Genomic DNA, 72,089 nt, shown 5'->3' with positions numbered 1-72,089 from the left:
AAGAAAAGCAGTTGTGTGCCTTTCGAAGACTCAGTTTTGGGTTTTCTAGCACACATTGCATGAGAAACCATTTCATTACAGTCACTCTGTCCAGAAAACTTGTTTTCGTAATCTCTGGGTGATCTATAAACAAATAGAGCTTTTCTTGGCAAGTGAGCCGCTACCAGTCAACTCATTTTGGAGCTAGTCAGAAAGTTATGCTAAATTAACAGTTCCCACTCTGTAGGGCAGATCTGGCAGGCTTTGTAGTCAGAAGCCTGGAGTGGGTGTTTGATACATTAGGCTTTTACATGTGTGTGAGAGGAACAAAGACAGACACTCGGTTTATGTCCATAGACAGTTTATTGTCTAGGATGCTCTGTATGTTTTCAGTCAGCAGTCCTTGTAATTTGGCATTGCATTCTTTTTTGTGGGACCGAGTGGGCATGTTAAAGGTTTCAGATGTTTAATTTAAAATAACTTTGGGGGTGCCATCGGAAGGCATTCCAATGCTTGAAAAAGAGAAAAACAAATCACAACCTCCAAAACTGTCTCCACACCACAAAAAATCCTAGGTTCTGTGCTGGGGGACTTGCCAACAACAAAGTCATGGCTGATACAGCTGGACATGTGTTCATCTGATGTCCCCTCTGCTCTGCTTGCCTGCTCCATCAATGTTGCTTATTGAAATTTACAAGACTCCTGACCTCTAATGAGAAAGGATTGGGCAGCTTACATGCAATGCATCAGCAAATCAAAACAAGGCCTGTAGCTATGATTATTGGACTACAAATCTTGTCTGTGTCCCTTTAAGGAGTGGCAGCCAGCCAAGCCCCTGTGATTAGTGGTGGACCAAGATCAATTGGCTAGGCTGAATTTGGATAGGCATCCAGAAGTTTGGAAGTTAATCTGATGATTATGGGCTCAGTTGTGAGCTTCTCTCTGTCCTCACGCACGGCAGGAACGTAACATGAGGAGTCTTATTCTCCTTCATGGGATACTCGCATTGCCAGACCTTGCTGTGGGAGGCCAATACCTGCCAGTGGGTGGCTACTTCTTGTTTCTGCAGGTGTGGAAAGACTTGGCAGGCAACTCATGAAAGCTTCTCACCAGCATTTGCCAGCTCAGGAAATTGTCATTTGGGTTTTCTGTTGTTGCTGTGCCAGTGGACCCATTCCATCAGTTTACAGACCACCCATGCACTTCCTAGACTGTGAGCTCTTGGGGTAAGAGCCTGTATTGGTGGTGTTAGTTCATACAGCCCATAGGCCAGTGAGGCTATGATTCCTGCACAGGGGTCCTTTAGATGTTAGTGCAGTGGAAGTACTAAATAATATTTTACAACTGATGGCTATAAAATTGGGTCTTTCTCAAGGAAAGAAAACTCTATTTCCTGTGTGTCCACTTTCTAATAACTCTAGAATCATCAGACTTAAACTGTTACTTGGAAGTTTCAATAAAACCTTTTCTTAGAAAGTCCATGTCAGTTGCACTAAAGATAGTGACACAAAATTTGAATAATCTTAACCTCTCAGACTTTAACATCCACTGAAATGCCTTGCTGCTTGGTAGCTAAGCTTTAAAAATATATGATGGAAGGTAGGGGAAGAACAGGGAAAAATTAGACAAATATTAGAGTGGTTGTGTCTCTTCAATCATGTTGAGCTTAATCCTCCTCCATGAAAACCATTTTTGCTATTGATTTCAACTGGATGAAGATGGGCCGAAATGATCAGAATAGCTTTCTTTTGTATGGACCAAACATGGACAATATTGATGTTAGATGGAAAAGGGGGCGAGAGATTTAACGATTAAGACAGAAGGAAAGAGGCGGGCCTGAGAAATGCTGGAGAAGACCAAAGTCCTGACATTTGGAAGTGGCCTTTTATGTGGGAGAAGGTCCAAGGAACAGGTGAAGGTGAGAGCAGGGTATGTCCCTGGGGGGCACAGAAGACCGTGGTACAGTCAAGAGTGACAGAAAGTACGTGGAGTGAGGTGAAAAAAGCGGGTCAGTGACAGGGGTCTGAAACCTCCAGCTCGCTCTTCAGGCTTCTTTGCGGCTCCGGGTGCTATAATTGCAAAGTGAAATAAATAAATAAATAAACCACTTCCAGATTATTTTCATTAAATGTTGAACGTCTAAAAGCCCCCAAATGAATAACTCCTATCTAAATGGCAAATGATATGTGATCTTGAAATGTTGGATAACTCCCCCTAGTGTCCTCCAGAAAGAGAAGGTTCTGGAGTGAAAGTCAAGAAGACAGTGGTACAAACACACACACAACGTTCAGGAAATAGAATATGTGAAAAGTTTGTGAATGTCCTGCAGTAAACATATATCACATTACAAATCGTTGTGGCTACATCTACACTTGCATTCCTCTTTCGAAAGAGGAATTCAAATAATGGAAAGCAAAAATGCAAATGAGGCACTGATTTACATATCTAATACTTTATTTGCATAATCTTTTTTCAGAAGAGACTCTTCCACAAGGAAAAAAGGAGTGTAGGTGGGGCCCTTTTGAAGATGAGGATTATTTTCAAAAGAACCCCTTCTACATGGCTTTTTTTCTTTTGAAAGAATCTCTTCTGAAAAGAGATTATTCAAATGAAGGATGAGATAGATGTAAATCAGCACCTCGTTTGCATTTTGATTTCCCTCATTTGCATTCCTCTTTCGAAAGAGAACTGCAAGTGTAGACGTAACCTGTGAGTATGCTGTTCTTAAAATGGGGTTACAAGAAGTATGGTTTGATGTTATTTATTAAGGACCATCTCATATTCTCATGCATTGCAGCTCTTGGATTACTGAGTTTTTTACTGAACTAGGAAAAAATGGCTCTTCTTGCTATCCTGGTTGCTGACCACAGGTCCGGGAGAAATGTGGGAGTGGGAACATAATTGTGGAGTGACAGGAACAGAGAATTGGGGGAGAGAGTAAAGGGGACAGTTTTTGTCTTTGTTAAAGGATCAATGAGGAGGAGACATCGGAGACTAGCTGAGATCTGGGACTGGAGTGAGCAAGAGTGGACAGGCATGGAGAGGTAGACTTCATAGAATCATAGAAGAGTAGGACTGGAAGGGACCTCAAGAGGCCATCGAGTCCAGCCCCCTGCCCTCACGGCAGGACCAAGCACTTTCTAGACATCCCTGAAAGCCATCTATCTAACCTCTTCTTAAATATCTCCAGTGATGGAGATTCTACCACCTCCCGTGGCAATTCGTTCCAGTGTTTGATCACCCTGACAGTTAGGAACTTTTTCCTAATGTCCAACCTGAACCTCCCCTGCTGCAGTTTCAGTCCATTGCCTCTTGTTCTATCCTCAGAGGCAAGGAAGAACAAGTTCCCTCCCTCTGCCTTATGACACCCTTTTAGATACCTGAAAACTGCTATCATGTCCCCCATCAATCTTCTCTTTTCCAAACTAAACAAGCCCAATTCTTTCAGCCTTTCTTCATAGGCCATGTTCTCTAGACCTTTGATCATTCTCGCTGCTCTCCTCTGGACCCTCTCCAATTTCTCCACATCCTTCCTGAACTGCGGTGCCCAGAACTGGACACAATACTCCAGCTGAGGCCTAACCAGCGCAGAGTAGAGCGGGAGAATGACTTCTCATGTCTTGTTCACAACACACCTGTTAATGCATCCTAGAATCATGTTTGCCTTTTTCGCAACAGCATCACCCTGTTGACTCATATTTAGCTTGTGGTCCACAATAACCCCTAGATCCCTTTCTGCTGTACTCATTCCTAGGCAGTCCTTTCCCATTCTGTATGTGTGACGCTGATTGTACCTTCCTAAGTGGAGCACTTTGCATTTGTCCTTATTAAACTTCATCCTGTTTATCTCAACCCATTTCTCCAGTTTATCCAGATCCTTTTGAATTATGACCCTATCCTCCAAAGAAGTTGCAACCCCTCCCAGCTTGGTATCATCTGCAAACTTAATAAGTGTACTTTCTATGTCAATATCTAAATCGTTAATGAAGATATTGAACAGAACCGGTCCTAAAACAGACCCCGGCAGAACCCCGCTAGTTATACTTTTCCAGCAGGATTGAAAACCATTAATAACTAGTCTTTGGGTACAGTTATCCAGCCAGTTGTTCACCCACCTTATAGTAGCCCCATCTAAGTTGTATTTGCGTAGTCTATTGATAAGTATATTATGTGAGACCATGTGAAATGCTTTACTGAAGTCTAGGTATACCACATCCACCACTTCTCCTTTATCCACAAGACTCATTATTCTATCAAAGAAAGCTATTAGATTGGTTTGACATGATCTGTTTTTAACAAAACCATGCTGGCTGTTCCCTATCACCTTACCACCTTCCAATTGCTTGCAGATGATTTCTTTAATTACCTGCTCCATTATCTTTCCTGGCACAGAAGTTAAGCTGACTGGCCTGTAGTTTTCCGGGTTATTCTTGTTCCCCTTTTTATAAATGGGTACTATATTTACCCTTTTCCAGTCTTCTGGAATCTCTCCCGTCTCCCACGATTTTCCAAAAATGATTGCTAAAGGCTCAGATACCTCTTCTATCAGCTCCTTGAGGATTCTAGGATGCATTTCATCAGGCCCTGGTGATTTGCAGACATCTAATTTCTCTAAGTAAATTTTAATTTGTTCTTTTCTTATTTCATCTTCTAAACCTACCCCTTTTTCACCAGCATTCTGTATGTCAGGCATTCCTTCAGATTCCTCAGTGAAGACCGAAACAAAGAAATTATTAAACATCTCCGCCATTTCCAAATTCCCTGTTACTGTTTCTCCCTCCTCACTGACCAACGGCCCTACTCTCTCCTTAGTCTTCCTTTTGTTACCAACGTATTTGTAAAAAGCCTTCTTGTTTCCCTTTATGCTTGTAGCTAGTTTGAGCTCATTTTGTGCCTTAGCCTTTCTAATCTTGCTCCTGCATGCTCGTGTTGTTTGCCTATATTCATCCTTTGTAATTTGTCCTAGTTTCCATTTCTTATACGATTCCTTTTTTATTTTCAGATCATGCAAGATCTCCTGGTTAAGCCAAGGCAGTCTTTTGCCATGTTTTCTATCTTTCCTACACAGCGGGATAGCTTGCTTTTCGGCCCTTAATAATGTCCCTTTGAAAAACTGCCAACTCTCCTCAGCCGTTTTTCCCCTCAGTTTAGCTTCCCATGGGACCTTACCTAACAGCTGTCTGAGTTTACCAAAATCTGCCTTCCTGAAATCCATTATCTCTATTGTACTGTTTTCCCTTCTACCCTTCCTTAGAATTGTGAACTCTATGATTTCATGATCACTTTCACCCAAGCATCCTTCCACTTTCAAATTCTCAATAATTTCCTCCCTATTTGTTAAAATTAAATCTAGAACAGCTTCCCCTCTGGTAGCTTTTTCAACCTTTTGGAATAAAAAGTTGTCTGCAATGCAATCCAAGAATTTATTGGACAGTCTGTCCCCTGCTGTATTAGTTTCCCAACATATACCTGGATAGTTGAAGTCCCCCATCACCACCAAATTCTGGGCCCTGGATGATTTTGTTAGCTGTTTAAAGAAAGCCTCATCCACCTCTTCCACCTGGCTAGGGGGCCTGTAGTAGACTCCTAGTAGAACCTCATCCTTGTTTTTTACTCCTCTGAGTCTAACCCAGAGACTTTCAACCCATCCATCTCCTATGTCCATCTCCACTTCTGTCCAAGTGTGTACATTTTTAATATACAAGGCAACACCTCCTCCCTTCTTTCCCTGTCTGTCCTTCCTAAGTAGGCTGTACCCTTCAATACCAACATTCCAATCATGAGTATTATCTCACCAAGTTTCTGTGATGCCAACGATATCAGAGTTATATTCATTTATTAGTACTTCCAATTCTTCTTGTTTATTTCCCATATTTCTTGCACTTGTATATAGGCATCTCAGACATTGATTTGGTCTTGGCTCCCAGTTTTGCCCTGGCCCTCTTTTTACTCTCCCAGCGTAGCCCATACTCCCTCCCATTTCAAATTCATCTCCCATGTATTCATGCTGTTCACTTACCTGCGGGCTTTGATCCCCTGCCCCCGTCAAACCTAGTTTAAAGCCCTCCTCACTAGGTTCGCCAGCCTGTGTCCGAATATGGTCTTCCCCCTCCTCAATGTGAACGCCATCTCTGCCTAGCAGTCCCTCCCAGAAAAGGATCCCGTGGTCAAAGAAACCAAAGCCTTCCTGGCGACACCATCTATGCAACCAAGCTTTCACCTCTAGGATACACCTGTCTCTGCCTGGGCCCCTACCTCTGACAGGCAGGATTGAAGAGAATACCACCTGCACCCCAAACTCCCTGACCCGTGCCCCCAGAGCCCTGAAGTCACTCTTGACCTGCTCAGCGTCACACCTTGCAGTATCATTAGTGCCCACATGGATGAGAAGCATGGGATAGTAGTCAGAGGGCCGGATAATCCTCGACAATGCCTGCGTAACGTCTCGGATACAGGCCCCTGGCAGGCAGCAGACCTCCCGAGAGGAAATGTCAGGGCGACAGATGGGCGCCTCCGTCCCCCTCAAAAGAGAGTCTCCAACCACCACAACTCTATGTTTCCTTCTTGCAGGGGTGGCAGTAGACTTCCCAGCCTTGGGGGTACGAGGCTTCTCCTCTTCTGTACGGGGTAATTCTTGGTCTCCTGTATCGAGTACAGCATAATGGTCTTCCAGTACCACGGTGGGAGGGTTCTGAGCAGGGGTGGGACACTGCCTGCTGCGAGAAGTAACCAGCTGCCAGTGTCCACCCTGGTCCACCTCCTCCAGTAGTTTATCAGCCGTCCTGTGCACTGGGACAGTTACCTCTGCAGTCTCCACCTGAATACTATCCAGGAACTGCTCATGGACTCGGATACTCCTCAACCTGGCCACCTCCTCCTGTAGCTCCCCCACCTGCCACCTGAGAGATTCCACCAGCAGGCACCTTTCACACTGAATATTCCCCTCAGCCTGGGTATCAGTAAGTGGGAACGGCAAGCCACAGTCCTTGCAGAACCACACCAGGATCTGGGTAGAAACATCAGTGGTCAGGCAGTCTGTCTGGCTACAGGCACAAGTGGAGGAGACAGCAGTAGTGCTGGCACAGGTGTTGCGGGTCTTCCTAACCATTATAGTCCTCTCTGTCACACTCGCTCTGTCAAACTCCCTCTTAAACTCCCCCTGTTTGCAGCTCCCTGTCCACTTTGCTCCCCTGGTCGCTCCTGCCTCTGGCTTTTCAGCCTGCTGGCCTCTCTCAGGCCCTCCCCCTATGAGTCACACAGGAGAAGGCTGATCAAGGAAGCAAAAGGTCAGGCAGGTAGTCCCAGCTGCCACTGAAACTCCCTCCACCTGGAATCAAAATGGCAGTTCAACTGCCAACAGTTAAAGCACACGCTCACTCACCCAGAGCTCAGCACTCTCACCTGGTAGCTTCTTCAGCGGCAGGCTCACTTGCTCTCCTCCCTCTTCTTAGAGATGGCACGTGAAACAGTGTGAACATGTATGGGCACCTACAGAAAGGGAGAAAAGGGTATCTCTTATGTTAACAGTTGTTTGGCCTCCACCATGAACACAACTTCTTTTCATTCAGGTGCTTTTGTGAAAGATGCTACAAAGACACAGCTCTAATTGATTTCAAACTACTCAGAAACAGGGTTTCAGAGAGCTCATTAAATCATGATCCAGAGCATAAGGCCAAATGCTGAGAACCCTCAGTTTCCTTTTCTTCAAAGGCTTAGACTATAACTCAGTAGATGGATGAATTTATTCTCATACAAGTCCTATGTCTGAGAGTTCAATGAAGGTAATTTTGTAATTCACACAGAATTGGGTTCCTCTTTACTAAAAGGAATATAATGGAACTCATAATGGACTTTCATTAAATAATGGTGCAGACATATAGCCCTTGGAACTCCCCTACCTCCCTCAAACATTACAGGAGTTTTATTTTCAAGAAGGGGGAAGGGATACTGAATTGCCAATGACTTTTCAGAACAACCCTGATAACTTTTGACCTATAAGAATCCTATCCCTGCAATAATATTTTATTGCAGGGATCCAAAAAATTAGTCTTGCTTTATGCTAAGGTTCCATTTACAAATGGTTGACAAAGTTAATAAATGACTGACAGAGATTAGAAACATATTATAAAACTAAGTGTGTGCATTGGATCCGGAGAACAGGATGGATGCAGAAGGTCACCAACATGGAATTATATATGAAGATACAGCTGAAAGACAACAGACTGCACAAGATTATACAATGGAAGTTACAGCTATTCGGACATATCTGGAGGGTGAATGACAGACAGACAAAACATCAAGACCCTAGTATTCGGCATAATGGACAGTTCAAACAGGAGAGGCAGACCCCACAGAGAATGGGTACATGACATAGCAGATTGGTACAGCGCTAATCTACAGAAATTAAGCCACTCCACACTGGACACGGAAAGAAGGAAGGAAATAGTGAGGGAGGAATTGGACACCAATGGGTGCTGAGCCCATGGTGGTTGATGATGATGGTGTGTGCATTGGAGGTGATTATAAACACATAACTCAAAAAGTATTATAGATGGTTATATTATAGATGAATTAAGGTATTACAGATGTTTACAAGAAGCCATCTATTGTGCTGTTGAACTATACAAAACACATAGAATTGATTAATCATTTTGTAAAATTTCCAGAATTCATTTACTACCCACTTACAGATTAGTTATAAATGGAACCTCTATATGCAAGGTCCCAAAACATAGCTAGGATGCTGCTTTCTATTATATTCTGAAGGTTTTTAGAATGTTTTTACAAAATCCTACTGCAATTCTTCCCTGGTCATTTGATAAACTACATACTCAGTTGGTGTAAGTTTGCATATGTCCACTGAAGTCAGTGGAGGTTCACCAGTTTATAACAGCTGAGGATTTGACCCTCTTGCTCTTTTCCATAAGGAGAGCTGGTGCTATGCAGAAATCCTCTAGGTTCCTCTACTGCAGCTGATGATACCATATATGCATATTGTAAATTCCTTTCTTCCTGGAGAAGAGAATTTTAAATATTCCCCACATAAACATAAATAATTGAGGGCTGGAAACTTCCCCCTTTCTTATTAAAATGTATCTCTATAGGAAAATGTTACTGCATCTAATACTGTACAAGAACTCTCTGTTGGTGCGGGAGGGAGTAGCTCAGAACAACAATATAGTGAACCACACCGAGTAAATAATTTACACTATTAGAGTAATACACCCTGGAAAAAACCATGTGCTTTCTGTAAGATGAATTTTATGAAATTTTCATAAATGAGATCAGTGTGCAGCATCAAGTACATGTGGAATTATTTTATGACACTGAAGGAAATGCTGACTTGCAACAGGTCACACTGCTATGCTCCAATAAAACTGAAATAGGCACAGGCCCTTTAAATGTTGCCTGAAGTATGATACTAGCCTCCCTAGTAGAACTGAGATGGGAAGAGTGGGTGTGTAGTTTTATTTATTAGCAGGACAGGGTCAGTCATGTTTAGAGATTTGGGTCTCCAGAACCAGAGGATAGCAATTCAGTGGGAATATGGAGCCAGCTCCCCAACTGGCATAAATCAGGGTAGCTGTATTAACGTCACAATCTTACACTAGCTGAGGATGTGGCTCGGCAATAGGAATATACTTTACATCCTTGGAAAACAGAATCTTAAAGTCTCCTTCACATCTATGTAGCTACATGCCCTGTGCTTCATCTTCCTGCTTCTGACCTTTTATCAGCCCATGCTACTCGGCAGGTAACCTGGTAACTTCCCAAAACCATTTCTTCTTTGAGGAGACCATCTCCCTGTCTGTCACTGTTTCTGCTCTGCCATCTGGAGCAGAGTCCCTTGGTACCAAAAATAAGCTCCAAACTTAGCTGAATGCACCTTGTGCTCAGTGGAAGGTGATGCAGATGCTATCTCAAAAGATGTGGAGGCATGTCTGAAAGCCTGAAGTGCATGTTGGCAGCTAAATCAGGAGCAATCCTAAAAATGGATGAAAAGAGGCTCTGGACAGACATCAGCCCTTGTGAAGAGGCTCCTTTGTATACAAAATAGAGACTTGATACTTTTCTTGACCCAGTTCCATTTTTTTTCTCTTCTCCCAGAAGTGGAGCAGAGCTTTTGGTTTGGCTTCTGATGAGTTAAGAACATTTACAAAACTCCAGCATCCAGGTTGAATTACACCTATGATAAAGGAATGGGCTAGATCCACAGCAAATGTTAAATGGTGTAAGCAATGAAACCACACTAATTTACAACAGCTGAGGATTAACCCCAGTGGGCTGCAGACATTGACTTTAATGAGGCCTGGATTTCACCCATAGGTTTTCAGGTGGACTGGAAGGGATGTATTGTAATCATCTAGTTTGACTCCCGCATAACACAAGCCATAGAATTTTATCAAGTGAGTCCTACAACGAGCCATTAGACAAGCCACTAGCTGTAACACTCTGTGTTGTGCTTGGATGGCAAGAGGGAGTAGGAACTATTATTCAAAAATTTGGAGGAAGTTTTTGTTCAGTAACTAATAGAACTTGAACAGTCGATGGGCGCCACTTTGCTGATGCCTCCTTAGATCAGCTGCCTGATATACTAAGCATGTGGAAATGTTCCACTGGAACTTGCCGGAGGACATGAATGAAATCCTGGCTGCAAGTACCTAGTAGCTGGAGTGAAGGGTTGACCACAAAGCTGTTAAAGCACAGCAGCAGATGACAAGCTGAGTGCACTTGATGACCTTTGAGGCTGTGCAGTGGTGGGTACCACCAGCAGCTGTCATTTAAGCAGGTGACTTTTCATCTTCTCAATGAACCAAGATTTCATTTTCCAGCCAGTGTGAAAGTGGTACAGGATAGATGCAGATTTATCTTCCTGTTGGGGTGGAGGAAATCCTGCAACCGCTAATGACAACTTGCGGCACTTGGACTGATGATTATTCCACTGTTCGGTTAACTCTTCTTTTTAACCATATGCATATTTGTATAATTGAGAGTATTGTAAACACCCCAGTTAACTGCCTCATAGAGTTTTAATAGACAACATCAGAGGCGTTTTAGAGTAAGCTTTGTTTCCAGAACTATCACAATACAGTCAGCAAATACATCCAGAAGAAGTTCCTCATTTTTCATTAGGTGAATGACTCCAGAAGTTATGGGACCTTTGGTTTCAGAGGTCAAATCCCCCCATTTAGCCTTAGGGGAACCAGTGCAAAAGCAGCATCTGTGCACATTTTTTATATCTCCAACCTTCTGTCATGGGTGCCATGACCCGGAGGCACCACAGGGTCGATAGAGACCTGCTGTAAGAGCTATTCTGTGGCAGATGTTCGTAAAGATGAGGTAAGCTATTGGAAACTACTCATGGGTTGCTCTCAGGTTGGGCCTGTTTATGTTCTCTCTTTCCCTGGTTTTGCCTTACAGTCAGTTCCATGGACTGCAAGGGGACGAGTCCTGATTTGAACCAGGAGAAGAGAGAAATCAGGCAAGCTCAGTGCTTGACATTAACAGTCAATTCAGGATGCTGTTGTGATGTCCTGGCCTGTAGCATCATCACCTGGCCAAATATGGCATTCAGGCACTCCCTGCCTCAGTTCCTCTAGGTGGGTCTCCTCAGCACTCATTCAATTGGTCAGTGCTGGAGATTTGGTTTAGCCCTTTGGCCCAGACACAAATAAAACTTCCCTCCACCTGTGGGATAGCAACAGGCCAAACTAATAAAACCCCTGCAGACAAAAAGGCTCTTCTAAGTGACCATTAACTTGACATCTGTCATTCCTAATTAGTCACTGCACAGCTGTGGCTGGCCCCATCTTCCCTTAAAGAGGCTGGGCATCTTGTGACAGATGCATTCTGTGAAGAGAGAATGGCATTTGGATTAGAAGGTCTCCTCTTAGTTAAACAAGATCCAGTCACCCTGGTTAAAACTAGTAGGGCCTGTTAGCCAGGCTTTAAAAGTGTAGGAAATAGAGGGGAAGAAGCATACATTTTTACTTCAAAGTATATGGCACATACTTCCAATTTACTAATAGAGAGCAAAGGGAGACAATATGCAGCTGGAAATAAAAAAGGCACAAGACTGGCTTTACAAGCAAGTTTATTCATAGACTTTTAGACCGCCTCTACACTACAGAAATCTGTCGACAGAAGTTACTGTCAGAATATATCTTCCGACAAAACCTCTGACAGATCTTATCTGCACACAAAAGCAGCTCAGAAGAGGAATCCGCTCTGTCTACAGAGAACAGCCAGACTGCCACACCCTCTCTTGACAGAACAGCCAGTCGGAAGCTCGGCAAACAGGGCTGCCCAGTGAACTGGAAGCCCTCTGTCAACAGAGGGCCTCCCAGAGGATCTACACTATATTTTTGTTGACAAAATCTGTCAACGGAAGCACTATCCCTTGTACGGGAGTGACTTAATGCTCCCAAGAAAACTGCTGCGTTCTGTTAACTGATTCCTGACAGAACACATTTTAGGTGTGGACACTCCATGAGTTTTGTCAACAAAAACTCTATAGTGTAGATGCAGCCATAGATTTTAAGGCCGTTGTGATGATCTAGTGTGACCTCTGCATACCACAGGCCACAGAATGTCACCTAGTGATTGCTGAAAGTTATGAAATGGAAAACAGATGTAAATTGCTCTGGGGTGGTGTCATATATACATTGTACATGAAGGGTAAAGTACACAATTTTACAATCACCCCAGCATTTGGTTCATTGTTATGCAAAGACTCAAAGGAGGCATCAGAGTGTCTAAGAAGTGAAGCTGAAAGAGAGAATATGGCCCAGCTGAAATTTGGCAGGACAATGCTCATGACTGGGATGTTGACACTGATGAATATAAACACACTTTCTAGCCAACACAGAAAATGAAGGGGGCATGGAAGGGTAGTAATATGGTACAAGTACTTACAAAATCATCAAGACGCAATCAGGCAGCCAGGATTATAAGTCATGGAAAAAACAAGAAAGAAGCTGCAGCTAATGATGACTGTAGACCCTCAGGGTGTGAAAAATATGCTGGACTTTACCAGCTGATTCTTGTGAATGGATATCACCCTTCATTGTGGATCCAAGGAAAAGGTGTCAAAGTAAGCACTCATCTGTGGTTAGAGTGTATGTTTCAATGTGTCCTGGTTTAACACAAAGGACCCTAAGCATAGAACCAACTACTATGGCACAATTCTCTTACTGTGCTCCTTTCACTCCTCAAGCCTCTGTATCAAGTTAACCCTTTTCTGTTTCTGCCTGTCCTCCTTGCCTTGCCACTGGACTGATATCATGTTGTCTCACCCCATGATGCTGTCTGAAAGTGACACTGTGATCAATGAACAGCTTGTCCAAGAGAACCAGTGTGATTGTCCTGGTGTAACTGTGCTGAGAGCAGCTGCACCTTTATGAATTGCACAACAGAGTTCTGCTCAGGGTTCTCTTTGTGGAGAGGTCTAGCTGCACTGTCGATTATTCCAGCAGCTTGGTGTTTTCTCTCTTATTGCAAACAGTTACTGAATTCACCAGCATTATTTTTTTTGCAATTTTATTTATTCCATCACAAACCAAATCCACATGAGGTCTATGCCCTGCCCAAATCCTAGTTCATAGATTTGTATTTAAAGACGAGAAAGATCCACCATTAGCATTTAATCCAACCTCCTGCATAATACAGGATTAAAAGTTCTGTTGTAACTATGCTGTGCTTTAGTTGATGGGCAGACATCTTCAAGGACATATCAGAGAGAGGTGGAGTTTAGACAGAAGGAGACATTTCTGGAGCGAAAAAGTAGACGTTGTGTCAGACTAGAAATGGGAGACGAATGTAACTTTTGGATGTCATTATCAGCATGAAGTTGTTGAGGTAGGAGAGGGACAAAAACAGAGCCCTTTGGAACACCATGGAAAGCTGGGGGAGGCAGAAGATCCTGTGAAAGACATGCTAAAAGAAGAATTAGAATGGCAAGAGATCTTGTGGGTTAGACAACTATCCCATGGACTCCAGCAGAAAGCTGCCACTTTTAGCAGCAACATGCTGCATGCTGGGACTTGGGTTTTGAAAACTGAGCTGGTTGGTGCTTTGAGACTGCATTCTTTTGGGCCTAAAAAGTGTATAGAGGAAGTCTGCCAGTAAACATAGGAAAATACACTGCTAGGGATGGGCTGGGTACTTTACTAATGAGCTGAAATCATTAATGTCTGCAGCAGCTACCTGAAAAAATTCTCAGCTAAATAATTGCCCAGGCTTAGTCTGACCTTTCCAACCTTATGAGACCTGATGAGCTCCTTCCACTTTCTTCTATGGCTAAAGGCACCCATTGCAATACATTGTAGAAAATATGCACATATTATCAGTGACTGTATCTATTCTGAGCTAACAGCATGATTTGCTTCAGGAATCGTTTTTTCTTTGTACAGGTCACTGATTACATTCATGTACACCTCAGTGAAACAATTAAGGAATAAAAAAGGCAGAGGGAAACAAAATAACTGCACAGGCTGCTCTCAGAGCTAGTCATGAAAATAAAAGTGCTTCAAATAAAGTACTAAAGACCCACTAAATGGCTGATGGACACACAGTCCTCACAATAGCAATGTTGTGCTGAACAGAAGATTTACAGTCCCTTTTGCACATCTCCGAAACATTCAATCAATAAAATAAATAGCTGTTGTAGGTAAGCCAGAGGGAGAGAGTGTGTGATTGAAACAGCTTTCTAAATAGCACATTAATTATGTCTGTGCCTTATGTAGGCTTCTCTGCAAACCTCTGTAACACCTGTCTGTATGTATTCCTTTCTTGTTCTCAGTGTACTACCCCTCCCCATGGAAAGAGAGCAGTGTATCTTATCATAGGTATTTATGCACATCACCTTTAGCATAATGTCTATGTCGGTGTCTTTGAGAGAGAAAGGGGATAAAATGTCCCTTAGAAATTATGATACAAATTAACTGGTACAGACTAGCCAAGGATGCTAGATGAAGCACTCTGCAAATATTGCCTAGCTAATAGTCGAACTGTTTCCATCAAAACAATTTTTCATGACAAGACTGGTTTAGACTAACCATTTTTAAATTAAAAGGTTGCAATTTCAGTGGAAAAATGATTTCTTTATCAATCCTCTTCAAACACCACAATGCTCAACATTCTGTGTGAAAGTGAAAGATTTCACATTAGAAATGCTGCTGAAGTGTCTAGTTTGTTTTTTTGCATAAGCCCGTTCTCCTCTGTGAGCTGGGCTACTCAGCCAGATTATGTCTCCCAAACCAATGAATGCCAGTTTGGGCTGCATGATTTATTTTCAGCCAGTTTGCAATGACCTAATGCTGTTTTGAAGTCCAACTCTTAGACTATGTCTACACTACAAGATAATACCAATTTTAAGGCATTTAGACCGATTGTTACCGAGTGCCTGTCTTCATTGTAAATTCCATTAGCTTGACTTATGGAGCACTAAAATTGACATAATATCAACATCATAATATTGTCAGAACCTGATGGGTGTAACGTTCAGTTTGAATTTAAAATTCCAGATGAAGGGTAGTGAGGAAGTGCCATGTCTTTAAATCAAATTTATTTGCCTTCAGAGATGTCCTGTATGTGCCCCACAATATCCCATAGTTCTCTGCTCTGACTGTTCCATCTCCACTGCTCTCAGGTGTGCAGGAGTTTGGCAACAAGAAGACCATTTCAATTCCGCACCTGGAAGCCCATGGCTGAACTTCCTCCATGGTGGAGCTGGGGGGTGACCATCCAGTGTAAACCTGGGCATTATGGCGCTTCACCTTGGGGCCTTGGAGTAGCTCCTCCTCACCCCACACGTCCAGGAAGCTCTGCACCTTGGGCCCAGTCCAGGAGGCATCTACCTCTTAATGCCCAGGGTTGGCTTCTGGGACTCTGCTGGCTGATTCCTTGAGAGCTCAGGGAGTCTCGGGCTCCGTCCTGGTGTGCCATGTAGAATGCTGTCTGGAAAGGAATGAGTGCAAGGGTGTTTGCACAGCAGCTTGTAGCTCTGCTGTTCATGTACACACAGAAATTTATTACTAGAGTGGCTGGCCTTTGAGATAAAATTCTTGATCTGAGGAGCTTCTTTTAGGAGGTCTAAATCCAGATCCTAGCCTTTCCCCTGGAGCTGCTGATGTTAGGATCCCCTTGGTTTATGTGACCCTTCCTCCCCACTTTACATCAAGCATGTTCTCCAGTGCTTCTGCATCCTGTTTTGAAAACCTGTCAGTTGGGGAGCCCAAACTCCATTTTCTTACCTTTCCTAACAGCTTTACTACCCCTCTCTTCCCTTCACTTATAAAAAGCACACCTCTTATACAGGCAAACCAGATCCTGCCTGGAAAAAGGGACATTCTCACAGCAGGGGAATGAGGGAAATGAAATGTAGGAAGATGTCATCAGATGCCCACAGCCACTTGCGGGGCATTTTCTTTCCATGCTGCACCAGTGAAAATATCCAGAATGCTACGGGGCTCATGCAACTGTGTGATAGGTTCCCACAATACACTGTGGCAATGGTTGATTTTGGTGACTTGTGTGTGGCAGCAATAAGTTGATTTTGTGGGGAGCCTGTGGGAAGGTGAGGATGCTCAAAATCTAGTTTATAAAACCCAGCATTAAAAAATCAATTTTAATAAAGTCAATTTTAGCTCATAGCGTAGATGCAGCCTGAGACTTTACTGTGCAAAATTTGGTGCTGTAAGTTGACACATTGCGCAACAATCCAAAAGATGTATATCCCAGTTTTGCCTGGGGGTCAGCTACCAAGGCATTTGTTTCTCCAGTGCTGGTCAAAGGCAATCATATGAAGTACAGGCTGTCAATGCATTTTAATTCTTTGGCAGAGCCAATTTATTTGAAGGCTCCACCTTGACAGTTTAAATTTTTATTATTTTCTTCTTTTTTTCTAGTTGCACGATGATATAGCCTAAAAGTTTCAAGTGAGATCAGGACACTATTATGTGTCATTGTGTATTCAGACCATAAGAGCCAGGCCTTGTCCTGAAGAGCTTACAACTTGGACAAAATAGACAAAGGGTGCAGGAGACACAGCATTACGAAGGTAAAGTGACTTGCCAAGATCACAGAGCAGATCAGTGGCAGAGGTAGGAAGAGATTCAGTGTCTCCATTAGTCCATGCTGCAGCTCCACAATTCTCATTTCATCTTTCCTACTCCTGCAGCAGCCAGCACTCTAGAGAATTAAATAGCTCTGAACAGCGCACACAGTGGAAAGGAAATAAAGTAACTCTGTGTTGGAGGGTTTATTACATTCCAAAAATGTTGCTGGTGGCCAGTTAAGGCAATGCAACCGAAGAGGTTACTGATGGATTTATGATAACCTGGGCATGCATTTAGAGAAGGTGCTCGTATATTGTTTGCAATAACATCTACACTTTGATTGGATTGAGATGGAGTTGTATATTTCCTTCATGAAAAATAAATGGAAGATGAGTTTGTACTAAGACTTCCTGCAAGGACTTATACCATCATCTGTAGGTGTGAGTGAAGGACGCTTTTTAATTTTTTGGAAATGTTTTGAATGCTGCTGCTGTTGCTGAACCTCCCAAGGCTAGGAATCCACATCCTGTACTCAAAAAATGCAGAATTGCTATCCTGACAAAAGCAGCCTGTTTTTCTATATAGAGCTTTACACAAAAGGACAGCAATAGCAAAGAATTAGTGTGGCCCCTGGCATAAAGCAAAAAGGTGTTTCACTTTTACTGTCACATTTCTGCCTTTGTCATGGACTCTGCTATAGAATTTGGCTGTTAGCTTTTACGAATATGTTAAAATGCCTCCTTTCATATGCTGCAGTTTTGAGAGGCAGCCTAGATGCTTTTGCAAAATACACCTCTCCGGCCCTTCCTAGAATCATAGAAGCCTTGGGCTGGAAGGGACCTCAGGACATCATCTAGTCCAGCTCCTGTCTAAAGCAGGATCAAACCTGACTAAATCATCCCAGCCAGGACTTTGTGAAGCTGGGACTTAAGAGCCTCTAGGTTTGGAGATTCTACCATCTCTATAGGCAATGCATATAAATGCTTCACCACCCTCCTGGTGAAATAGCTTTTCTTAATATCCAACCTACACCTCCCCCTCTGTAACGTCCTGCTTGTGAGTGGCACAAGTGTGACCAGCTGTTTGTTTTTTTTTCCTCCAAGCAAGAAAAATATTTTCCATTTTCCCAAATATTCATTTTTACATGTGTTCAGTCTGATGGTCGGTCACAAGAATCTGAAGGGTACGCCAAGGTGGTTGCATATGAATTCCTGGCCAGAAGAAAGCTGGGTCATTTATTTAAAGGCCTTTGAAGCTCATAAGCAAAGCTGAGAGGGGCCGGCGGCAGAGGGGAACACCTCAGTGGTTAGGTTATAAGCTTCACAGGACCAGAGACTGACTCTTAATATGTATTCACACACCCCACAGCACGTTAGGACAGCAAGGGGGTATGGGCTCTCTGAGTCCTGTCGAACTATAAACGCATGCTAGCAAGCAATGATAATGTGTCAGTTTAACCCTGTAAATGCACCCCCGTCGGTTTACATAACTTGGTGCCATGCTCTGTTCACGCTGCAGGGCTGTCCCAGTTATGAAACTGTACAGAAAATGTGCTCAGCTCAGCAGGTGGTACAGCACATCTGATTGTTTTCAGTGTCAGTGATATTAGAGCACAGCACTCATCTTCAGTAACTGGTGGCTGGCAGGAGTTATGAGCTACTGTACAGTAAATGACACAAAATCTCCTTTAGCAACAGATGGACCACAGAGAAATGGACAAGAGCAATTTCTCTTTTCATGGGCCAGGAAGCTAATTCTCCCTTGGGTCACCACAGCAACAACTGGAATTTAGTTTCCTATTTCCTGCTGCCGGAAAAAAATGAAAATAATCATAGAGTTATAGGATATAATTTTCCAGACTCTTAACAGAAGAGCTGCCCCAAACATATACAGGACATTACTTCACTGTGGGTCACGGACTGAGGTCATGGTCAAAATCCCATTGAAGGCAATAGAAAGTCTTCCTTGATCTTGATTCTTGATCTTTGGTGTTAATTACATAATGTCATATATGTTTTGTATTTAATTTTGAATGGTTTTGAATAATATCTAACGCTGTTTATGAGTAGATCTCAAAGCATTCTACAATCTTTAATGTACTTTTCCCTTAACGTTTCTGTGAGGTATGGACATAGTATTAGATATTATTACATTTTACAGCATATTATTACCATTTTACAGGTGGGAATTTGGCACTCTGTGACCTGGCCGAGGTCACATAGGAAGTCTAGAGCTAATGTACTGAGCAAGTAGCCTTCCTCACTGAGTGTCTTTAAGCAACATTTACCCCTCTGAGCTTTTGTATCTGTCTGTAAATGGGAATGGATAACAAATACAGTACTTGCATCAGGATGATTTGAGCATTTTAGAACATGCAGATAAAGGACTATCAAAACAAAGTATTCATTTAAATTAAATATATACGCACATATATTTAATTGCATATAATAAATCTATATATACATAGTCTATTATTTATGGTAGACTACATATATAATTCAAAGGGGGGTAACAAAGAAATAGAAATAAAGTTTAAATTAACGTGTATAATACTATCTAAAACCACACAAAACCTTCATGAAGCATAAAAGATAATTACAACAGAAGCAGAAATGGCACTAAAGAATAATAAACCTGCTTGTTAGTAGGTAAGCAGTGTTACAGTTAAAAGGCAAAATGTAAATACAAAACATATATAAAACTACATAATGAACTCCAGAGATTAAAAAAGAGGATGTGATATAATGGAAATTTATAATATTTAGGCCAGATTCATCCTGGGGAAAACTCCTCTGGCCACATTTGAGTTCCCCTACAGATGAATCTGAGCTCTTTCAATGGTTATTATTTACTTTGTGCAAAAAAAAAAACAACCTTTGCTAATCAAATTATTTTCATTTGGTTTTTTATTGTAAGTGATTTTCCATTGCTGATAGTATGTCATATATCAGCTAAGAGGTTGTGATCGATCTGTGTACTTGAAGAATGAGTGAGTGTTTTTTTAAATGCTCATCTGGATCTAGCTAATGTCCCTGGTATCCAACATAGATCTCCCCTGCTTATACCAGTATCATTTCAACCAGTTCTGTCCCTTGGGGAGTGTGGGGCCTGGGGCAACCTGGGCAAGAAAAGTGCCCCAGGTACAGGGCCCAGGGCCCAGGGCAACCATCCCTGCTGCAGACCCTGCCCTGCCTCTGCCCCTCTCTGCTCCACCCCCTTCCACACCTTCCCCAAGTCCGACCTCTGCCCTCCATCCCTTGCTCCACCCACTTCCCCAAAGCCTCCTCCACTGCCCCTCTCCAAGCAGCGTGAGCCAGGGAATTACCTGATGTGGGTTGGCAGCAGGAGTGACCCCCCTGCTCCAACTCGCTGTAGTGGTAGGAGCCTGAGTGACCCAGCAGTCTGCTCTCCTTCACTCCGCCACCCTCTCCTGACCAGGTGCACTCTGCTTCAAAGCATCAGTGGGAAGTGGAGCAGCCTGGGGCTGGGGCTGGGGCTGGGGCTTAGGCATTCAGCTTCCTGCTGCCATAACAAAGCAGAGTACAGCAGGCTAGGAGAGGACCTGAAGTGCAGCAATACCAGAATGAGACTGGCTCTGACCGTTGAGTACTGAGTGGCAATAGCCCTATGGAACCTGGCAATGACAGACAGCTACGGGTTGTCTGGGAATAAATTTGTGATCAGTAAATCTACAGTAGGCACTGCTGTCATCTAGGTAGCCAAGGCAATCAATACTCTTCTGCTACGAAGGACAGTGACTCTGGAAAATGTGCAGGAGATAGTGGATGTCTTTGCCATGATCACAGAATCATAGGACTGGAAGAGACCTCAGGAGGTCATCTAGTTCAGCCCCCTACTTCAAGCAGGATCAACCCCCACTAAGTCATCCCAGTCAGGACCTTGTCCAGCCGGGACTTAAAAACCTCAAGGGATGGAGAATCCACCACCTGTCTAGGCAACGCATTCCAATGCTTCACCACTTGCCTGGTGAACTAGTTTTTCCTAATATCTAACCTACACCTCTCCCTCTTCAACTTCAGACCATTACTCCTTGTTCTGCCATCTGACACCACTGAGAACAGTTTCTCAAGCTCATCTTTAGAGCTCCCCTTCAGTAAGTTAAAGGCTGCTACTAAATCATCCCTAACTTTTCTCTTTTGTAAACTAAACAAGCCCAAATCCCGCAGCCTGTCCTCATAGGTCTTGTGCTCCAGCCCCTTAATCATTTTTGTTGCCCTTCCGCTGAACCTGCTCCGACACATCCACATCCTTTTTGTAGTGGGGGGCCCAAAACTGAAGACAATATTCAAGATGTGGCCTCACCAGTGCCGAATAGAAAGGAGTAACTACTTCTCTAGATGTGCTTGAAATGCTCCTCCTAATGCACCCTAGTATGCCGTTAGCCTTCTTGGCTACAAGGGCACAGTGTTTACTCATACCCAGCCTTTAATCCACCATAACCCCTAGGTCACTTTCCTTCATACTGCTGCTGAGCCAGTTGGTCCCTAGCCTGTAACAATGCTTGGGGTTCTTCTGCCCCAGGTGCAGGACTCTACACTTTTCCTTGTTGAACCGCATCAGATTTCTTTTGGCCCAGTCCTCCAATTTATCCAGGTCCCTCTGGATTCTCTCTCTACCCTCGAACATATCTACCTCTCCCCCTAGTTTTGTGTCATCTGCAAACTTGCTGAGGGTGCAATCCAGTCCTTCATCCAGGCCATTAATAAAGATGTTGAATAACACCAGCCCCAGAACTGAGCCTTGCGGCACTCCGCTTGAAACCGACCGCCATCCAGATATTGAGCCATTGACCACTACCCGTCGGCCCTGACCATCAAGCCGGCTTTCTATCCATCTTATAGTCCAAGGATCCAACCCGTATTTCCCTAACTTATGGGCAAGAATGTTGTGGGAGACCGTATCAAAAGCCTTGCTGAAGTCAAGGTATATCACATCCACTGACTTCCCCACGTCCACCGAGCTTGTTACCTCGTCATAGAAGCTAATCAGATTGGTCAGACAGGACTTGCCCCTCGTGATCCCTATCTTGGCACCAGACCACCTAGCCAGAGTACGTAAACTGCAAAGGGTACTTCTTGATGGTGTTGCAGGTGTTGCTGGGTCACAAGGGTCATTTCACCAACATCTGCCTGGGATGGCCGGGAAAGGTGCATGACATGCACATCGTTAGGAACTCTTCCGTCTTCAGAAAGATGCAGGATAGAACTTTCTCCTGAGACTAGAAAATTGCCATTGGACACAAGGAGATGCCGATAGTTATCCTTGGAGATCCAGCCTACCCCTTGCTCCCAGGGCTCATGAAGCCTGGACTGCAGTAAACAGTTCAAGTGCAGGTTGAGCAAGTGCAGAGTGATGGTAGGATGTGACTTTGGCCATTTAAAGGCCAGGTTTTGGATTTTATTGACTTGCTTAAGTCTCAGCAAAAGCAACATTCCCATCAATGTGGCAGCCCTGCTGTGTGATCCATAATACCTCTGAGAGGAAGGGGGAAAATTTTATGCCAGGACGGAGGGTGGAGGTGTCAGAGAACCAACAGCATTCGGCTAACTGAGAGACACAGAGGCTTCTCCGGGGTAGAATTACAAGGTATTTATTATGCACACAAGGTACCTCTCCTGAGAGAGGGACCCTGTATAACAAAGTAATGGATCATTTATAGTCTTAACTTGCACACAGCTGATTGGTCACACACAGTTACTAGGATACATTTGATTGGATACAGACTATAATAACGGATGAACAAACAGGTATGTTCCAACTGTCAAGCGGTAATTCTTCAACATCTTAGCTTTGACAAGACAGTACTCCCAGTTCAGTTAGATCCAGTTCTTTCCAGCTCCTTACAGTCCGTTCTGCACATTCCTGTGTGAGGTCATACCATTGTCTGCATATCTGCCAGCAAGTGAGCAGAGCTAATCACATGGGCACTTAGCCTTACAGAAGCCATGTTAGTTATGCTAACTTTACACAGTTCGCCACAGTCCCCGCTTTTGGTTTTGTAGGCTAAGTGCCAATATTCAGACAATTCCGTACAACAACCTAGAAGAGAGCTTAGTATAACAGGTTACACAGCAAGTGATAAAACAATACAAGAGCCCTATACAGAGGATGACAGTGATCAATACAAGAAGGACTTTCTTTCCCCAAACACCCAAATTGGGGATCCAGGATGTCAACCAGTTCCACCACAGGATTCCCTCAGTGTTCTGCTTGATCTCTGTCGCTAATTTTCGGAGGTCATGGAGGCATCTCTCAATCAATTGGCTGTTATCAGAAAGATTAAAGCAACACACACCCTCAAAGTCTTTACACCCAGAATTATGACATAAAAGGAGGTAATCAAAGGCCATACGGTTTTGTAAAACCCCTTGGCGGAACTCCTCTGCCATAGACTGAATCAGGGATGAGGTGAGGCTAATTGATTTAGCCAGGGCGCAGGCAGTGTGAGAAATCTGTCGGTAGTTATGTACAGCTAAGCCCGGAACCCCCACTAAAGATACAGCCAATGCTACCGCTTCTGTTTTTGATAAGAGGCTTACGTCTGGGTCACAATTCGCACTTAGGGTTTCTAGATCACGCATATTTCTAATGGTAGCTGAAAGGTCATCCCCCAACAGTATTCCCATGGTTAGTCTTCCCAATGCACAGGGTCCCCCAGAGCTATTTGCTGGTACATAAGTATAGGCCAATAAGCCACACATTAAGAACCAGCCTTTACCTTGTCTGGTGTCCAATTGACTGGATCCTCAGCCTCTTGTGCAGTGGCTTCCACCAGAGGTCGGGCCAATTCCCCAAAGGCTGCAATCCAAGGAAGGCAGAATCTAGCAGCTCCTAAAAAGGCTTGAACTTGCTTTTTGGTTACTGGCCGTGTCATACAGCGGATAGCTTCAACCCGACCTGCGGCTAATCTTCTTTCTCCATGGGCGAGAACATACCCAAGGTATTCTACTTGTTCAGTACAAAACTGGAGTTTAGCTGGGGACGCACGATGACTTTTAGCAGCGAGATTAAAAAGCAGGGTGCGCGTGTCTGCCACACAGGCACCTCTGTCTGGGCTAGCAATAAGCAAATTATCTACATATTGAACTAACTGCGAACCTCTAGATAAGTTTACACTTCTTAGATCATTAGTGAGTATATGTGAAAAGATAGTTGGAGACCCGGTGAACCCTTGATGAAGTCGAGTCCGTGTATAGTGAACTCTGTTCTGCCAAGTAAATGCAAACAAAGACTGTGAATCAGGGTGGACTGGTATGCTAAAGAAGGCAGCACACAAATCTATCACAGTAAAATATCGGTTAGTTGGAGCTATCTGAGTTATAATGCCTGACGGGTCTGGGACCACTGGATGCGGGACAATCACATAGTTATTAATTGCCCGTAAATCTTGTACAAAGCAGTACACAGGTTTACCATCTGGGCCGGGCTTCGGCTTCTTAACCGGCAAGATAGGAATATTACAGAGAGAGCAACACTCCACCAGTATCCCCTGCTCTAAATATGCGTCTGTCAGAGATTGAATTCCTTCTTCTGCTTCCCGGGTTAGAGGATACTGTTTTACTGCCGGTGGCGGGCCTGGCTTGACTTTAATTTGTACTGGGTCAGCTGATTTCAAAAGTCCCACATCAGTCAGTTTCCACCCCCAGAGGGTTGTGGGGAGATCCCTTAGCTCTTCTGGGAGGGAAGTACTCCGCTCCCCATTGCTTAACACAGCTGCCAGTGTGGGAAGCTGCCATGCTGGCAAACAGCGTTGTAAGCCCTCTGGACTGCATTTTATGGTAGCTGTCAACTTACACAACAAATCCCTCCCCAACAAATTTACTGGGCTGCCTTCCAGTATCATAAATGAGTGCTGGGTAGTTATAGGACCCACCTGGACAGTTACACCTTGAGTCACAGGGACATCCCTGGGGCTTCCTTCTATCCCCATGACCCAGGCTTTCGATGTTACCTCTGTCTGAGGGGGCAGAGTAGTTAACGCAAAATAGGTGGCTCCCATATCCACCAAACACTCATAACTGTGTCTTCCCACATTTAGGGTTACTAAGGGGTCTGAAGTACTATAGGGCAGGAAGGTATTGCAGTAAGAGCCCCCGGACAGAGCCACCCCATAGGTCCCCACTAATTGTCAGTCCTGAGCAAAATCATTTTGAGGTCCCTGACCCCAGTATCTGTAGTTGAGGGTGCTATTTTCTGCCCCCAGAGCTGCCCTGAGTGGGGGTCCTCTGGGGTGAAGGGGACAATCTTGCTTCCGATGTCCAGGCTGCTTGCAATAATTATAGTTGTTATTTCCAGGAGCAGCCCCAGGCTGGCCCCTACCTTTTCCTTGCTCTCTATAAGGGGCTCTGCCTCCGCTATGGGGAGGCGGGCATCCCTGCAATGCAGCTGCCAGGATATGAGCCTCTTTTTCCTTCTGCGTACATTTCTCCTGGCGTTTCCGCTCACCGCGGCCTTCAAATACATAAGGAGCTATGCTCACTATCTCAGACAATGGCTTTCCCTGCCACCCAGGACCATGTTTGGCAAAATACTTTTTTATATCGTTGGGCTGATTGATCCACAAACATAGATGCTACTATAGACTGGTGCTCTCGAGACTCTGGGTCTATTCCTCCGTACATTCTAATCTGCCTAAATCAACTAAGATAGGTGGATGGATGTTCGTTGGGCTCCTGATGTAGCTCATGAATTTTTCCCCAATTAACAGTCTTCTGCCCAGCCACACATATACTATCCAGTAGCCCACCCCGATGGGTACGCAACAGAGTCAGGCTGGCTGGAATATTTGGGTCCCAGTTGGGGTCATCCCGGTGCCAAGGTGATGGCTGGTCCCTATTTACACTCAAAATCTTTGCTCACTCATCAGGGGTGAATAAGGTTGTTAACAATAACTCTATATCCTGCCAACTAGGGTCATACGCCTGGAAAATTCCTCTTATGGTCTCCACCACCTTTTCTGGATCATCATTCAGCCTAGGTAACTGCTGCTTCCATACTATTAAATCCTGGGGGGAAAAGGGCATATGGACCCTAATGGACGTGGCTTGGGCCTGGCTGCTGGCCTGCAGCGATGGGATGATCTGTGAGACCAAAGGTGCCATCAAGCTTGGGGGGGGGGTATAAAAGGGGCTGTAGGAGCCCTGAGCAGGGCATAGGGAGGAGTTGATTCCAAGGGGATCGGGACATTCTTGGAGGGCTCAGAGACAGCCCTCCGAGAATTCCCAAATGTTTGGGTGCGCGCATGGTTATCCCAGATATACCAACAATCCATTTGAGGCGGAAACTGTGATTCCAATTGTTGGCGCAAAAATTGCAGCCTTCGTGGATCGAAGCTACCAACTCTGGGCCACCTTTGGTCGGCCGCACCAAAGGCAGTCAGGGCAGGCCAAATAGATTGACACAGTTCCGCGGCTCATTTCTTAGACAGACCCACTGTCCCATCGATCGATTTCCAATTTACGAGCACCTCTGCAAGTGGAGTGCCTTTAACTATTCCTTGCCCCATTAGAGACAATGACCAGAACCCAGACCTACACTACCCCACTCGGTGTCTCAACCTTACCGCCTTCAGAAGAAGTCCTACTGTGCCCGCGCTGAAGACCCCACTCCAAATCTCCCAGGTGAACTCACCTGATGCCGGGTGCTGGAGAGTCATGGAAGGGCCAACGGTGCGTTGGCACAGTTGGAGTCTGGCGAGTTAGCCAAGCCCCATCTGGGGTGCCAAAACTGTCAGAGAACCAACAGCGTTTGGCTAACTGAGAGACACAGAGGCTTCTCCGGGGTAGAATTACAAGGTGTTTATTATGCACACAAGGTACCTCTCCTGAGAGAGGGACCCCGTATAACAAAGTAATGGATCATTTATAGTCTTAACTTGCATATAGTTGATTGGTCACACACAGTTACTAGGATACATTTGATTGGATGCAGACTATAGTAACGGATGAACAAACAGGTATGTTCCAACTGTCAAGCGGTAATTCTTCAACATTTTTGCTTTGACAAGACAGTACTCCCAGTTCAGTTAGATCCAGTTCTTTCCAGCTCCTTACAGTCCGTTCTGCACATTCCTGTGGGAGGTCATACCATTGTCTGCATATCTGCCAGCAAGTGAGCAGAGCTAATCACATGGGCACTTAGCCTTACAGAAGCCATGTTAGTTATGTTAACTTTACACAGTTTGCCACAGAGGCCACTAATTATGAGCAGCCAGTCAACAGGGTAATAAAGAGAGAATAACAAGGGGCACTGCTAATCAGAGAGGCTTTGAAAATCAGCTTTGTGAGTGACAGGGCAGTGAAATGACAGTCATGTATGTTTCTCTTCATGAGGTGCTGTCTGTGTCACATGCTGGCCTGCAAACCCTGTAAGCCTCCCCAACTCCCCCGCAACACAACACGTGCACTTTTATTTAGGGAACACCAGGAAGCAGAGACAGAAGTTGAGGTCAGAGTACGAGCTTCAGGGGTGTAGGGATAAGCAAGGACAAGAGGCGTTTTTCAATCCCCCTCTTCAGCAATTACAGGAGTGAGACTGTAAAACTTCTGGTCTGGGAGACAGCTCTGGGGGTTGATTGGAAGGCTATCCTTGTCTCTCCTCCTGCCCCCACGTTCTCGGGCTTCTGAGAACACGGCTATGGAATGTGGTGAGAAGGGCGTGTGGATCAGGCTGGGCTGTTGGGGGGCTCTGTTCTCCATCTGCTTCTCCTGTGGTCTGCCAGCCATGTCAGCAGCTCTGTTTGGTGCCCCATGAGCCTCAATATCTCCTTCTGGGCCTTGGCTTCTCGTTCTCAGAATGCTTTCCACTTCACAAACTCCACTTGCCTTTTCTTTTGCCCCATCCTCCTTTCCTGCAGTATTGTTCTCCTCCATGCATTTAACTGTGCCCTGTCCACAGGGGCAGAATGCCTTTGCTCAAGGAACATGTCATCCAGAGTATGTTTTTGCCTTTGCATCTAAGAACCAGGGGAGGGGGCAGTGGGCTTACTGTTGCATCTGCTGTAACAAAAAATAGCGATGGTGAGGAGATACTGTGCTCCAGTGTGAGCTTCATGGAGATGTGCAGGGAGGATTCTCGCTCTGTCTCCAGACATGTTTAACCAACTGTTCCTGGAAGCCTCTGCTGTGGCTGCCCCAGATCACATCTGATTGCCTTAACTCACAAGTAGTATAATTTAAAAATGTCAACTCATCAAGGCAATATGGCAGCAATATGTCCTGAGAGGAGGGGATTGGCTCCAAAGCCATAAAGGGATCCTGGCTACCACTGAGATGGGCTGCTGTGTTCACCTGCCGACTGTTCTCCTCCTCCTCCTTTTCCTCATCTGCCCTGTCCTCCCCTGTCTTGCCTCGGGACAGTGGTTGGGTTCTCTCCCCAGAATCCCATGCAGCTGCTCCTAAGAGCAGCATGTTTGCGGTGAAGACCCATCACATCCCCTTGCCTCCTTGTGAAAAGAAGGAATACTGAATAGAGCCGAACAGCTCTTACAGTCAGCAGAACTAACTTGGTAGTGTGCACTCATCATTGATAAAATTTACCTAATGCAGCCACATTTGACCTAAACGTGTGTAGACAAGGCCTATGTGGCACAAACCAGCAAGTCATGTTGATTTCTCATCTACTTCTGACAACTAACCCAAGCACATGTTTTCTTAGCAAAACCCTCGCTGGTGGCAAGCAGCATTCAACAAGTAGAAATTGACTGGAATCCGTCATTTCATTTCCTTCTTCTGGGGCAGATCAATGTTTAGTTTTCTATGGACTCAATAGAGATCTTTTTTTAAACAGGCTCCGAGGAGTTAAAGCTGTACAAGAAGAACTCAAGTCAGCTGGATAGTGAAATTTAGAAATGAGACAGGATACGCAAATAACCACAAATCTCACGTGGCTCTTTACGCCCCTATAAATGAGAGAGAGAGCATGTCTATTGTGAGCACACATGCCAAGTTTAGAACCTAGCCCTGAAACCACTTGAGAATTTGGTGAGTTTTCACTGTCATTAGAGAGGGGGAAACACTCAATTTCTTGTAATCTTGAAAAAAATACTATGAAACTTAACTGCAGCAAGTCTAACAGTTGCTATAGAATCCACATGGCAGTGGGAAGTGTTTGGGAAAGAGAAAGGCACCTACATAAAAAGGCAGCAGAGACATCAACATTTCAAATGAGAACAGGATAGGTTCATTGTTGAACTAGCTCATTGGATTTTTTTTTGATCCTGTTTAGTTTGTCATCACAGCTCTCCTGTTAGGAACACTCCTTCTAAAGAGATTGCTCATTCGTGGCCCCTTCTAAGCTTTCTTCTGCCCATTTTGTAAACACAGTCGTAAAATGGCAATATAACTTTTGAAATCTGAGGAATGAAGCAACATTTGTTCCAGTACCTTAAAACTCACTGAGCTCCACAGAACAAAGATGCTAACCAGGGAAGTAGTGAGCCAAAAGAAAGAGAGAAAATCATGTTAAACTTTTATTTCAGTCTGGTAGACTTGTTCATTAGCCAGTTAGAAATATTTGTGCCAGAGTTACCACATAAATTGCACCTCTGATTTCTTCCTGATCTGGTCAAGTGCATCCCCTTCAGGTTTCAAGCCCCTAGGCATCACCTGAGATTTAGGTGTTCTCTGAACATCACCTGAACTTCCTTGTTCTGTCACTCAGAAGGGGTATGAGGTGGCAGCCCCCAGAACTAACCATGCTCGCCTTGGCAGGCCTGAGTAAAGCTCAGCACCCACCATTCTGTGGGTCAATGGCAGTGGTTAGAAAGCTTACAGGACATGGGGAAGCTAAAGAGAAGGTAGGCTGTTTTAATTAACCTAATGTGCACTTAGGTTAATTTTGGTCAGCTGAGGCTTCTTTTTATCCTGGTCATGCTGGCTAGGTCTACATGAGATGCTTTTCCCAGTACAGTTGGGCTTTTGTCAGGAAAAACCGCAGAGCATCTACACTCGAAATGCACTTTGTCAACAGTTTGTCGACAAAACCTAGCAAATCCTCTGGCAGCGTTGTATCTCTCCCTGTTCAGGCATAGCACCTCTCTTAACAGTATTCTGTCAACAAAACCGCTACGTAGAGGCTCTGGGACCCTTTTGTTGACAGACAGGGCTTCCAGTTCACTAGGCAGCCCTATTCGCAGAGCTTCCCATCAGCCATTCTGTTGAGAGGAGGCCAGGCAGTCTGGCTGCTCTCTGTTGACAGAGAGGATTGCTTTTTGGAGCTGCTTGTATGTGTAGATGCAGTCTGTTGACAAAAGTCTTGCCAGGAAATCCCTTCTGACGGTGACTTCTGTCGACAGAGGCTTCTCATGTAGACATAGCCGCTCTGAGGCTTCATACAGGCATCAGAATAAGCATAAAGATTGTCAGACTGGGTGAGATCTGAAGTCCATCTAATTTAGTTTTTCCAATCCTGTAGGATTGTTTTGGCGTCTCCAGGAATTAATCTTTAATTACATCTGTCATGTGATGAAACCTCCAGCAATACATGCAACCAAAAGGGATAGTGCTAATCTATTCCAGTGCCCTTTCTCTGCCATGAGTGGGGCACGAGTGGTTAGGTCTAATGGTTAGAGCCAGGGGCACGGGTCATCAAATGCTAGGAACAGGAGTCAAGACAAAGCAGGGAAAGGAGAGCCGGAGAAGACTGGCGTCAGACAAGAACAAAGCATAAATGATGTTAGGAATAAGGCTGACATGATCACAGCTGAAAGCAAAATTATTGGGCAGCCAGCAATCTGCTGCTGTGTTTAAAAACAGGCCTGCTCTCTTGCTATCCTCCTTCAGCTGACCCAGTTGCAGCTCAGCTGGGATCTTGCTCTGCCGGGAAGCCTGGCGGGGGAGGCAGGGAAGTCCTTAAGCTCAGCTGAAGATGTTAAATTCTGACAGTCTCAGACAATGCCCCGTGTTGCACCAGGTGCATCCAAATAACGCCTGTTCCTCTCATTTGCAGAGCTGCCCCCCAAACAGTTACACATAATGTGGTCCCACTTTCTGACAGTGGTGGTGCTGGCCCATTGGACTCCAAGGCAGGAATATTTTCCTTCCCCCCCAACACATAATAAAAGTGGATGGGGGCACCCTGGAGGTCCCTAAGCAGTTGCTCAATCTGATTATGCCTAGCACTGGTTCTGCTGTCTGGGGTACTGCCTTACAGAGGTGAAAGTAAGTTGGTGCACCCTGGTGTACAGCTCCAGGATGGAGAAGGTGGGCTGGAGCACTCTGCTGCAAGAGGGGGTGTAGCCACTCCCAGATGGGCTCCCCAAGCTTCCTGCAGGCTGCCATGCTAAGTCACAGGGAGCTAAGCAGATGAAAGGGGCTGGTGGGGGTACCCTCCCCACACATCGGTCTAGGACTGTCCCAGCTCAGAGCTCTCCAGGGTCCAGCATCATTTCTGGTGGGGATGGGGGGCGGGGGTGCTGCAGCCACACATACTGGGATGCTGCCACTCATCTTCCCCTTCCCTGGCCATGATTCCCTCTATTTTTTCCATCCTTGGGTGGAATAAATGTTGTGATGTGCACCTTCAGTAGCAACCTATGCTACCAGCTGTGGGTGCTCCTGGGTGATCTGCTAATCAGGTGGGTGACACCTGAATGTCTCCTGGGTGGCCAACCCTGCCCCTCACTGTCAGGGAGCAAGGGGAAAGTGCCCAGATTGTGCTTATTTCTTTCCCTACTGGCTGCCTGGGAAGGAGCAGAAGAGTAATGCACACAAGCTGGGCACTTTTCCCTCATTCCCTGATCATCAGGGGAAGGGGAAGAATGGTGTGTGTGGCTGCAACCCTCTCCCTCTCAAAATGCCCCCCCCAACACTCACCACACCCCTGACCCTAGTCCCCCACCCTCAGCCCTCTGCCTTGACACCTGCTGCCCCACTTCCCCCTCTCCTCTGAGCCTCTGGGCAGCTTTACAGTCTGTGGCCTAAAGGGGGTGGCAGCCGTTCTGACTCAGCTTGGCAGTCCCTCCCATGAGACTGCTCAGTCCTGGATGCTGGATTTAAAGCAAAGGATCTCCTTCCTCTCCCACCCCACCTCTCTCCCACCCAAGATGGAATTAACACTCTGCAGAGAGTCAGTGAGTCAGTCGCTATTTTCCAACAGGCTTCCAACACTTGGCAACAATATTCATCAGAGAAAGACCACAGCCGCCCTGTTACATTTCCATACCAGCAACATGATCTCTCTTCTCCCAGGAGAAGGCTGGCCTCAATGCCGCCTGTGGTCAAGCACAGAGAGAGGGCCAGCTCCTTACATCATTACACAGGCAAAGCTCCCATTGGAGGGAATGAACATTTTGCCAAACTAGGACCAAATAAAACCAGACCAAACAAAGCCCTCAGAAGGAACAAGACTTTTCTTGGCATCAGCAGGAGCAGGATTGGACCCAGAATGCTGAGAATGGCAAATAGTTGTTGCAATATACAGCAATTCATCTGTCACACATATCAGCCGTATCTCTGGTATGTATCACAGGTAGCTATTGCCCCAAAAGTGGGACTCGCTTTAAATTACATTTCTTTTTTGTCTATTTTTCATGAGTTTCCCTGGTTCCACTTCAATGCATGCTATTGCTCTTTCCAGTGAAAATCCACCTGTGCTGAGCAGGCATAAAATAGGAAATGTCAGGCTAACCAGCACACTTAATTTTTTTTAGCGCTGCTAAATCCAGAGCGTGGACCCGCAGCTTCCCAGGGGCTAGCCCTGTGGATGCATACCAAGGGGGTGCTGCAGTGAGTGGATTGACATCCATCAGGGTTAGCTTTGTGAGTAAGGGTTTGCAGCACTCCCCAATGTCCTTCTTCAAGGAGGAGAAACATTCACTTCTCTGAGGATAATTGTGTCAGGCCCATGCTCAGGGTGAGCACTGCACACGGCCGCAGGGTTCGCCCGGCCTGATCAGAGTGCTGGCTCAGCAGTGTTAGTGCTTTGCCTCTGGGAATGACTTAGAAGTCCAGCCGTGAATGTGAAGCTAAATAGTCATGCAGGGAGTGCAGGCAATGAGGACACAGTGAAGGAATGCTGCCTGTGTGTTCTGCCAGGGCTACCTGCTGCCAGTACTGCCAGGGACAGGACAGGAGTGGGGACCATCTGGAGTGTGATAGAGCAGGGCTGCCCTATCCGTGATACAAAAGGTCCCCATGAGTGAATGTGCTGCAGCCATAAGAACGCTGTGGCTGGCCAGGCCATTTATTCTGGCTATGTGGAAACTGCTGCCAGTAACTGCCTCTCAGCCAACTCTGACATGCTGCATAGGGAGCGGACAAGATTCTTTTGTCAGTAATTATCTTATGCCCTAAAAACATCTACTTTGATTTGCCTTCTGTACTGTGTTACTGCACACTGTCTGGTCATAGATCTATCCCCTTACAGTAGCATGTCTCGCTGCTATGATTTCCAAAAGGAAAGGTGATCCAGGTGCTAATCTGGTACTCAGGAGCCCTCAATTCCCTGCTCAACTACAGACATCCTCTTTGACCTTGGGCAACCACTTACGTCCAGACCATCACAGGTATTTGGGCTAAATACCTAAATACCATTGAAGACCTGGGCCTTACTCTTCCCCCAGTGGAAATTAAGAGCCTAAATAGTAGTTATGTTTTTTGAACTGCCCACCTCTGTAGGCAGACTCAAAGCTGGGACCTCTAGAGCTTAAGGGATAAGCCTCTGCAGTTTGACCTAAACACCAACTAGCTCTCAGCCAAGGCTGTGGAGGAAGGCGACTCAGTCTTTCTCTCTGTGTAAGTGGTCTAGATGCTATCATATGGGACAGTGAACCACACCTAAGTGTGTGGGTTACACTTCATTTCCCCAGGTGTACCAGGGTGATAACAGCACTGCCCTACCGCACAGGGGTGTTGCGAGGACAAATGCATTAAAGCTTGTGAGGTACTCAGACACCTCATTTATGGATGCCATACAAGTGTTTGAGGTAGATGGAATGCACCTGATTACATGCTGGATGATGAAGTATTTCCAATGATTTGTCCTATTTGCCATTCAGTGATTTTAGCAAGCAGCCCTCCTGTTCTCAAACTGTGGGGCAAGGGAAGTAACCAGTGCTACTGAGAAGATCCAAAACAATGATACTGAAACCGTTTTAGTTCATTATTCTGTGGTGATGAATGGTCTCGTTGTTGTTTTAGTAACAAACTGCAGTCAATCTTGCAAAAGAGAACCTGTAAGCAACACTGTTGCAAGCACTCATTATTTGGCTCACAGATGTACAGTGACAAGTCACAAGAAAGAACTCCAGTGTAATACAATTAACCTATATATGTCTGATGCCTGACATTTTGGGCAAGTTTAACTGACAGCTCCCAAGTCACATCTATACCAGTCTGCATAAGAAATGGGAACTAAAAAAAGTGAGCTGTTATAAGCTCTGTAACTTCCTATTATTTCTAACGTATAGGCTGCGTCTACACGTGCACGCTACTTCGAAGTAGCGGCAGTAACTTCGAAATAGCGCCCGTCACGTCTACACGTGTTGGGCGCTATTTCGAAGTTGAAATCGACGTTAGGCGGCGAGACGTCGAAGTCGCTAACCCCATGAGCGGATGGGAATAGCGCCCTACTTCGACGTTCAACATCGAAGTAGGGACGTGTAGACGATCCGCGTCCCGCAACATCGAAATAGCGGGGTCCTCCATGGCGGCCATCAGCTGGGGGGTTGAGAGATACTCTCTCTCCAGCCCTTGCGGGGCTCTGTGGTCACCGTGGGCAGCAGCCCTTAGCCCAGGGCTTCTGGCTGCTGCTGCTGCAGCTGGGGGTCCGTGCTGCATATACAGGGTCTGCAACTAGTTGTTGGCTCTGTGTATCTTGCACTGTTTAATGAAAGTGTGTCTGGGAGGGGCCCTTTAAGGGAGCGACTTGCTGTTGAGTCCGCCCCGTGACCCTGTCTGCAGCTGTGCCTGGCTCCCTTATTTCGATGTGTGCTACTTTGACGTGTAGACGTTCCCTCGCTGTGCCTATTTCGATGTTGGGCTGAGCAACGTCGAAGTTGAACATCGACGTTGCCAGCCCTGGAGGACGTGTAGACGTTATTCATCGAAATAGCCTATTTCGATGTCGCAACATCGAAATAAGCTATTTCGAAGTTGGGTGCACGTGTAGACGTAGCCATAATGTGCTAAATGTCATATCCCTTATTGATTCACAGAGTTATTCATCAGAAAAGGCTGAGTATATAATCCCACCTGATTTTAAGGTCCTTGGAAATGACAGCTCAAGCTAGCAGCTGGCTTAGTGGGAGAATGGTAAGATGAAAACAGCAAATGAATATCATGTTGCATTATTCATACAATTCCACTAACAGACACACAGGCATCCCGTTAATGCATGTTGCTCATCAGTAGGTTTCAGGACAAAAGTATTATTGATAACACAAGTGTGAGGCTGTGTAAGAGTATTGTCAGTTATTCTTTATGAAACTCTGTGCTTGCCATGAAGCTTAATTTTAAAGTTTTAAATGCCAGTTTCTGTCCTGAATGATGCCTCCCCAGCTCCTGTTGAGTTTCCTTAGGAATGATATATCTATATACTGCACTCCAGGCTGTAAAGCTCCACAGTATTCAGGAAAAGCAGTGGATGTAGTCAATGTTTATACTGTTCCTCACTTATGAACAGAGCAAGTTACACATTAAATAGCTAAGGAAGCTTAATATATTTTGTTCCCAACCCTGAAATCCCAGTTAAAACACCCCAATATGCCATTAGCTTTCTTGGCTACAAAGGCATACAGCTAATTAGTCATTTCAACATACAAATGTAGCCCAACTGCCATAAAGGTGCATACAGATTAGGGACACGGTTGTGAACTTCCCCTTTGAAAAGTAGGTTTGGGGCTCCCAATGTGATATTCACAAGGTTGTGTTTTGCTATTTTCTATGTCAGACTCTTCACTGAAATGTGCAATATCACAGGTCAGAGCATATGGACAGCGTGAGGGAAACTGGAATGACTGTGGGCTTCTACCGCCCACAGCTGCGTGGTGGCTGCCTAGTATCAGTCCTCTGATACCAAGCAACTCTACTGGCATATCTAGCTATGGGAAGATCACTGCAAGTTATAGTAGCACTCTTCCCAGCTTCTAGAAAAAAGGGGTTGTAGCCAAGGAAAGGGAACTGGTCCCAGTAAAACACTAGTTGGCGTATCAGTCCATGTACTGATTTAATTTTCATTATGGTTTGGGTGGGTGTATAGCCAGCCCTGAAATGAAGCACATAAAGGTGTCTTAAAACACTGGCCTCCTTCCCCCAGTGGTTTGCTCATGGCTGACCTTGGCCAATAAGCCTTATTCCATTTGAAGCATTTATTCCTTTTTACATTGAGTTTTCCAGGCTGGGAAAAAATGCATGAAGCAAATAGCCTGGCACTTAGGAAATGGCCTGGGTGTACAATGCAATTTTGTTTTACTTCACATTGCTGCTGCACAGCAGGTGAAAATGTTTTATAGGAACAGGTAGGACTCAAATGAGAAACAAGTGGGTAACAAACGCACTTGTGCTGCCAGACAAGGACAGTAATGTACAGCAACAGAACAAGATGAAGGAAGGGAAAGCTGAAATTTGAATTCAATAAGGTGCCAGGAAAGTGTTCTTGAAGACTAGGTACAAATGATGAGGAAATAGAAACCGGTAGGAGTGGGGGCATGCTGTCAATCATAAGCTAAACCAAACCAGATGGTTTTAAGGGGAAATTTGAACAGAGGGTGTGACTCAGTGGCATGTGGGGAGGAAATAAAAGATATCCCAATAGCTGGAGCAGCGCAAAGGGAAAACCTTAAGGCATGTATAATTGCAGGTTGAATGTCTCTAGTTTGGCACCCTTGGGACCTGTCCAGTTCCGGATGAAAGAATTTGCTGGACTACAGAAGAGCAGTATTGTCTAGCATATTACAAACACTTGCACTGCCTACTGGGCTCTTAGAAGACATTTGGGGTAAATTACAGCTAAATAACATCACAGGACACTGAGAGCTGGGACTGGTGTCTGTCAACAAAGTTTATGGGACCATAGGAAACTTGACCCCACCCATACCAAGTGGTCAGCCAGCTAACTAAAATCATGCTGGAGTACGGATGTTGTCAAACGAGACAGCTCCAGATTAGAGAGGTTCAAGCTGTAGAATGAGTGTGGAGCAATTGGATACAAGGCCATAGAGCTAGGATGGAATGAATCAGGGGACTATTTAATTGGGTTCAGCCACAACTAGTAAGCTGAGTTCATTACACAAATAAAGCTGCCCACATGCAATGTTAGTATTAACATTTACTGCAGAAAGTAGTAGAGTTTTAGGGGAATCCTAGAAGAGCCTGGTCAATTGTGAAGAACCAACCTCTGAAAATCAGGCCCCTTTAACTTGAAGCAAATTGAGACCTCCAAAAATAGGACATTCAAATCCCCCTTAAAATCCTTGGCCATGGATAATACAACTGGGACAGCCTCCCAGCTTTGTGTGTATTGGCCACACGTTCTATGGACTTCAGTTTCCAGTTTTACTTTTTCAGACTGGGGATGATTGGATTTAGAAGATCTGCAGCTGGGAGCCTGTTTTCAGCTATAATGCTGAACTGTATATTTAGGCTAGGTTAGGCTTGGGGTCAATAAGTCTTAGCAGAGTCCCTTTGAGCTTTGATATAATGGTAACTTTGATCTAAACAGAAAAAGGAAGAATGGCAAGTTTGTGAAAAGCTGGTCTGAGCAAAGAGAGGGCCTGCTTTGGTGAGAATTTGATAAAATGTCAGAGACAGTGGGGAAGGAGTATCAAAAAGTCTTTTCATCTTGAGTGTGAAGAATCAAAAAATGGTTTGTTTGAAGAAATCAGGACAAAGGTAGTTTCTTTTCAGTAGAGACAAAGTGCATATGTACCACTTCTTATACTGGACCGGATCTTGAGATTTATTTAGGTTTCAGTCTAGCAAAGTACTTAAGCATATGAGTAACACTGAAGTCAATTGGGATCTGCACATGCTCAGGTACTTTGCTGAAAGGGGGCCTTAGCTAGGATTATAACTTCTTTGGGGCAAAAGCAACGAGGGGTCCTGTGGCACCTTATAGACTAACAGAAATGTATGAGCATTAGCTTTCGTGGGCAAAGACCCACTTCGTCAGATGCAGGTGGGTCTTTGCCCACGAAAGCTTATGCTCCTAATTTCTGCTAGTCTATAAGGTGCCGCAGGACCCCTCGTTGCTTTTGCAGATCCAGACTAACACGGCTACCCCTCTGATTCTTTAGGGCCAGAGCCGTCCTTTTCATGTGCATTTGTTGAGTGCCTAGCACAATGGGGCCCTAGTCTATAACTGGGGCTTCCAGGTGCAACCACAATGCAGATCAATAGGAATGGATACAGTATTAGTGGGTGCTACAGATATGTGTAAATTACATATTCAGAAATCTTGGTCCAATTGAAATATTGGGAGCTTTAATACTGACTTCAATGAGAGCCAAATTTGGTCCATAGCTAATCTCTGCTAGTCTGGGGATAGTTACTAGAAATGAAAATAAACATTTGTTTTTCCTTTTAAGTCACTAGGAAGATATCTTAAAGTCAAACCCAGTGGCAGATACAGAGCTGGGAATTGTAACCAAGAATGACCTCGAAAAACAACAAAGTTCAGGTCAATAGGAAATATTTGCAGTCTGAAGTCTGCTTCACAATAAAAAGAAACTAGGATGATTGTAAGTAGGAAAGCTGTGCAATAGCACAATCCACTTCATTTCAAAGTTGTTTTTATTGAATTCTGGCCATCCAATTCCTTCTCTTCAGCAGTCTTGCTGAGAAGGGTTTTACAGTTCTTTAGAAAAAAGCTGACTGCCTTCAATATTTTACATTTAATTTTTCCTCCATCTTTTTGATGTAAGCAAGTTGCAGCTTTTTTAAAGTAATGAGACAAATGCCTATGCAGGGACAAATTAAAAATAGATGGTTTAATATCAGATAACATGGAGAGAAGGTAGTTTTATATTGGAGTGGACAAAGGTGAATTAAAGAAAAAGATCCCAAGTACAGTATTGCCAGGCTGCAGTGACGAAGACTACAGGGCATAAAAGAGAAAGAAAGTATTATTAAGAAAAACCCCAGCCTTAACTCAAATGACATTTACTGGTTTAAGGATCATTTTTCATTAACCTTAGGCAAAGGCCTGACACAGGAAGGTGGTTCCCTGAAATGTAAAAAAGAAGACACTAGGGGTGCATCTATGCTAGCAAGTACATTTGAAATTAGGCTAGGAAGACAGAGTTCTTTCAAAAGAAGCCATGGAGCGTCTACACTGACATGCTGCTCTTTAGAAATTAACTTCGAAAGAACTCCCCCATTCTTTTGAAGTTGGTCCTCCGCTCCCGGCATAGGAAAAGCTCTCTCTTTTGACGGATAATTTTGAAAGAGAGCAAGTGTAGACGCTCCGCGGCCTGGTCTTTCAAAAAAGCGGGTCCTCCACGGCCGCGATCAGCTGGTAGGCGGCGGTGCCACTCACAGCACAAGCGGAGCTCTATCGCTCCAGTGTCTGGCCGCCTTTCAGCACGCAGGCTCCCAGAAGCCCTCAGGCAGGAAGCTGAGAGCGTGCAGGCAGCAGGGAGCCCACGTTGCCGCCCGCACAGCTCCCAGCCACAACGTCCCGGGCGAAGCCACAGCACCTCTGACACCATAGCCAGCAGCTGGGACTCCCGCACACCCCAGAGGCTGTCAAGAGACCGGGGGAGTCCTCCCGGGAGGGGATCCAGCCCCCCAAATGTCAGTCCCCCTCCTGGACAGAGGCTGAGCTGCAGGACCTCCTCGCCCTATGGGAAGACGAGGACATCCTGCAGCAGACGGGGTCCAGCTCCAAAACGTGCTCGCCTTTGAGCACCTCACCAAGGGATTCGCCGGCTGGGGTCACCTCACCCAGACCCTGGACCAGGTGAGGTCGAAACTGAAGGAGCTCTGGCAGGCGTACTGTCGGGCTGGGGACACAGCCAGGCAGTCAGGGGCAGCACCCACCAGCTGCCCCTACTACCAAGAACTCAACCACCTACTTGGGCCCAAGAAGGCAAGACCCCCAGCTGTGTACCTGGACGCCGCCGACCCCTTGACCGACCCTTTGACCGAGCCGGAGGAGACTGGGATGGGGACACAGGGGGAAGACTGGCTTGCACCACTGGCCACCCATAGAAGTCCCCCCCCCCATGATCCAGGACACCAGTGATGATGAGGGCTCGAGCGAGGGGGCCCTCGTCATCAAAGGGCCCTTGGGCCCATCCAGTCTGACCCCTCCGACCATGCCTTGCTTGAGTTCCTGGAGGGGACCTAAAGGTAGGTACCATGCCGCGGGGCTGGGGGAGGGGCATGCAGTCCTGCCCAGGATGGTTGCAGACCACCTGCAGGGACATCAGCCCCAGGGCATGGGCAGGCCAGATGGCCCCACCGTCCTGGCCTCACAGAGCTGACGTGTGGCAACCAGCACCATGCGGGCTGGACAGGACCATGGGCCACCGGGCTGTGGAGTGGCCGAGGGAGGCAGAGGACAGCCAGCGCTCCCACAACCCAGATGGGAAACCCTAGATGTGGTCCCTGCAGGACCTCCGGGAGGGGGTGGGCAGGATGGTGGAGGGTTCAGGGGGTCCCTCCCTGGGACTATTGGCCCGTTCCTCTCCCCTTTTGTCTCCACAGCTCCAGCAGCCAGCAGACGGACCAGCCCCGTGATGGGCCTGGGGAGCCCAACGACCAAGGGGGAGCGGGAACAGCACAGGCCTCGGACAGGGCCAGCATGGGGCCAGCGCTGGTCCCTCTGCCAGTGCCACCAGGCTGGGGAGGAGGAGGCAGGGGACACGGCCCACACAGCCGCCCTGAGGGAGCTGACGGGCATTGTGATGGGGTGGCTTGCCATGGAGTGGCAGGTGTGGGACCAGGTGGGGTCCAACTTGGACACCCTCACCCAGGCCGTGGTTGGCCACCTGGCCCCTGCCGCCGCTGCATCATGGATCACTCCCACACCCCCCGTCACCCCTCCACTGTCCCCCACACCCCCCTCGCCCATGCATCCCCACTTCCCTCCCAGCGGTTCCCCCCCCGCCCCAATCCCAATCCCGCAGTCCCTTGCACCCCCACAATGCGCCCCCCCCAAGGAGGCCGACCTGGAGGACCTGCTCCCTCCCAACCTCCCCCAGCCAGCCTCATCCACCTGGTCCACGCCCAAGCTGCGCCCCTACCTCCCTGTGCCACTGGCTGCGGTCCAGCCCTGGTGGGGCCCCTGGACCCAAGGAGGAAGGGTGGGTGCAGGCAACGGGGCTCTTGGCCATCGACCCCCCCGGAGGGGTGAGATCCCCCTACCCCAGCCCCCCCGTCCACCCTCCCTGCTCCCATGTAAATAGTTCTAAATGTTCACCTTCCCCACTCCCATGTAAATAGTTCTTCCCATTCACCCTCACCCCACACATGTATATGGTTCCCTCTGGACTAAGAGGGGCACAGTCTTTCCAATAGTAAACAGATTATTTTTATGGTTTACCCTGTGTCCCCCATGTAAGTGTGCTGCTGGGTGTGCATGTGTGTGTGTGTGTGGGGGAAATGTGTGCAGGGTGGGTGGGGCTACCGTGGCCCCTGCTCAAAGGCCTGGTGCAAGACCTCCCTTACACGCACTCTGTCCGACTGGACCTTGTGGCACAGGGCGACAGGGGGCTGTTCGTACCCGCTCCCTGCCTTGGCAGCCCACCTCTGCACATAGGGCTCGTGTTTCGCCTCCACCAGGTTATAGAGGGTGCAGCAGGCCCCGACCACCGCTGGGCATTGGGGAGGCCCAACTCCAGCCTGGTGTAGAGGCATCTAACATGCCCCTTGAGGTGGCCGAACGCTTGCTCCACAGTGTTCAGGGCGCGGTTCAGCCACTCGTTAAAAAGGTCCTGGCTCAGCTGGGTGTGCCTGGTGTAGGGTCGCATCAGCTCGGCCTGCAGGGGGTAGGCTGCATCCGCCACGATGCAGGGCAGCATTGTCATGTCCCCGGTGGGGAGCTCCTGCCAGGGGATGAAGGTCCCTTCGGCCATACAACATCCCAGCCCTGAGTTCCTGAAGACTCTTGTGTCACGTGCGTGGCTGGACCAGCCCACAAAGATGTTCTTGAACCAGCCTTTGGTGTTGACCAGGGCCTGCAGAACTGCCGAGTGGCAGCTCATGAGATTGACGTAGGCCCCGTGGCTGTGCTCTGGGGCCCAGATGGCGATGTGGGTGCCATCCAGGGCCCCAAAGCAGTTGGGGAAGCCCAGCTCCTGGAATCCCTGGATGGCATCGTCCAGGTCTCCAACATGCACCAGCTGCCTTGATGTGCACCAAATGCAAATGGCCACTTTGAAGTTTACTAATGAAGCACTAAAATACATATTCAGCACCTCGTTAGCATGCGGGCGGCCGCGGCACTTCAAAATTGATGCAGCTCACCACCGCGCAGATCATCCAGACACGGCTCCTTTTCGAAAGGACCCTGGCAACTTCGAAATCCCCTTATTCCTAACAGCAGATAGGAATAAAGGGATTTCCAAGTTGCCGGGGTCATTTCGAAAAGGAGCCCCGTCTGGATGAGCAGCGTGGCAGCGAGCTGTGTCAATTTCGAAGTGCTGCAGCTGCTGGCATTCTAATGAGGCGCTGAATATGTATTTCAGTGCTTTATCAGTAAACTTTGAAATGGCCATTTGCATGGCCATTTTGAAGTTTTGGGCTAGTGTAGACGTAGCTTAACTGTCCGGGGTGGCCAGCTTCCATAGGGCGATAGCCACCCTTTTGTGCAGGGGGATTGCCGGCTTCAGGTGTGTGTTCTCATGCTGGAGCACTGGGGTGAGCCAGGGGCACAGGTCCAGGAATGTTCCCTTGGTCATCCTGAAGTTCTGTACCCACCGGTTGTTGCCCCAGTCCTCCAGCACCAGATGGTCCCACCAGTCGCTGCTTATGGGGAAGCTCCACAGGCAGTGGATGCCCCGGGGGACCAGCTGGGGAAGTTGTGCCCAGAGGATGATGTCCAGGAGGGTGGCTATTGTGCTGGCCACATGGAGCTGCTGCAGCATGGGGGCCAGGACTGCAGCCAGAGCGCTAGCCATGGCTGCAATGGGGGGGTTGCTGTTCGGGGTCTACGGGGGCCTGGGATGCCACCTCTGCACACACCCTCTCGCTCTCTCTCTCTCTCTCTGTCATGCTGCCTGATGACAGGGTTGCTGGCCCTCGGAGTGTGCAGGCTGAGTTATGGGAAGGGGCCCTTTTAGGTGATGGCAGGTGACGGCCCCGGAAGGGCTTGTCCGCCATGCAACCCTGCCCGTGGTGCTTCCTATCCCTGCTCTTTCAAAAGAGCACCCTGGCATGTGTGGCCACTCTCTTTCGAAATTGTGCTGGAGGCCTTTCGAAAGAATGGACTGAACCTTCGGTCCCCACTGGTGTGTGTGGACGCTCCATTGCAAAAGAGCAGCTTTCGATGTTCTCTTTCAAAAGATGTTCTTTCAGAACAGAACTGTAGTATAGACGCAGCCTAAGGCTGTGGCCACGCTTGGCCAAAACTTCGAAATGGCCATGCAAATGTCTATTTCAAACATTACTAATGAGGGGCTGAATTGAATATTCAGCCCCTCATTAGCATTAGGACGCTTCTGGCCGCAGCGCTTTGAAAGCACCACTTTTGAATGCTTGTGGCTTGGCTCAGCTACACGCGGGTCACTTTCGAAAGGACCCCACATATTTCAAAATCCCCTTCTTCCTCTCCGCTGAGAGGACTAAGGGGATTTCGAAAAGTGCGGAGTCCTTTTGGAAAGGAAACCTGTTTAGCTGTGCTGAGCTGCGAGCGTTCGAAAGTGGTGCTTTTGAAGTGCTGAGTCCGGAAGCGTCCTAATGCTAACGAGGGGCTGAATATTCAATTCAGCTCCTCATTAGTAATCTTCGAAATGCCCATTTGCATGGCCTTTTGAAGTTTTGGCCAAGTGTGGCCACAGCCTAATAATAGAAGGAGGTAATTTTTCTATCCAACTGTAGCTGAGTTAGTTCAATGCGCACTTCAAAGCTATCTCTACAGTACAAGGGAGGGTGTGCTGCCCCTCCTTGAACACCCATGCTCATGCTAGCTTCTCTTCTGTCAGGTAGAGCCAGCAGCAGCCACAACAAGGTTCAATATCTAGGGATTCCTCTCCATCCATCCAACATAGAATTAGCCTGAGCCTCCACTCAGTAACATGGAAAAGTCACATACCGACCCTGAGTACCTCTGAGAGGTAATACTTCTGTACTTACAAAATCACAGTCTGAATGTAGAAAGGAAGCTTTTAATAAAGAGGAGTGAAGTAACTTGGCATTAATCTGGGAAAACACCACAACAGAATTCATAACCAAAAAACATGAATAGAAGTCCCACCCCAAGTAGGTTGGGCAGTGTCTTCTTCCTCTCAGATTCCTAAGTCCAGCAATTTAATTGTCCCCTTTACAGGCCCAGCTTTTGTCCGCACCCTTCTCACAGTGGCTCCCCATGGTAAGAGCAGCCACAAAGTTTAGAGGTGCATCCACAGAGTTCATCTCCCATTCTGACTGGGGTAGGAAAAGAGACCACTTACTCGCTCTGCTGATTGTTCACTATCTTCCTGTTCAATGGTCACTGCTGCCACCCTGCTGACTGCTCATTATGCCTCTTTGCTGCTGCCTGGATGGCCACTTAGCATGTCTCCACCTATCCACCGACTGCTCATTGCAGCTCTCTGTTAGCTGCCGCACCAGCAATCTGCTCTCCGCTCCTTCCTGCTTGTGGTGGATTTGGCTGTGGGCAAAACCCAGTGACTTTAGCTCTCAGTGATTTCAGCTCTTGGCCCCAACCACAGCCCAGCCATAAGAAATTTCAGCAACTGCTGGAGTAAATTTTAGAATAGATGTTTTATGGAACCTATTTAACTGCTAGTTCTGCTATTGAGACAGTGGAGAGAAACAGAATGAGCCAGTCTTCCAGCCAATGCATGGAGGACATGTAGCCTGCTGTGTGAGAGTCCTGCTCCCTTTTCCCTCACAGAAGCCTAACAATAGTGCCCTTATCCATCTGAGGTCCTTTAAACTGACTGTGGCTATGTCTACACGTGCCCCAAACTTCGAAATGGCCATGCAAATGGCCATTTCGAAGTTTACTAATGAAGCGCTGAAATGCATATTCAGCGCTTCATTAGCATGCGGGCGGCAGCCGCGCTTCGAAATTGATGCTCTTTGCCGCCGCGCGGCGCGTCCAAACGGGGCTCCTTTTCGAAGTAGGCGGCGTCCTTTCGAAAAGGAGCCCCGTTTGGACGCGACGCGCAGCGGCAAGGAGCGTCAATTTCGAAGCGCAGCTGCCGCCCGCATGCTAATGAAGCGCTGAATATGCATTTCAGCGCTTCATTAGTAAACTTCGAAATGGCCATTTGCATGGCCATTTCGAAGTTTGGGGCACTTGTAGACACAGCCTGGCTACGTCTACACGTGCACCCAACTTCGAAATAGGCTATTTCGATGAATAACGTCTACACGTCCTCCAGGGCTGGCAATGTCGATGTTCAACTTCGACGTTGCGCGGCACCACATCGAAATAGGCGCTGCGAGGGAACGTCTACATGCCAAAGTAGCACACATCGAAATAAGGGAGCCAGGCACAGCTGCAGACAGGGTCACGGGGCGGACTCAACAGCAAGTCGCTCCCTTAAAGGGCCCCTCCCAGACACACTTTCATTAAACAGTGCAAGATACACAGAGCCAACAACTAGTTGCAGACCCTGTATATGCAGCACGGACCCCCAGCTGCAGCAGCAGCAGCCAGAAGCCCTGGGCTAAGGGCTGCTGCCCACGGTGACCACAGAGCCCCGCAAGGGCTGGAGAGAGAGTATCTCTCAACCCCCCAGCTGATGGCCGCCATGGAGGACCCCGCTATTTCGATGTTGCGGGACGCGGATCGTCTACACGTCCCTACTTCGATGTTGAACGTCGAAGTAGGGCGCTATTCCCATCCCCTCATGGGGTTAGCGACTTCGACGTCTCGCCGCCTAACGTCGATTTCAACTTCGAAATAGCGCCCAACACGTGTAGACGTGACGGGCGCTATTTCGAAGTTACTGCCGCTACTTCGAAGTAGCGTGCACGTGTAGACGCAGCTCCTGTGTCTCTCGCCTTTTGAAATAGTTAAACACTGTGGCTGCGTCTACAGTTGCATTCCTCTTTTGAAAGAGGCATGCAATTGAGGGAAATAAAATGCAAATGAGGTGCATATTTACATATATGGCACCTCATTTGCATATTCTTCTTTTGAATGAGCTTCTTTTGACATCAGAAAAACAGTGTAGACTCTGTTCTTTCGAAAGTAAACTCCATCTTCGAAAAAACCCTTCTTCTCTTTATGGGAAGAAAGATTCTTTAGAAGATGGGGTTTACTTTTGAAAGAGCTGTGTCTACACTGCTTTTCTTCTTTCTTAAGAAGCTCTTTCGAAAGAAGAATATGCAAATGAGGTACCAAATATGTAAATCTGCACCTCATTTGCATTTTCAATGTCCCCTATTTGAATGCCTCTTTCCAAAGAGGAATGCTAGTGTAGACACAGCCAGTGGCTGTGGCCACACTTGGCCAAAATTTCAAAATGGCCATACTAATGGCCAAATTGAAAAATACTAATGAGGTGCTGAAATGAATATTCAGTGCCTTATTAGTATGCTGCCGGCTGCGGCACTTTGAAAGTGCTACATTTTGCTCGCTTGCGGCATGGCTACGTGGGGGTCCTTTTCGAAAGGATCCACCAGACTTTGAAATCCCGTTACTCCTCCTATCAGCTGGAGGAGGTGTGCACAATCGAAAGTGGCACTTTTGAAGTGCCACAGCCACCATTATGCTAACGAGGTACTGCATATTCATGGAACAACTTATTAGCATATTTTGATTAGGTTCATTATCATGCCCCTTTCAAAGTTCTGGGGCTAGTGTAGACATAGACTATGTGTCTGGAAATGCTATTTTGAAACAGCTGAGTGCTATTTCAAAATGCATTTTGTGTATGGTTGTGTTATTTCAAAATAAGATATTTTGGAATAGCTGTTTTGAAAATCTTGTTTCAAAATACCTCTGTAGTGTAGCTGTAGCCTCTGAGAGCTTTTCTCACCACTCCCTCACACCTGCACAAGGGCACAGTACAATCTGCCTTAGCATTAGCCTTTTTTAAAATGGTTTTTCCCCTTTGCACAATATTAAAGGGACCATTTCCCCTTCAGACAACACACATTAGAGGGTTTGCACAAAACAAATTTCATGAGAAGTAATCAAAAAATTAGCTCAGCTAAAAGAAAAGGGGCTAATAGTCCTACATTTGGAACCATTTTTCTTTTCCTCTTTTTTTTTTCCTTTGGTGGCAGTTAGAAAAAGGATCCCCTATTTATTTTTTAATCATGCATACACACAGCTGTGAAAAGGAGGTGATTGCTCACTACTGCTGCTAGCTAATGTCACAGTGCACTGCTCCTGCTGGTTAGCAATAGGAAGCGCTTTTTAACGAACCTGACATCTCCAGAAACCATGCTGTTTTTAGATAGCCCAAAAGCATTGTTTAATACAACCATAGGATTAGTTGCCTTCAAAATATATTTGATTTCTGGACATTCCTTCTTCAAAGACTGCATTGTGATAAATGTCATAATTAAAACTATGTGACATATTGCATGGTGAGATTTCATACTAGGATTCTCTCCTCTTTGTTAATTATACAGCACTGATTATTTCTTCCACTGGGACATATTTTTCGGCTGTCTGAAAATAACTTTTCCCTTCCCCCCCGGGCACCCCGCTTTATTTATTTTTTTACTGTTTATTCTCATTTTCACAGTGCTCTAGTTAGCACATAATGGGGCCAGAAGAAGCTGACCGGATAGAGAAGGCTGTGAAAAGAATATAAGGTGCAATTTTTTTAGGCATGCGACTGTTTGTCAGCTATCTTTCTGACACCAATTCCCTCTAGAATCATAGGCCTGTATAGTCTGCAGTTAAATTACCTTAATAGTTAACTGACAGCCCCTGAAGTGCCACTGGATGAAAAGAAAATCCATAGTCTATGGACAGGATAAAAATGATCAAGGTACGTAACTTAGAAAAAGTAGGGGAAAAAAAAAACAAGATAGTTATATGTGAGGATGTAGAAACAATTGCCAAATCCACTGTAGTTTCATGTTACATCTTTTATCATTAGCGTGCTGGGGGATTTTGTTCTGGGAACAGAATTTTATTTTTCTTCTTTAAATTAAAGGTGGCAATTTATTTGTGTGTGATTTATTTTCCAGCAGGGCTTATCAGGTCCAGCTGAGGTCTGGGCTCCTTTTCATATGGAAACAAACAAAAGAGAGTCCATGCCTTGACGATCAAACAATCTAAACAGAAAAGATGCAAAATGAGTATGAGGGGAAAGAATAAAAAAGTGAAGTGACTTGCTCAAGGCCACAGAGTAGAACCGTATCAGAGCCCAGACAAGACTCCAAAGCTCTTGACTTCTGGATTATGGCACTAATGAGGTGAATGTATTGGGAAAGGAACAGCAGAAAACAGGTGCTAAGAAAGCTTTTGAAACAGGTGACTCCTATATCGCCCGATTATCCTTTTATTTCTTCTACCTATATGTGAAGCCAGCATAGACCAAGTATCTGACGGATGCCCTCCATTCTGTGTCTTGTCACAACAGTTTGGGATTAGAACGGATACTCTTAAAGTCGGTTTCTGGGGCTGAGTTCTTTGGAGGGAATTCTCTGACAAAAGCATCCATCTCTGGCATCCACTCCCCTTGATAATCAGGCAGCGATAGAGCTTTCCCGCAAGACCTGAAGCTCCCTTACTGTATTAGCCTTTTCTGACTTTTTTTGTTGTTGTTTTGGCTTTCACTTGTTGGGTCAGATCCATTTTTTGTCTGCTGTGTTGGGCAGTGTTGGCTGACAACATTTGCAGTAATAGACATTTTATTCTCAAAACCCTGTTGTGGGTGACCCACGTAATATGTGCGTTCATAGATTTTGTAACTGAGGGATGTGGCATCACTGGCAATAGGAACTTTGGAAACGAGTAACAAATCGGAGAAATACACAACCACAACCTGCCCTTTCCTGCAATTCAAATCCCTGTTGAACGGAGACAAGAGGAAACTATAATACCGTACTCCCCTCACACATCTGTTCCATCTGCCCCTTCCAACCATTCACTGGAGGTACTTTTAACTTGCAAGTAGGTCTCAAAACAAAGCCCTGGTGTTTACCTTCCAGGATGTATTTCTTTCTCAGAAATCCATGTTTTCCAATAGAATCCACCTTGAAATCCACCTCTGTCCCGCCCCAGGAGCAGTGGTGGGACAGAAGTGTTTTTTTTTCCCCCAGGGGACAAAAAGGAGCAGGGAGCAACTACTTTCCATTCAGTGCCACACAAGTAAGATATGTTACCTGAGGTGTTACATGAGCACACAACAGAGATAGCCAATGGCGCAGGTTTAAAAGCAACACTTTGCTGAAAGCTGCCGGATGAAGGGGCAGGGAAGTAGCCATGACATATTCTTGTTTAAACAGGTTACAACAAAATTTGGGACCACTAGAGTTCTTGGAATTTGGATCAAAATTTGCACTCAGCTCTAGCAGTTGCTGTCTCTCTGAAACATCTCCATTGGCTCTATTGTTATTTGAATTTCAGCAGTGTCGAGAGGACCAAATCAAGTTGTGTGTGTGGTGGGGAGGGGAGGTGCCTTTGTGATAGACACTATCCAAACACATCATAAAAGACAAACCTTGACCAACAGAGCTCATGATCTGAATTGAGAAGATGGACAAAGAACTACTGTCCCCATTTTACGGGTGGGGAACTGAGTCATAGAGTAATTATGTGAACTGCTCAATGTCGCAGCAGATGTCTGTAGCAGAGGCATAAATCTGATCAGTATTTAAGCCAGAAGTGCTTGTGCACTACTTCAATCAAAGCTGAGAAAAATTACCATGCGATTTAATTATTTGACTAAAAAATATGTGGAAATGACAGTCCAGGAAAGAGTATTGAGGAAAGGGATCTGGGGGGCATAGAGGATCACAGGCTAAATATAAGACAACAGTGTGATATTGTGACAAAGAAAGCAAAGATCATTCTGGTATGTATTAGCAGGAGTGATGTAATTAAGAAACAAGAAGGACTTCTACTCTATTCTGTGTTGATTAGGTCTCGGCTGAAGTATTATGTCCAGTTCTGAGCGCCATATTTCAAAAAAAGACATGGACAAATTGGAAACAGTCCAGGGGAAAGCAACAAAAAATATTAAACGTCTAGAAAACATGACCTATGACGCATAAATGAAATAATTGGGTTTGTTTAGTCTGGAAAAGAGAAAACTGAAAGGGACATTATGGCAATTTTCAAGAATCAAAAAGATTATTACAAGGTGGAGGGAGAAAAATTATTCTCCTAAATTTCTGATGATAGGACTGGCAATGGGATTAAATTGCAGCAAGGGAGATTTAGGCTGGATATTAGGAAAAAAACTTCCTAACTGCCAGGGTGGTTAAGGGCTGGAATAAGTTACCATAGGATGTTCTGAAATCAACTTCAATGGAAATTTTTTAAAGGGCAGATTAGACAAACGTCTGCCAGGGATGGTCTAGATGGTGCTTGGTCCTGCCAGGAGTGCAGGGGATTGGACTTGATGACCTCTCAAGGTCCCTTCCAGTTTTATGAGTCTAAGATTTATTTGACCAATCAGAAGGCAGCTGCGCTAGCTGAATTTTGACAACTTGCATCAATCCATCAAGTCAAAATACTCAAAGACTTTTGTTGATGGAATTCAGAGAGTGGCTGAAGGGAGTCATGTTCTGCTTGCAGGCATCCTGAAAGGAGCAAAAGAGAATCAGTCCTCAGAATAAATCATTCACTGTGTACAAGTCACTCAGCTGTAATCATCACAGGAGCATGCGGAGTACACATTACATTAACACAGATCAAAAGTTAATTGACCAGTGTGAGCCCTGTCCTCACATGGGTGTGCAGGCTTGGGGAGGTCTCTAGGAGTGAGGCTTGGGATACCATTGCAGCCCCAAAGCTTGGGGTAGTACAGTGACTATTTCATCCTTGTATCCCACGATGGCTGTGTCTACACGTGCACGCTACTTCGAAGTAGCGGCACTAACTTCGAAATAGCACCCGTCGCGGCTACACGCGTCGGGCGCTATTTCGAAGTTAACTTCGACGTTAGGCGGCGAGACGTCGAAGTCGCTAACCTCATGAGGGGATCGGAATAGCGCCCTACTTCGACGTTCAACGTCGAAGTAGGGACCGTGTAGACAATCCGCGTCCCGCAACGTCGAAATTGTGGGGTCCTCCATGGCAGCCATCAGCTGGGGGGTTGAGAGACGCTGTCTCTCCAGCCCGTGCGGGGCTATATGGTCACCGTGTGCAGCAGCCTTTAGCCCAGGGCTTCTGGCTGCTGCTGCTGCAGCGGGGGATTCATCCTGCATGCACAGGGTCTGCAACTCGTTGTCGGCTCTGTGGATCTTGTGCTGTTTAGTGCAAGTGTGTCTGGGAGGGGCCCTTTAAGGGACTGGCTGGCTGTTGAGTCCGCCCTGTGACCCTGTCTGCAGCTGTGCCTGGCACCCTTATTTCGATGTGTGCTACTGTGGCGTGTAGACGTTCCCTCGCTGCGCCTATTTCGATGTGGTGCTGCGCAACGTCGATGTTGAACATCGACGTTGCCAGCCCTGGAGGACGTGTAGACGTTATTCATCGAAATAGCCTATTTCGATGTCGCCACATCGAAATAGGCTACTTCGATGTAGGCTTCACGTGTAGACGTAGCCGATATGAGCAGCACCAGTTCAAGAGCAGGGAGCAGGTGACTCCATGCTTTCCCTCCACACAGGCACACCAAGCACACCAACATCACAGGGTGAAGAAATCTGTGCGGGTATTGTATGTGTAATGTCCCCACACACCATGCTGCCTGGGGAGGCATGGGACTTGGCAGAGGCCCAGTTCCTGCCAGGTTCCCTTGACCCAACTCTTACATAGGCCAATGGCTGAGTGATGCAGGATGGCCCAATAGGACAGCTCATGGGAATAAGTGCTGTTGCATCTAAAGGTTGCAAGGTAAGGTCCAACCAAAACCAAACCAAAACAAAAAAATTGAGCAAATCATTCCAATATTTTTAAAGGACTCAGTCCCATTTAAAGAGCAGTACCGCTGTTTCCCCCGTCCGCATTCGCAGCTTTAAGCACATCAAGAGGTCCATTTGCATCAGAGTCAGGTTCTCAAGCAGCCATGTGAATCAAGGACCCTTCATGGAGACCAGCCTGCCAGCCGATCCTCTGATGTTCCTCTGAGGACTGTTAGGCTGTGTCTACACGTGCACGCTACTTCGAAGTAGCGGCACTAACTTCGAAATAGCACCCGTCGCGGCTACACGCGTCGGGCGCTATTTCGAAGTTAACTTCGACGTTAGGCGGCGAGACGTCGAAGTCGCTAACCTCATGAGGGGATCGGAATAGCGCCCTACTTCGATGTTCAACGTCGAAGTAGGGACCGTGTAGACGATCCGCGTCCCGCAACGTCGAAATTGTGGGGTCCTCCATGGCAGCCATCAGCTGGGGGGTTGAGAGACGCTGTCTCTCCAGCCCGTGCGGGGCTCTATGGTCACCGTGTGCAGCAGCCTTTAGCCCAGGGCTTCTGGCTGCTGCTGCTGCAGCGGGGGATTCATGCTGCATGCACAGGGTCTGCAACTCGTTGTCGGCTCTGTGGATCTTGTGCTGTTTAGTGCAAGTGTGTCTGGGAGGGGCCCTTTAAGGGAGTGGCTGGCTGTTGAGTCCACCCTGTGACCCTGTCTGCAGCTGTGCCTGGCACCCTTATTTCGATGTGTGCTACTGTGGCGTGTAGACGTTCCCTCGCTGCGCCTATTTCGATGTGGTGCTGCGCAACGTCGATGTTGAACATCGACGTTGCCAGCCCTGGAGGACGTGTAGACGTTATTCATCGAAATAGCCTATTTCGATGTCGCTACATCGAAATAGGCTACTTCGATGTAGGCTTCACGTGTAGACGTAGCCGAGGACGTGTAGACGTTATTCATCGAAATAGCCTATTTCGATGTCGCCACATCGAAATAGGCTACTTTGATGTAGGCTTCACGTGTAGACGTAGCCTTAGTGTGAATGCCTTGGCTGATCTGAGCTCTGTAAAAATATCAGAAAACTGAGTGATCCCAGTTTTGATGGAGTGCCATGACATATGCATGCGCGCGTGCGTGTGCGTGTGTGTGTGTGTGTGTGTGTTTGTGTGCGTGCGCGTGCGTGCGTGCGTGTGTGTGTGTTTGTGCGCGCATGCGCAGGTGTGTTTTGTAGGAGCCCCGTCTTAACTCGCAGAATATTCCTTTAGCCAGCCGTGCTGCAACAGGCAGGCAGAGCTGGAGGAAAAGGTACTTTGCTCTGCTTGCTGAGTAGTGGTAGCCTGACCTCAGCTCATATTCTTGAGTCTCTGATGATGTTGCACCAAACTAGGTCTTTCCTGAAACCTATTTAGAGTGATGTAAATGGTGGCCTCCAGAAGGAATCTGTCAAGATCGCAATACAACTGTGGAAGGGGAACAGGAACAGGGACACAATCCCCCTGGCTAGATATAGGGTGGGAAGAGAAACTTCCCGGTGCAACAGATCAACAACTGGGCCTCATCTTGTCTCCACATGGTGGTCCCTGCAATGATGTGTATTTGGGTGTGCTTTACGTATATCTTTAATTTGTCAAACATTTCCCGACCCCCCAACATATATAAAGGTGAGACATCAAACAAGTAGGTGAATATGTTTGAAGTCAGAAGCTTGCTGGGAAGAAGCAAAGGAAATAATTTTTGTAGGATGTAGACAAATGCAGTGCATGAGCATTGGTCATGATAGGAGCAAGACTTTTATGAAAGCTTAGTAAATCTTTCACCCCCCCTTGTGCCCTGCTCATGTCAGTGAGTACCAGCTGTGAATGCTAAATGGCCAAATTACATCATTTTGTGGACATCAGTTCAATCTGGTTATCCCATTATGACCACACAGTTTTTGAGTGTTATCTTTGGACACCAGGACAGCGATGTGTAATTGCAGCAGTGATATACTGCAACAGTCTTATCATGAATGAAAACCACTCTCTTAATTGGGTTCACCCAAAGAATATGAAGTTTCATCACCAGGCTTTTGAGGATTCTTGTTCATGATTTATAATATTCTTATTGATGCAGCAGTTAACAGATTAGATTTCTGAATGCTAAGACTTATCTCCCAGAGAATGGAAACAAAGCAACTTAATCAATCATTTTGCAAGAGATTTATCTGGTTTCTTTCGATAGTAGTGCCATCACTCAAAGAGGAAAAAAAAAGGTAAAAACAAGGAGGTGAAGATGCATCCATTCATAGTCCCAGATGCTCTTTCCAGGTGTGTAATACTGGATTTTTGGCAAGTGTCCCCAGTCATGTGCTGCAACCCTCAATGACTTGGTTTATAAGGTAACTGTGTCTCTGAATATATGAGGGAAGGCATCTCTTTGCACATCTCCACTGGCCCTCTCAGAGACCCAAAGAGGCCTGGGCCACTTCTAGCTTTTGAGGTCCCTAGACATAATACAACTAAAAAATGATGACACATGAAAAAATAAGGCAACAACAATAAAATAAATCAACAAATAAAAACAACTACAATAAAAAGAGAGGCATAATTTGAGTAGATGATTATTAATAATCCAGAACCTTTTTCTGTGCAAATGCACTAATTATTGAGGAATGTGAATAAAAAGTTGTGAAACTGACCAAATACCAAAAATTAACAAGTGTCTAAATCTGAGGCTCCCTTTGAGTTTGAGGCCAATGCCAAATGGCCCTCCTAGCCCCTCTCTGATTGGCTCTGCATTTCCTTTTCCATGGGATCCTGGGAATCGTTTGATGGATTGTTCATCTGCACAACAGAATTTGACATATCACTTAAGATAGTAAGGGTTGACTAGCTAGTTAGAGTGTTGCCGAAAAGCCTTTTGTTTTAATATCTGTTTTCACTGGGAATGTGCAGTAAACCCGACTGCTTGCTGTCCTGCTCACTTCCTTTTTGCTCATTCTTAAAGTCTAGCAAGTTGCCCAAAACAGTGATATTCACACCAAAACAATGAAATTACACAAGTAGCTTTGCTGTAAAGTCTGGTTAACACACCATACCCTGGATCCTTGAGGCCTTTTAGAAGCAAAGCTGTAGAGGAATGAATATTTTCCCCAGAACCCACATTCTGCTTTCCATGACATTTCCAATAAAGACCTTTGTGCAGGGTCTATTTTCCCTGAAATCCTATTCATTCTTACCTTCAGGTTCTCTTCCAGTTGTAAATTTAATCCTTTGCCCTGGAATTTGCCCCTTATTTTCTTAGTTATGATGAGTGCAAACAGCTGGACCATTTTGTAGGCTTTGTTGACAGTGTTCAGTTGTTACTTATTTTTTTTTTCAGACAGAGCCTGGCTCACTTTGTCTGGCTACTGTCTGACATGTTAACATATACTACTTCATCTCCCAGCTGTTCTTTCCTTTCTTGCTCTGGATTGTTCTTTGCATTGTACTCCAACATGTGGGTTTTTTTTTAACTTCCACAGGGCTAATCTGTTTCCACAGCAACCTATAAAATGGAGGAATCTGATCCTAGAAATTTTCTGTAAAAGTTTTTACACATGTGCAAGCATGTACATTGCTGTCTGTCTTATAAGCAATCATGGCAGCTATGAATAAGTTCCTCTGAACACTGAGGTTGCAGAAACTGTTTACCCTAAACTAGCTATACATTACATCATCACATCTGAGTCTCTTTATATATGGTTTGTAGAAAATGAAAAAAGAATGTCTTCCTTGAGTTAAAAATGGAGAGACAAAGCTAAATTAGTGTGGTATCTGTATTGCTTGAGTATGAGTGATTTCCATGTCAAATTTGGAAGTCACCAAGAAGATCAGATATCAGTCTGCCTTCTTTTTACCTTGTATGTCACCAACAATCAACATTCTGGAATATAACCTTCCCTGGCAGAGTTGTTACACAAGGAAGAAAAAAAAATCACAACTTGCCCTTCAGGAGCACTGTTTCCAGGAGAAATGAAAAGCAAAGCAACACAAACTTGCTTTCTGACAGTCATCCAAACAGATATGACTTGCAATAATGAAGCTCAATCCACCTATTATAGTTGTGTGCATAGATCTTCATGTGAAAACTGGATGGGAAAGCATGTATCAAGGAGATGGCTATCTAACTAATGAGCTCTGGAAGCCAAACTTGTTTGCACAGCAGGCAGAGGACTGGTTTTGAAAATCTGGCTCATGGGAGGCTGATGTTTTGATTCATGAGGTGCCACTATTCCTCGCTTCTCAAGACTGTAGCAGCACTTTAAAAGATATTTTATTAACTAAAGACTTGGAATGGATTAACCCCAAGAGGGTTAAAAGAAGCAGACCCTGTGCAGGATCCATTCCTAGAGGGTAGCAGTGGGCCAGCTTCTGCAGGACCAAATCATGTTAGATTTCTACAGAGCCCCAGACTTCAGGGGGGAACAGCTCTATCCCCTACTCCATCCCTCCTGGTGCAACTTGTACCTCTCCTGCCCCCTGCTTGTCTTGAGAGCACCACAATTTGTCCAGTGGGGCTAATGGATTGTGGATCCCACTCAGTTCTTCCTCCCTCTCCCCCCACCATGCATTGGCATTTAAGGGGCTTGACTAAAGTTAATTGCTTCAAAGTTAAAAGAGTGCTTGCAGGACAGAAGAAAGCCTGATTCATCTCCCCTTCCTGCAGGTGCTGTAGCCAGGATGGGATGCTTAGGTGGGTCCCAACTTGGGTGGACAGTGATGATGGGGCAGGAGGAATCAGCACCATTTTCCACCATCCCCTCCAGCTGTCCCTGTGGAGGGTGATGGAGCCCCTGGGCCAGGGACCCCCCTACTCCCAGGACTGAGGCTCACATGCAGAAGTGGGATTGGGCCATGGGGCTCGCCTTGCTAGTGTGCCTGGTGATTCAGCCAGGGAGTGGGATAAGTGTGTGGGCTCTTGCCCTGCCGTGCCCATCTGGCACCCCAACCCCACTTTCTGGCTGTAGTGCTTGATGGGTGGGTGGATGGAGTGGGGAGAGCCCCTGACCTCCCTCCTGAGGTCTGAGAGGGTGGGCCTGGATGCTAAGTGGGGGGATCTGTCCAGGCGCACCAATTGATGAACCCCATCTTCATGCCAAGGATGAATATTCCTCTTTGGGTAGCGTATATGTTAAACTACCCCTGGGGGCAAGTAGCTCTCATAGAGGAGACCTGCACATTATGTGGGCTGCCTGGGTTGACTTAATTTAGTAGTGTAGTCTTGCCCTAACTTTTATGGTATGTCAACTTTGTTGTGCCTCTAGCAGCGTGAGAAGGAGTGTTTTTGAGGTTTCCTGGAACACCTTCCCAGGTCAGATTCAGGCACCTCAGCCCACTCAAAACCTAGGGGAAAAGGACATCTAGCACCATGAATAAAAAAGAGCGTGATGAAGCCACCAAGGCTGGGTTCTGAAGGGGAAGGCACCAGTTTAGCAGCGTAAGGGGTACTAGGACCATGTGACTACCACCAAACCTGGAAAGGGATTGATGTTTGGAGGTGGGGCTAGTGCCTGATCTCTCCTTTACTGTAATTGGGAGCTCTTGATTCCAGGCAAGTTTTTCACCCAGTTACACTGAAAACCAAGCTTGAAGTAAATCTGCAAAAGCAATCTGCAGGAAAATGACATTCACTTATGATTTATGTCACAAAACATGTGTGTGCTGTTAATCAGGTCCCAGGTCTCTTTCATAGCACACAAAGCATCAAGAATATGAAGTTAATAAGAAAATAAACCCAAAATACCTCCGGCTGACAAATGATATTTCTGCTTAACATATTTATATATACCCAACCGAACTCAGTGAGAGAGTTCATTTCTGGATAGACCATTTCCATTATATTAGAGACCAGAAGCTAAATCCCTTGGATGGAAAGAACATTTACTAATGTTTTGATAAGTTTCAGGTGCAAAATAAAACCCAATTTGTCTTTTGTGCTGAGACACTGGTAGGAATTTAACCATATCACGGAGTCGAATAGTCTGCATTTCCAAAGGGTGCTGAGAATCCCTGGTTAAAATATTGTTACCCCTTTTCAACCAGAGCAGCTAATTAAGGTTTGGAGCCCTGTGTTTGCTCTAACTGTATGTAAAAATTGATGGAGTCCAGTATTTGTCTCAGTGTAGTTTTGTTTATTTACAAATTATGTCTGAACTCCTGTGTCTCCGAACACAGAAGGACTCAAACAGCACTGAACAGCTTCTTTTGCGCAAGGCATGAAGAGCTTATTTATGCTGCCCTGACCCCCAAATCTCTTCCCAGCCACTGTGTTTTCAGTTGCTCCTTTAGGTATTTCCCCAGGATGCCAAGATTAGACCAAACGATTACAGTTTTCTGCGTTTATGTGCGACGGGCAGAGAATAGCGTGACTGAGATGCACCAGCGCCCGAGGAACCTGCATTAGCAGGGAAATGATTAGCTGAGCTCTATCAGGATAGTCCTTGCAATATGTATCAATATTGATCAGTCGCTTCATGATGACACACTAGGATGCATCCTCAGCAACGGAAAGACATCATCATCTTTTGAAATATCAAACGGGACAAAGCAAGGATGTGTCCTTGCTCCTCTCCTGTTCAGCATCTACTTTTCAATGAAGCGCGCTAGTTGCTTTTGAGGACTGCACATTGGGCATGTCTGTTTGATTCCAAACACTTGCCAGTATTTTCAACCTCCAGAGACTTCAGACTCACACCAAAGTGTTTACTACAGGTTGAACCACTCTAATCTGGAATTCTCTTGTCCAGCAACATCCGTAATCTGGCGTGATTTTGGTTAGCTGGATGACTACTTATCATGGATGTGGCCAAATTTCCGGTGGAGACATAAAATTTGTTTATAGCCACCAGTCCTGGCTCTCAGTGTTCTGTGCCTTTATTTAGCTGTAATTTCCCCCAAATGTCTTCTAAGAGCCCAGTAAGCAGTGGAAGTGTTGGCAATGTGCTAGACAATAATGACCTCCCATGGTCCAGCAAATTCTCTTATCTGGCACTGGTTTCGGACCCAAGTGTGCCAGATGAGAGAGGTTCAACCTATAACGATTCATGACCTTCTGTTTGCTGATGACGGTTCATTGTTGGCTCATTCAGTCAAGGATGCACAGGAGCTTTTTAGTGTCTCTGTTACTTGTGCTCTCAGTTTTGGACTCACAGTGATCTTCAAGAAGATAGAGGTTATGCCTCTTCTTCACTTTTCCTAAAGAAACAAACCCAATTCTTTTACTCTTCTCTCATAGGTCACCGCTTTTAGCCGACATCTGGTAATTAACACATTAGTGAAATCCTAGTGTGCACGAGGCAACTGTAGTTTTAAAATGTGATAGCAGGATGAGTGAACGCTGGGATGGTGGCAGAAGTGGGAGAGGATGAAATAACAACAACAACAACAAAGGCAGAGGTGGTAAAATTGGGGGTGTCTCACACCTTGTAACTGTGAGAAAAAGGGAGAAACTTGCAGCAAGGACAGGGGGCACAAGCAAGAGGTGGGTAGGGCTGGGAAGGGACCAGGCCTTTTCAATGAGCACACTGGCATCTCAAGAGCCTGGACGAGGGCTGGACTTGGCCACTGGTATCAGCTATTTCCTCTTTGTCATTCAAATGGGTTTGGGGTCAAGGCTGACCTCCCAGCTGTTACATAAAAAGCTTCCCTGTGGTCTTTGACATCCACCTAGATGTCACTGCCAAGCCCCTGTCCTGGGAGGGAAGTGGGGGAAGGCAGTGGTGTGGTCTCCTACCTCCATGCAGCCAGTGCTTGCCACTTCTGGGCCTATGCTAACCACTGCTGGGCTTGAGCCTCCAAATTTATTTATTCACAAACAAAATCTGTGAAATTTTGAAATTTTGTGCACAGACTTTTTAAAATTTCTTGTGACAAATTCCCCCAGGAAGAGGCAGTACTGGCCATTTGTGGCAGGGGCTGAGAGAGGGTACTGGACCGTGGGGTTTGTGGCGGGGGGAAGGTGCTGTGAATAGGGATCCATGGGGTGTGTCTACACTTGCATTCCTCTTTCAAAAGAGGAATGCAAATGAGGAGATCAAAAATGTAAATGAGGTGCATATTTGCAAATTTGATACCACATTTACATATGCTTGTTTTGAAAGAGCTTCTTTTGAAAGAAGAAAACCAGTGTAGATGCTGCTCTTTCAAAAGTAAACCCCATCTTCAAAAGAAGCCTTCTTCCCTTTATTTAATGGGAAGAAGGCTTCTTTTGAAGATGGGGTTTACTTTTGAAAGAGCAGCATCTACACTGGTTTTCTTCTTTCAAAAAAAGCTCTTTTGAAATAAGAATATGCAAATGTGGTGTCAAATATGCAAATGTGCACCTCATTTGTATTTTTTGATTTCCTTATTTGCATACCTCTTTTGAAAGAGGAATGCAAGTGTAGAGGTATGCAAGTGTAGACACACCCATGGTGTAGATCTCTGGGCTGTGGTCACACTTGGCCAAAACTTCAAAATGGCCATGCAAATGGCCATTTCGAAGATTACTAATGAGGCACTGAATTGAACATTGTGTTGAGAGGAATAAGGGGATTTCAAAAGGTGCAATGTCCTTTCGAAAAGGAGCCCCATGTAGCTGCGCCAAGACGCGAGCTTTCAAAAGCAGCGCTTTCGAAGCGCCGTGGCTGGAAGCGTCCTAATGGTGATGAGGTTCTGAATATTCAATTCAGCGCCTCATTAGTAATCTTCAAAATGACCATTTGCATGTCTATTTTGAAGTTTTGGCCAAGTGTGGCCACAGCCTGGGTGAATGGCCACTAGGCATGGGGATTGCTGGGCTCAAGGGTGTGGGGATATTGGGCAAGGGGCAGAATAGTGGGGCACACTGATAATACTAGGCTGGGGCACAGGTGGGAAGGAAGCACATGGGTTGGGGTGAAGGCAGCACTGGGTGAAGGTTAGTGGCAAAGGGGATGTAATACATGGTTTAATGGAAAAGGGGGCCCAGGACAGAAATTCAGGGGTTGGGGAACCCACAGGGGACTGGGGAAATAGGAGGGTGCCATGCCCAGGGGACAGCCTTGGACATGCCCTTGGTCTCAGGGTAGGCCAGTAGCAATTGTAGGAATGGAGCACAGGTTCCATGAGTGTGATGCCTGTACCCCGTCCTCTGGTCTGCTTGTCTCAACCATTCCCTTTCTCATATGCCATGTGCATGTCCTGGTCCTGAGCCCCACCAGAAGTATAAACGCTGAAATATTACCAGAACGGCTAATTATGCACTGCCGGTATTTGGTGTCTGACAGCCAGCAGGAAGTACCAAATCTCCCATAAGAACTCTCCCAAAAGGCATTCTGGTCTTGTCAGATTTCCTGATCAATATTTAGTAGCTAGGAGGATAAGATGAGCCTCTAAATGCTTGGGTGTGTATCCAAAATGAACCTGAACACTTTTCCCCTTTGCCCACCACTTTCCCAAGGAAAAGTGGCACATCTGGAATCTGAAATATGCCAGTTCTCTGAGAGAAATTTTCACAGCAGGATTGATTTTACTAATGCCACCCTCATCATTCTATAATGCAGCTGAAAGGCCAATGGACCTGGGTTATTAGGAAGAGGGAATGAACCTGTAACCTTATGGGCTAATGCCATGTGGTCTATCAAATGAGCTAAAATCCAGCTGGCTCTCAGCCAAGGCAGAAGAACAGAAACTTCCCTCTCCTTTCTCAGTAGTGTTGGTGCCTCTGGGTTTATAGACTTCCTTCAGCTGAGGAAACATGTCCTGAGCTTCTGAGACCTTCCAGCAGTTCATCCCAGACAAGACCCCCTTGTAAGGCCAACAGGTCATTGGCAGGAGGAAATGAGCCAGTGACCCTAGGGGTTAAAGCCACATGTTCTGATGCATGAGCTAAAAGCCAGCTGCCTCTCATCCAAGGCTGTAAACTAGAGACTTCGCTCTCCCTTGTCAGGGTCGCAGTGCCTCTAGGGTCACAGTCGTCATTGCATCTCAGTGCCACTAACTCTGCTGCAAACTATTGTCCTATGCCAACACTTGGGAATGTTCATTTCCTGGGACATCACACAGGACAGAGTGAGGAACTGGGGTATAAAAGGCAGGATGGGCAGGAGTGATGGTCACCACAGGGAATGTACTGACCACAAAGCCTAGGTTGAGGTGTGCTGCTCTGTTATCTTCCAGGCAGATTCCCTGTCTGCAGCCCAGACTCTCAGGCTGTGCACTGGAATTCAGTATTTGTCCCTTAATACACTGCACTTCAACCAACTCAACTGAACAAAGCATTGGTTCTGAGCTCCACCAGAAGCAGACATGCATATCTGATTCTCAGCCCCATTGATATAAGCAGACAGACATATCTGGTTCCCGAGGAGTTTTATCTCCTGTCTCAACCCCAGGGAGCAGGCATGGCTGTGATTTCCCTTTTTTCCCACAGTATCTCCCTGTGTTAAATAACATGACTGGAACAGCAGTGTCCCATCACCATGCTTTTATCATTCAGCCCTTGGAAAGCAGACAACACAACACCATCCTGTTTGTAGTAACTTGGATTGTAAGTCATGGATGGATGGCTCTGCTTGTTGCAATGATCTGACTCAAGGAAAATGTGGAATTCTGAATAAAGCTGCCTCTGGGACTGGACAAGTCTCAGTCCAGGCAAGAAGCACAGCATATAGGAAGAAGGAGCTAGTGAAACAAGTGTAAGAAATATTTTCCAACAAAGTGCTTTAGAAAAAAAAATAGAAGGGCAAGTTTTATATCTATTTAATATCTGGGTGTAGCCAATTGTGGGGACAAATATCTCAATGATGAATATGTAGTACCCAGAAGTACTGAGCCTTCATATGAGAGTGAGTGAAGTCTTTGCTCTACAGCCTTGGCTGAGTGCCCTCTGGCCTTTCGCTCATGCAGTAGAGCACAGAGCTTTAGCCTCTCTGATTGCAGGTTCAATCCCTGGTGCCAGTAGTCCAGGTATGTTGGTGTTATAAAAACACACTTGAGGAGTCTCTGTTTCTGTTAATCAATTATCAAGCCCATCACTCTTCCCAGATCTGCCCTCAGATATTCATTACTCCACTGGTTTTCACCACAGGCCATTCTTTCCAATGACTGGGAGATGCTGTGGTCCACTTCTGCTCTGACAGCAGCTCCTATGGCTATTCATTCATAGCCAAAGGCAATGTTTCTAGACCCTACTTTTGTACTGCAAGGGGGCAGTGACTGAGAGAGCATTTCTGGGGAACCTCAAGTAATAGAAGAGGAGTGAAGTGAGAAGGAGGATATGGGGGAGGCATCTGTACAATTGATGAGGTCTGTGTGAGATTCTGACATTTCTGTGTGTATCTTTACCAAGTTGAAAATTTCGTTTTGAATGGGGGCTTGAGAAGGCAGCTTATTGTCTTCTCTCAAACTTATTTACCTAGCAATAAAGGAAGATGAACTCAGCATGGTCGTAATACAAAAGTCCTAGACAACAGACTGGCTCCCAGCCAGAAGAATGAGCTTAGCAGCAGAGAGGACTCCTGGCAATGAGGACACCTGACTGAGGTATGTTATCATGTGGCTCACCTTGACAGTTTCAATACATGCCACTGAATAAATGGCTGAAAATATGCTAATGAGGTGTGGATGCAAATTCCCCATGCATCATTAGCATAAGGTCATGTGATTTGGAGTCCAGAAGATGTTCTTCTGGACTCCAAAACGCTGCGTACAAGCGCAGACCCCGGGGGGTCTTCTGGAAGGAAGTCCTTCTTCCGGAGGCCCCTTCTTCCCAAAAATTTTCAGGAAGAAGGGGCCTCCAGAAGAAGGACTTCCTTCTGAAAGGCCTCTTGGGGGCTGTGCTTCTACATGGCATATTGGAGTCTGGAAGAATGTCTTCCGTACTCCAAATCATGTGACCTTATGCTAATGAAGCACGTGGAATTTGCATCTGTACCTCATTAGCATATTTGGGCCATTTATTAGCATGCTACTTTCAGAAAAAATGGAATGTGTAGAAATGGCCCTTGTGTCTCTAATATCCTGGGACCAGCCCAGCTGCAGCAATGCAGCAATCACTTATCGAGGCTGATCTGAGAGTCATTTGAGCAAGGGAATAAAAGGTAATCAAGGGCCTCAGACTTAGGAAGATACACAGACTGTTTGGGAAGAAGAAAGAATGGGGACAGACCACCATAAGCCAGAGAAGGGCTGAAAGGGAGAACAGGCCCCATGCTTCAGCGAACAAACCAGGCAAGGCAACAGAAGTACCTTGGATAGGCTGATAGGACTCCAACACAAGGCCAAAGAATGCTCCTGAGCAGTGAACAGACTGAGGCAAAGCAAGGCAATGCATGTAGGGTTTATTATGATTTTATATCTCTTTCCATGTCTCAAGCTATCAAAGCAAGAGCAATAAAGTGTTGGAGCCCTGTGCAAAGTTTGACAGTGTATGTGAAGCATTTGAACCTGTCATTCCTCCTAGAGGGATAACCAGAAGGGTCACACTTTTGTGGGGAGCTCTGGAAGAGATCGTGACAAAGCTTTGTTGGGAAACCAATGGGATCAACACTGGTTTCAGAGACTGGGAAGCAGGCCGTAGGGTCTAACATATCAGGAGTTGAATAGTAACAGAGAGGAAGCCGTGCTAGCCTATACACTATCAAAACAAAAAGCAGTCAAGTAGCACTTTAAAGACTAGCAAAATAGTTTATTAGGTGAGCTTTCGTGGGACAGACCCACTTCTTCAGACCATAGCCAGACCAGAACAGACTCAATATTTAAGACACAGAGAACCAAAAACAGTAGGCAAGGAGGATAAACCAGAAAAAGATAATCAAGGTGAGCAAATCAGAGAGTGGAGGGGTGCGGGAGGAGGTCAAGAATTAGATTAAGCCTAGTATGCAGACGACCCCTTATAGTGACTCAGAAAGTTCCCATCCCGGTTTAAACCATGTGTTAATGTGCCAAATTTGAATATAAAACCAGCTCGGCTGCTTCCCTTTGAAGAATGGTGCGAAAGTTCTTTTTCAGTAACACACATACCTTTAGGTCATTAATAGAATGCCCCATTCCATTAAAATGTTGACTAACTGGTTTGTGGATCTGGAGTGTTTTGATGTCTGTTTTGTGCCCATTAACCCTTCGTCTAAGGGAGTTAGAAGTCTGTCCAATATGCAAAGCATCTGGGCATTTTTAGCACATGATGACATATATGATGTTAGTAGAGGAGCATGAGAAAGTGCCCGTGATTCTGTGAGTAACCTGGTTAGGTCCAGTGATGGTATTTCCAGAGAAGATATGTGGACAAAGCTGGCAGCAGGCTTTGTTTCAGGGGAAGGTTCCAGGACTGGTATTCCTGGGGTATAGACTGTGGCTGTTAGTGAGGATCCTCATGAGGTCGAGAGGTTGTCTGTAGGAGAGAACAGGCATGTCACCCAGGGCCTTCCGGAGTGTAGCATCCTGATTAAGGATAGGTTGTAGGTCTTTAATAATTTGTTGCAGTGGTCTGAATTGGGGGCTGTAGGTGATGACCAGTGGTGTTCTGTTCCTGGCTTTTTTGGGCTGATCTTGGAGTAGCTGGTCTTTGGGTATTTGTCTGGCCCTGTCAATTTGTTTTTTTACTTCTCCTGGTGGATAATTCAGGTTTATGAATATTTGGTAAAGATCTTGTAGTTTTTGGTCTCTGTCAGTTGGATCAGAGCAAATGTGATTGTATCTAAGAGCTTGACTGTAAACAATGGATCTAGTCATGTGTGCAGGATGGAAGCTAGAAGGGTGTAGGTATGTATAGCGATCAGTAGGTTTTTGGTACAGTGTGGTTCTGATCAGGCCATCCTTGATTAGTACTGTAGTGTCCAGGAAATCCATCTCTTGCATGTTGTAATCGAGGTATAAATTGATGGTGGGGTGTAGATTGTTAAAGTCTCTGTGGAATTCTTCTACATCCTCTGTACCATGGGTCCAAATCATATCAGGAGTTGGTTCTTGACAGAGGATCTGAATCCACAGAGTGTGGCTCAGGACCACGAGGTAGAGATGGTGTCTGGGCTCCATTCATACCGTGGAGACTTAAAACACCTGGGGTCCAGCAGCTGGATTCCCTCAGAACAATCAGGAAAGGGGACAAGAGAAGGTGTGTGAAGTGGTCTAGGTACCACTACATGGGACAGTGAACCACACCTAGGTGACCTAGGTGTGTGGGTTCCACAGGGACAAAGCAGGGATTTGGATAATGCAAAAGTTTGAACAATAGGGTTTGGGATAAATTGTCATAAGCCCACGAAAAGGCTAAGGCGAGTCTTTTGGCTGGTTGAATTACTTTTCCGTAGCTGTATTTCAAGTAATAATCTCAGTTTTCCTCTACTGGCACAAACACTAGCAAACTGCCAGGAGGAAGAGGGTAGGGGGATGCGTGTGTTGATACACGGCCAGCTAAAAAACAAGTTGTACTTTTATCTCTTTAACAACACTTCACAGTTGCCAGATTTACGTGCACACTGTATTTAGCCATGCATGAGAAATTATAACTCTCTCTTTAGACATTGTAATTCTTTCCTTCTGCCAGAAGAAAAGCATATGCAGAATGAAGGAAAATTTCCTCTGTGAACCAGTCTGCTTTGCATAGCAGCTCAAAAAGTCTGAAATGTATTTAGGAACTATAATGACATAGAAAATATTTCCTTGCCATAAAATCTGCCTCAGAGGCACTCTAGGCACTAGTCACTATTGCTTCATCCAGTAGAAACTTGTGGCCAGATCTGCAAAAGCATTTAGATGCCTTACTCTTGTTGATTGTAATGGGAATGAGGTGTGGCCATTTTGCAAATCCCACTTAATGCCAATCTTCATCTTTGGGAGTTAAATGCCTCAGGAAATCTGGCTCTTTGGTTGTTAGGAACATTTTACCCCTGGTGAGGTAGTATAAGAGACAACTTACTTCTGTTACTTCCATAATTTTTGGTGCTCACTAAAACAATGCTCCTTCGTCAGCTCACGAAGAGAATTTTCTTCCTTCCAGACATGCATCACACAAATTGCAATTGTGGCTTAAATATACATCCTGTAAGTTTTCCAGACATTACTCATCAGTGAGTTTTTGTAGCATTTCATACCATTTTCACCCACTTGCTAACTGTGATAAAATTTCTGATGGCTTTTAAAAGTCATTAGGGCTAATGCTTCTTGGATTGCTTTCCTTAGAGGATAAGGTCTCAGAAGAAAATCAAAAGGTGTGTTTTAATTTGATGTTGAATTTCATGTTAAACACAAATCACTTTCACATTTTGAGACTTAAATGAAATTGCCTCAAAATAGTCATCATAGGTCTTAATGCCAACTGTGAGCTACTAAATGTGGAATGATAAGAAGTCCTGTGGCACCTTATAGGCTAAGAGATATTTTGAAGCATAAGCTTTCGTGGGCAAAGACCCGCTTGATCAGATGCATGTCAAAATATCTGTTAGTTTATAAGGTGCCACAGGACTTCTTGTTGTTCTCGAAGCTACAAACTAACATGGCTCTCTGATAAATGTGGAATGGTACAGGATCCTATAATCACAGTCAGACTTTATGAGACTTTAATAGTATTTCACTTTATGAGACTTTAATAGTATTTCACGATGCAGGTTGCACCTCTTTAGCCCATCACTCTGTTGTCTGACAACATCCATGATCTGGCATGATTTTAGTTAGCCTGATGACCACTTAACATGGGGGGTGGCCAAGTTTCTCATGGTCTGATAAAGTTTGTTTACAGCTACCTGTCCTGGCTCTCAGTGTTGTGTGTAGTTGTTTATCCCTGATTTACTCCTGAATGTCCTCTAAGTGCCCAGTAAGCAGTGGGAGGTGTTGGTAATGCTGCAAGAAAATATTGACTTCTTGTGGTTCAGCAAATTCTGTGGTTCAACACCAGTCAGGTCCCGAAGGTGCCGGATTAGAGAGGTTCAGCCGATACTTCTGTAGTAATTTTATAGCTCATTGTAGACATGTTGTCTGCTCTACCTCGCGTATACCAGCAGCCCTCATAATACTAGTGTTTTAAAGATATTTTCCTTATTACATGATCCCTTACATAAAATTTTGCTTGACTCTCTGTTGTTAACAGTGCAAACATCTAACTGGATAGTTCACTGAACAGAAATGTCCATACCGGAACCATGTTTTCCTCATTTTAAACCCGCTACTCCTAAGATATCACTGTGTGACTTTGCTTTGCAGCCTTCTCTGGATTCTCACAAGATGTCTGCCATGCGCTAACTGTGTGCATCAATCTGGCTGATTATTATTCAGCGTGACAGTGGGGATAACTGATAAAATAAATGAGGAAAATAAATAAGAGAATTAGTTTTTAATTTCTTTTTCTCTTGATTGGTCACAGTGTGTGGGTATAGAGGCATGAAATTATGGTACCTTTTCTGTATTAAAAAATGCCCAGAATCTGTATAGATCCTTGTGCAGGCAGTTTGATCACCCAAGACCTATTAAAAAGAGAAAAGGAAGGAGTGGGGAGCAGTTAAATAGGAAGAAAATAAGTGAAATGGCTCCTTCCTTGAGCACTGCATGTATTTACAAACACATGTCAGATGCTATTCTGACTGTGCGGTGTTGGATTTTGGAAGGATGAGTAATACACGTAACATACAATACTGTCATACTAATGTGTTTGGCATGTATGATCTATATTAACTTAATTCAGTAGGAGCTTTGTCTAAGTGCTATGGATTTGGCACTAAAATACAGGGTTGGTTGGAAAATGGAAATACCTTGCTGCCAAAAATTCACATTAAAAAAACAAAACAAAAAGGTTTCTCCCAAAATGGGGCAAAATATTAATTTTTTGTGGAAGGGGATTTCAGGTAAATGCTTTTTTTTTTTCATTTTACTTGTCAGGAGCCTGCCTGGAAGGTTCTTGTCAATTTCACTTTCTTATCATTTGGGTTTCTGCAGATGGACAAATCACATTTTTGACACTATTAACATTTTCCTGCAAACGCCCCTCCAGCCCCACCAAACAACAACAGCTACTACTAGAATAACAATAAGATTTTTCTTAAAAAAGAGGGTGGGGGGATTTTCCATCAAAACTCTTTCTGATGGAAAATTCCTGACCATCCTTCTAAAAGGTTTGGACTTACTTCTTCAGCGTAATGTCTCCGCAATAGCACATAGACACAAACAGGACCTGTTCATTGAGTCTTTACTCATCTGGTGAACACTTTTCCATTTGAACAGACACAGTAAATTCAATGGGCATATGTGTGTAAGTGCACAGCTACATGAATAGGAGGTCAAGTCCACACTGCTGAGATAATGCATTTTAAAGCTACATATTTTCATTTGTATGTGTCCGTGTTGTAAGTTGCTCCAGTTTTAGCAATATACACTGGATGGATTAGATGAAGGTGCATTTAGCTCAACTTATCAGCTGTTACCAAGGTAAGAATAAACACTTTTTAAGTAACCTGATTATAGCCGTGTCTACACGTGCACGCTACTTCGAAGTAGCGGCACTAACTTCGAAATAGCGCCCGACACGGCTACACGTGCCGGGCGCTATTTCGAAGTTAACTTCGACGTTAGGCGGCGAGACGTTGAAGTCGCTAACCCCATGAGGGGATAGGAATAGTGCCCTACTTCGACATTCAATGTCGAAGTAGGGACCGTGTAGTCGTTGCGCGTCCCGCAACTTCGAAATAGCGGGGTCTGCCATGGCGGCCATCAGCTGAGAGGTTGAGAGATGCTCTCTCTCCAGCCCCTGTGGGGCTCTATGGTCACCGTGGGCAGCAGCCCTTAGCCCAGGGCTTCTGGCTGCTGCTGCGGCAGCTGGGGATCCATGCTGCAGGCACAGGGTCTGCAACCAGTTGTCGGCTCTGTGGATCTCGTGTTGTTTAGTGCAAGTGTGTCTCGGAGGGGCCCTTTAAGGGAGCGGCTTGCTGTTGAGTCCGCCCTGTGACCCTGTCTGCAGCTGTGCCTGGCACCCTTATGTCGATGTGTGCTACTTTGGCGTGTAGACGTTCCCTCGCAACGCCTATTTTGATGTGGTGCTGTGCAACGTCGATGTTGAATGTCGACGTTGCCAGCCCTGGAGGACGTGTAGACGTTATTCATCGAAATAGATCACCCACAAGTCTCACTGGATTCTGTAAGCCAAATCTTGTCCTTGTTGAATCTTTTCATTGGTTCTCAAATGTATATATGAATTAGAGAGTAATTCCAGTATTCCAAATTCCCTTATCCAAAAATCCTTATTATCTGATTTTACAGCATACCCCACATCTAGCCCTGAGGTAATTTGTCCCATCTCTTTATATGAACAATTATCTGAATGTTTCAGCTGCCTCCTAGGCCATTTGAGTACTTGGAAGTGTACTCTATGTATTATACTTTGTAAATGTTAGATCCTCTGCAATCCAACACCTCACTGCCAATATTGTCTTCTGGAATTTGTGCGTATGTCTGAAGTGCGGAACGTAAACATTGAAGTTTCACTGAACTGTTCCTGTAAGAGGCAGATGTAGTTTTATCAACTCTATTATAGCTTTTATTAAAAAAAGGTGTTAATGATTTTTATAGAAAACTTTCAAGGGAGAGACCTATTTCTTTTTTGTTTATAAAGCACTGAAAACTTATTTTGGTAATGGATCTTTTACTTTATCTGGCACTTACAATGCCGGTTATTAACATGTAGTATGTTTACAGTTGTGGCAGTTGCTAGAAATGGAACTTGGAACATCAACTCATTTCATGTAGGTGGCTGGTACACCTTTTGATGACTACTAACTTGTCCTGAAGGCTAATTAGTGGCAGAATATCCCTTTATTAGTCCCTTGAGCTGTCTAGAGACTGGCACGAACTTAGTTTATAATTGGTTATTGATCTATGTACCATAACAAGTTTCCTAGCACCACTGCAGTCTAATCTGGCTTCTGAAGAAGGATATTGTGTGGTTTAACCCTTGGTCACACTTGTGCAGAACTCTTAGTCACATTAATGGGAGCTATGTTCTCACACTGAGGAAGGGAATAACTTCTTAGATTGCAAAGTGAGTCTAGAGAGAACGGCTGAGGGCTGATTCTTAAAATGAACATGTCAAAATGTTTCTATCAAACAAACAAACAAACCCAAAGCAAAGCAAACCAAAGCTGCTAAATTGTGTTATCAAGTAATGAATATGTATATTTCATTGTTTTATCACACCTAGTTCTGAGTTACTGTACATAAGCTAAAAAAGCCCCCAGTATATGCAAGATTTTTTCAATTTCATTATTCCTAAGATTGCTCTGGCCATATTGAAATGAATAGTTCTGCACTAACTTCAATAGGGAGAAGATCATGCCTTAAAATACATTCTACCTTTGTGCACAAAAATCATCCTGCTCTCTCCTGACATCTCACAGCTTAGAGATTTTAGCCCAGGCAGGATTGCTTTTTTGGCAGGCTGTGAACTCCTGAAAAAGGAGGGGATTGTACTGCTGTCACTACATTAGACACTGGGCCAAATTAATTCCTGGGCAACTCAGTGACAATGAGAGAAGTCACTAAGCTATGTCTTTGGCTGCATCTACACAGCAAAGTTATTTCAAAATAACAGCCATTATTTCAAAATAACTTTGCAAACATCTACACTGCGCACATGTTATTTCAAAATAAATTTGAAATATCAGGCACGTTGTTTGGAATTTCATAAACCTCATTGCAGGAGGAATAATGCTTATTTCGAAATAGCTATTTCAAAATAGGTGCTGTTAAGACACAGCATGGTGCTATTTGAAATAAGCCATGATGGCTGTGTCTAGACTAGCCCTCAACTTTGAAGGGCACATGGTAATTAGGGTGTTGGGAGATTATTAATGAAGTGCTGCAGTGAAACTTTGAAGTGCAGGCATGCGTGTAGTGAAAATTTTGAGGAGTAAAGGGACTTTGAAGTAGCATGGCTGACTCACGGCTACACGCAAGCTGGCGATTTGACATTTCACACT

The sequence above is a fragment of the Carettochelys insculpta genome, chromosome 1, assembly GCF_033958435.1.
Source record: "Carettochelys insculpta isolate YL-2023 chromosome 1, ASM3395843v1, whole genome shotgun sequence".
NCBI classification, from domain to species: Eukaryota; Metazoa; Chordata; order Testudines; family Carettochelyidae; genus Carettochelys; species Carettochelys insculpta.
The sequence above is the reverse complement of the archived record's forward strand: the minus strand, read 5'-3'. Positions refer to the sequence as shown.